Source organism: Mesoplodon densirostris, chromosome X (genome assembly GCF_025265405.1).
Source record: "Mesoplodon densirostris isolate mMesDen1 chromosome X, mMesDen1 primary haplotype, whole genome shotgun sequence".
Classification (NCBI taxonomy): domain Eukaryota; kingdom Metazoa; phylum Chordata; class Mammalia; order Artiodactyla; family Ziphiidae; genus Mesoplodon; species Mesoplodon densirostris.
This window is the reverse complement of record NC_082681.1, coordinates 80,568,824-80,640,609: the sequence shown is the minus strand read 5'-3', so window position 1 is coordinate 80,640,609 and position 71,786 is coordinate 80,568,824.

Sequence of the window (71,786 nt, the reverse complement as noted above, 5' to 3'; positions counted from 1 at the left end):
CACCTGCACCCCAACAGGTCCCATTGTAGTGCAAGCTTTACCAATAGGCGGAATGCCTTAGAGGAAATGTCACATCTCGCTTCCTCCACCTCCCAGCTATGTGACCCTGGGCAGGTCCCTCTGTCTCTCTGAGCCTCAGCTGTCTCATCTATTTCACACAGGGCTCTTATGAGAATTAAGAGAGGAAGGAAATTAGCATGTATTGATTGTCTCTGTGTGTATTTAAATTTTCATTAAATTACCTCTTCTGGTTCTAGAGAGAAATTATTTTTCCCATTTTACTTAGTGAAAACATCCTCAGAATGGGTAATAATTTCCTCTAGGCCATGCAGTTAGGTGGGGCAGAAACAGGATTAAAACCCAAGACTTCAATTTTTTGGGGTTTGAATAAGCTTTTTATTTTAGAACAGTTTAAGATTTACAGAAAAAATTGAGAAGACTGTACTGAGTTCCGTGTACCCAATTTCCCCATTCTCAACATCTTACATTAGTGTAGTACATTTGTTACAATTAATGAACCGATATTGATACATTAGTATTAAAGTCAGATTTCCTTAATTTTAACTGAATGTCCTTTATTCGTTCCAGAATCCCATCCAGGACACCACACTACATCTAGTCACCTTGTCTCCTTAACTCCTCTGGGCTATGGCTGTTTCTTAGGCTTTTCCTCGTTATTGATGACCTTCACAGTTTTGAGGAGTGTAAGGTATTTGTAAGGTAAGGTAAGGTATTTGGTAGTCTGCCCCTCAATTAGGATTTGTCTGATGTTTTTCTCACGGTGAGACTGGAGTTAGAGGTTTGGGGGAGGAAGCCCACAGAGGTAAAGTGCTCTTCTTATCACATCGTATCAAGGGTACATGCTCTCAGCATGACTTATCACTGTTGATGTTGACGGTGATCACCTGGCTGAGGTGTGTTTATCAGGTCTCTCCACTGGAAAGTTACTCTGTGTTTTTGCCCTTTTCCATACGATACTCTTTGGAAGGAAGTTGCTATGCACAGCCCACACTTAAGGACTGCGGAATGGGGAGATATGCGTCGCCTCCTTGTGGGAACAGGATCAACATAAATTACTTGCAATTCTTCTACACGGGAGATTTGTCTCTTCTTCCCTAATTATTTATTTATTTATTTATTTATTTATTACGTAGGTTTTCATCCATTCATTCAATCACATATTTATATCACTGTAGACTCATGGATATTAGTTTTATACTACATTATTAATTCTGTTGCTCTAATTGTTCCAGCTTTGGCCTTTGGGAGCTCTTTCGGTTGGCTCCTGTGTCCCTTTGACCCATCATTGTGGGTTTTATCTCTTTGGCACTTCCTTCCTTTCTGGCACTACAAGATGCTCCAGGCTCATCTTTATTTCCAGCTGCAGCCCTGAAATCAACCACTTCTGTGTGGAACTCTGGTTCCTTTATTGGAAAATGGTCTTAGAAACCAAGATCCAGGCACTGGGTGTGTTCACTGCTACTGGGCCCTCTCAACTAACAGAGTAAGAAGATGTATGTGTGCATGCTAACTAGTGTATATACACATATCAGTAAGTGCTTCTCCATGTAACTATTCGTACCCATATTAAGCTAAACATGAGTTTACGCTGATATCTCCCATTCTAATCCATTACTGCTTGGATCACTCCAGCCTTCCCCTTGCTTATTTGTGTACGCCCACTCCAACAGTGAGCAACCTGGCTCCTGTCATCCACCATCCGACTTCATGCTCTTTTATAGCCCTCCCCCCTTACTCCTTCCAGGTTCCCAAGGCCTACCTGCCAGCTGCCATGGGGAGTAGCTGTGTTCATCTCTCCTGGGCTGTGGGTGGCCCTAGGTGGTGGCGGTGATTTTACAGCCTGGGAAACTCTTGCCGTCAGGCCCTCCCTGGCGTGGTTTCCACAGGCAGCCCTCAGGGTAGCCTCCCCCAGTCCTTCCGAGGGTGCAGGGGGGTTTGCCCCAGCACCTGTCTGTGGGCAACTGAGCCTTTAGACCTGCAGGGACTCACTGCTGGTGTGACAAGCAGCCCCTCCTCCATTGGCTGGTGTGCTAGTCTCACTGCCTCCTCCCCCACCATCCTTCACCTTAGCCAGCCACGGCATTTTCTTGCTCAGCCCTGGTCAGCCCCACAGTTCCTAGCCAATGGGCTGGCATGAGATGTGGTGGAGGATGCAGAGAAACTTGGAATTCCAGGCATGGGCAATACACAGCATGGAGGGGCTAAGGTACCTTTGGCCAAAGTTCAAATGAGTTCAGCTCAGCGGCTGCCACCTTGGAGCAGTATGCTCTATGACCCCACGCAAGCAGGGCCCCTGGCCCAGCCCCACACCTCAGGGGGCCCTGTGGTTTGGAGGGCATTCCTCCAAATGTGCGAATGTCCCCTCTGGTGCTGAATTCCAGCCACGGCCAGCACCGCCTCACCAGTAGAGTGCTCTGAGCCCAAACATGGACCCAGGTAGGCCCCAATCCCTATTACTCCTCTTTGGGTCACTCACTGGCTACTCCATGCATGGGGTCAACCAGATGCCCTGAGGAGCTCCTGGACTCACATCTATGGTGTCTTTTGGGGCCCTGGGGCTAAGCTGGCACAGTATTTTTTTCACAGGATCACGGAAGAGAATAGGTTGCCAGAATTGTGTTAACATGCTGATTTGGGGTAACTTGAATTGTTTATATCACAGGGGCCTTACACTCACAAACACACACACACACACACACACACACAAATATATGTCTGTTTATTATATAAACATATATATATATTTTTCCCCAAGGCTTATATACTCTAGGGCAGCCATTCCTTAGACCTTATGGAGTTAAAAGCACAGAATGTCCAAGCCAGGAGAGAGTTTTGAAGCCATTTAGCCCAAGGCATTCCTGGTATATATGTGCCATCCCCCTCCCCCCCCACCCCACCTGCCCCAGAATCTGCTCTGGGCCTGTCCAGCCTGGAGTTGCTGGGGGTGGAGAGAGGAATAAGTCCCTGTTGTTGCCTCCCAGAGTCTCCCAGTCTAATGGGAGATACAGGTACAGAAACTGTCACTTTGAATACAATTAAAAGAATAGCCATAGTAATAATAAGAGTTGCCACTTACTGAGCCCTTACGGTGCGCCAGGCACTGTGCTCTATGCTTTGCACATATCATCTTATTACTTGCTCTCAATGAGCTCATGAATCAGGTGCTTCCCTATTAGAGAGGAGGTGACTGAGTCTCAGAGATGTAAAATGGCATACGTGTGAGAGCCCAGAGTGCCCTTCAGCTCCGTCTGGCTTCCCAGCCTGAGTCTTTTCACACTCTCAGGCCTCAAGCCTGAAGAAATGGAGGCCAAGTGGGCCAAGGCGACTTGCCCAGAAAGAAAGGACTTGAATCCAGTGCCCTCTGCCCTTGGCCCTGCAGGGAAACCGCTGTGCTTTGCCAGAAAGACAGTGGCATGTGTCCATTGTCCTGGCTCTCCTCTCCTATCATGGTCTCATCCCCCTGGCACGGCCCCAGCCCCGGCTTGAGCCGGGCCAGCCATGTGGCTAGCACATCTCCCTTTCAGCTCTGCCAGGCCTGCAGCTGGCCCACCCCTCACGTGCCCCCTCCAGTGCCCAGCCCCCTCTCCTCGGCCAATGACTCGGCCCTCCTTCCGTTCAGCATTCCTGCCAGCTGGTGTGTGAGCCCTGTGCAAGGAGGCTGGGTTGCCATGGCAGCCGGGGAGGGCTGGTGTGGAGGGCGGGTCGCTGTGGCACAGAGCTCCTGACCTTCCTAGGAAGAGAGGCTGTGGCCCCTGGGCCTGGTAAGTGCTTCGGCAGGTCACCTCAGAAGGCCAGGCCCCACCCTGCCCTGGCCCTCTGCCCGCACGGGGTGTGCTTTAAGAGCTTTCACCACACAGAGAAAGGGATGAGCTAGGGAGGAAAAATGCCCAGGCCCTTCAGAGCTCAAGCCCAATATAGCAGAACTAATTTGAAATGTCACTTAGGGCAGTCTCGCTCCAAGCCAGTGAAAAGCTGGTTTATTTACATAGTCCGCCGTGGCAGGAGGCCAAGAACCCTGCCATGCCAGGGTGTAGGGGGTGGGCGGCTGGGAGCCCTGGCTGCGGCCCCTTGGCCTGGACCTTGCTCAGAACCACCACCTGGAAACCCCTGTGGGCAGAAGGGGTCTAATAGACCCCATGCATGCCTCCCCCCTCCAGCCAGTGCCCTCCCTCCTCAGGGTCCCAGGTCAGGGCAGGAACTAGTGATTGCCTTGGCACCAATTCTGTGCCAGGCACTCTGCTGCACGCTTGACACGATTTTCTCCTTTTCCAAGCTCTGAGAGGAGGAGTGATTATCCCCACGTCACAAGTGAGGAAGCTGAGGCTGGAAAGGATGTATGACTTTCTGGGGGTTAGACAGCCAGGAAGGGTCAGCTAGGATTCAAATCCAGGTCAGTCTGATTCCTGAGCCCATGCATCCCTTCCCTCACCCCCGCACTCCCCATAGCAATACCCTGTATCTTAATTCCTTGGCTTCCAGCAGCCCAGCCACTGCCCAGGACATGGCCTTTTTAAGCACAACCCCTATGGGCCCTACTGGATCGCCCAGTGAGCCACTGGTCTGGGGAATGACAGGCCTGGGGCAAGTCGGGGTGGATTCGGGCCCCCAGCAAGAGAATGGAGGCTGTTCCTGGTGCCCACTTGTGTGCTTCAGTCAGGAGGACACTGAGGTTCGTGGCTGAGAGGGGACACAGAGATCTGACCGTCTTGCCTGTACTTCATTCTGTTAGGTACCAGACATGTACTGAGCATCAAGTATGTGCCTGGAACTGTGCTGGGGGCAGGGGTACAAGGACGAGAAAGACATAGCCTCTGTCCTCACAAAACATCTAGTCACCATCCACAATAATAATACAACAAGGGCTAACGTCAAGTGGTCTATGCTGGGCACTGTTTTAAGCAGTGGCTTAATCTATATCATCCCTTTAGTGATGCCATGAGATAGGTACTATTATTATTCCCCATCCCCCAGATGAGGAAACAGAGCCATTGTGAGAGAAAATGTCTCGTCCAAGGTCACACAACTAGCAAGTGACAAAGGTGGGGTTTGAAACCAGGCAGACTGCCTTCAGAACCCACACCCCCCATCCAGCATTATCTAGAATAAGAGGAAGAGGGCTGAACACTGCAGCAAGAAGAGTCAGGATTAGATAGAGAACAGGTCTGCCAAGGGCATTTCGGTGGGCAAGCATGGGAGGATTTTGCCAGCTGGAGACCCTTCCTAGGCATTTCTCCAGAGGGAAGGAGCTCAAGGGTGGCCCAAGCTACCCTCAGAGAAGTCTGCCTACTCTATCAGATTTTGTCTCTATTTTTCTTAGGTTTCCTCTTCTGGCTGATTGTTGGAGCCCAGAGGCTCAGCCAGCCAGGGGTTAACACTCTGAGGGGCCCATTGGAGAAGGGCCTGCTCTTTGTGCCAGGACCCTGGGGAGAGGATGTGGCTGGGATCAGCTGGGAATCATTAAGGCCGCTGGCGGGGCAGACAGAGGTGGGGAGGGGCGTGGAATAGGCCCGGAACCCAAGGCTAGGACGTGGTAGGCAGACAGCAAGCACGCTCTGAGCTGAGGGGGCAAACACAGGGTCAGACGAGTAGTGGGAGCTGCTTAGCCCAAAGTCGAGACCCTGCTCTCTAAGTGGTCCTCCCTGAGGCTCAAGACGAAGGGAGCAAGCATCTGGAGAGAAACGGAGACTTGAGCTGGTGGGTGGAGGAGGCGGCTGGAAGTCTTTTAAGACCCAGGCCCCTTGGAGGGTTGGGAGACCCTCATCCACACTCCACTTTGCTGTGTGCCCTTCTGGGATTTTCCAAAGCAGCCCAGGGAGGACGAGAGACCTCAGTGGCACTAAGGGCTAAGCCGTTCCCTCCCCCCGGCCCCAGCCCTACGCCAGCACCCACCAGCTGTACATTACCCTCAGCAGAAAGGAGCACATAGGACCTGCCTTTGCAAGTGCCATGAGCTCTGGAGAGTTTTATCCAGTAAGTGCTTCTTGACCTAGAAACCTAGGGAGGAGTGGGAAGGGGAGCGGCTGCTGTGTGGGTAGGAGGCCCAGCCAAGCTCCCCAGGCAGTCGGCTCAGAGCTGGCACTGAGGCTGCCTTGAGGAAAGGGGGCAGCACAAGCTGGCATGCTGGCGGCAAAGCTGCTGACTTTGGGGGCCCGATTTGAGGAGGAGGGGAAAACTCAGATCCTGCTTGAGCCCAACCAGAGCTGCAGTGAGTTCCACAGAGCAGGGGGACTGTGGGACGCATCACCAGAGGCCGATGAGGACCGGGAGAGGCTCCGTGGAAGATCGAGTCTGATCCTAGGGTTCCTCTAACCTCCTTGGCTGACTCGGGGCCCCAAGGACCTGTGAGCACCTGTGGGACAAGCACTCTTCAGTCCATGCTGCAGGCCCTCACGACATCTCAGCTGGCCTTAAACAAACAGGTGGTCAGCAGAAGGAACAAGACACTTTGGAGGTCCAGAGCCCTAGTGAGCCAGGCGTGAGCTGGGAAAATGTGGCTGGAGCGACTTGAAGGTTCTCAGAAATGTCATCTAGTTGCCTCCAAGCCTGTGGGAGGAATTCTCCAGGTCCCTGTCTCCTTTGACTCCACTCCCCTACCCCAGCTCTCTCCTTATAGCCCTCCAGTGCCTCTCCATTCTCCCCAGGGCTCCCCACCTGCCCATTCTCTCCTGCTACCTCCTTGCACATGAAGTCTTCCAACCCCACGTTCAGACACTACATCGAAGTGTGAAGTGCGTGTTCCCATCCCTTGCCTGTCATCCTTAGAATAGGCGGCCAGGAGCCAGCAGGGTCCCCGTGAGCCCTGTGTGGGCAGGGCAGATACGTTCCCACGGGGCTTCTCTGCCTCAGCAGAGGGATGCCAACCTGGGTTACTGCGGGGGAGGCCAAGTGCAGGGAAGGAGGGGGGCAAGTGGGACGGGATAGAGCTGCTCAGTTGTACCCCAGGTCCCAGCAGCCTCAGCAGCAAAGGCTGTCAGGCCCACTTGCAGAAAAGCACATGGGCACAGAGCAGGGTGCCACCAAGCACAGGCAGGCAGCAGCAAGCAGATGGGCTGAGGTTCCTATTCCTATACGTTCTTCTCCTTCAGCTTCTCACAGAAGAACTCTCACTGGCCCAGGTCCTAAGTTCCAGGTAAGCACTGGGCACTGCGGGTAATTGCCAGAACCCTCCGGGTCTTCTCCATCTCTGTGTCTGTCGCTCAGAATCTCCGCCGGCTGCCTATCTGGGAGTCATGATGGGCTCCACCTTCTCCCTTCCTTACGCCCACATCAATCAATCACTAAATCATCAAACCCTGCCCGTTTCAACTCCCAAACCTCTCTCCTATTTTTCCTGTTTTGTGCCTTTCACTAACACTTCCCTAGTCATCAAAACGCCAACAACACTACCTACCCTTTACCAAAGCTTTAGATATGCCAGGTTCTGGGCTACATATTTACATACATTTGCCTCCCTTATCCCCCCCCCACCACCACCAACCCTCTGGGAGCCGTACTCTTATTGGCTCCATTTTACAGATGAGAGAAACTGAATCCCAGAGCCGTGAAGTCCCTTGTCCAACAGCATACACTTAGTAAAGGGCAGAGCTGGGATTCCAACTTGGGTAGTCTGCTTCCAGAGCACATGCACACCCGGCCTCACTGTGCTTCACTGCCCTCCTGCCTTCCCTCCTGGCAGCCCCACCTCTCTCACATTGGCTGCCAGGGTGGTTTCTCCAAAGCCCGGCGCCAACCGTGTCTGTTTGACTCCTGGTGCAGTGCCCTATCCTGGCTTTCATTAAAGCATCCACCTATCCCTCTTCATTGCCATTGCACTACCTCAGGCTGCTGGCATCTCTGGCCTTCCAACTTCTCCATTAAGGCATCAGCTGCTTGAGAGCAGGGGCCGGTCTGTCTTGTTCACCAGCAAAGTGTCCAGAACACAGATGCACCAGGTAAAGATTCACTGAATCAACGGATGGAAGAATGGCCTCCCCGCCTCCCGTCTGACCCCTGCCAGTTCATTCTCCATGCTACTGCCAGAGTAATCTTTCCCAACACAGACCCGAGCATGTCATGCCTCTGCTCTGAACCCACCCCTGACAAAATTGACCCCCAGATTCTACTTCTAAGAATTTATCCTATCGCTATACATGCACACACGAGGAATGACATATGCACAGATTATTCATTGCAGCCTTGTTTCTAATTGCAAATGATTGGAAATAACCTAGATGTCCATCAGTTGGAGCCTCCATAATTCTTGTGTGCCACGAGAAAGAATGAGGAAGCACTTTAGGGGCTGACGTGGAACAGCCTCCAAGGTATAACTGGTGAAAACAGGGAAGTACAGAATGGTGGCTATGATACCATTTATATAAAACAAAAGAGGGAAAATATATAAATGTATTTGCTGTATATGTTAAACTATTTGCCTTTAACTTTTTGGACTGCATAAATATATTATGTACCAAAAACTGGAAACCTTAGTATTTAAAATATAATCATGTAAACCATAATTAATAAAAATTATGAGCAAACAAACAAGAGTCTCCCATCAATTATACATCCAACTTTCCCCATGCTGTTTCCTCAACCTAAACTGTGCCTCCCCTACCTTCTAGCATCCAAATGTCTGCATCTGCGCTGTCCATTACGGTGACCGTAAGCTGCATGTGGGTTTTGAGCACTTGCAATGTGACTAGTCCAAATTGAGATGTGCTGCAAGTATTAAAATGCACACCAGAACTGGAAGATTCAATATGAAAAAAGTGTTAAATGTCTCCATAATTTTTCTCTATTGATTACATGTTGATATGATATTTTATTTTTTATTTTTTATTGAAGTATAGTTGATTTACAGTGTTTCAGATGTATAGCAAAGTGATTCAGTTATACATACATACATATATATATTCTTTTTCAGATTCTTTTCCATTATAGGTTATTATAAGATATTGAATATAGTTCCCTGTGCTATATGTCCTTGTTGTTTACCTATTTTATACATAGTAGTATGTATCTTTTAATCCCCAGTTCCCAATTTATCCCCTCCCCCCTTTCCCCTTTGGTAACCATAAGTTGTTTTATAAGTCTGTGAGTCTGTTTCTGTTATGTAAGTAAGATCATTTGTATCATTTTTTGTATCATTATACGTATCATTATATTTTGTATCATTATATGATATCATTTGTATCATATAAGTGATATCATATGATATTTGTCCTTCTCTGCCTGACTTATTTTACTTAGTATGATAATCTCTAGATCCATCCATGTTGCTGCAAATGGCATTATTTCATTCTTTCTCCTGCCTGAGTAGTATTCATATATATATATGTATATATATATTTCACATCTTCTTTATCCATTCATCTGTCAGTGGACATTTAGGTTGCTTCCATGTCTTGGCTATTGGAAATTGTGCTGCTGTGAACATTGGAGTACATGTATCTTTTTGAATTAGAGAGTTCATCTTTTCCTGATATATGCTCAGGAGTGGGATTACTGGGTTATATGGTAGCTCTATTTTGAGTTTCTTAAGGAACCTCCATACTATTCTCCATAGTGGTTGTACCAGTTTACATTCCCACCAACAGCGTAGCAGGGATATGGTGATATTTTAGATATATTTTTTAGAGAAAATATATTATTAAAATGAACCTCACCAGCTTCTTTTTCCTTATTTAATGCGGCTACCAGACAATTCAAAAGCACATATGTGGCTTGCATTTGCAGCTTGCATGATATTTCTATTGAACAGCGTTAGTCTAAATTCTATCAGCTCTTCCAGGGTACTTTGAAGGCCGCCTTTTCTGTGAAGCTCTCCTTGAATCCCTTCTTGAAGCCCCCTTTGCTGCCACTTGCCTCACAGCATCACTGAGCAGGGGTGAGCAGGCAACTGTGAGTGCCTCACCCATTCAACGGCGTGTAAGCCCCTGGAGGGAAAGGCCCAGTTGCCTTCCTCTTCGCATCCTTCAGAGTCTTTGCCGGCCAAGCCCAGAGCTGGGCACAAGCAACAGCCAGTTCGTTCAACTTAGATGAACTGAAGTGCAACCAGGTTGGACACTGAGGAGCTGGCAGGACAGCCCCAGAGGTCCACCCAGGACCAAAAGCCCTGCAAGCAGCAGAGGTCACTTCCTAAGGTCATCCCTTCCATTCCACTGCCTCAGGGCCCAACTGTTCAGCCCCCAGCTCCTGGAGAGTCAGGAAGAGCAGGGACTATTGCAGAGGAAGCCTGGGTTTTCAGTTGCAGGTGCAGAGGTGAGTAAAGGCCCAGGGAAAGCGTGCTCATTTACACAGATTATGAGCAGTAGCCTGTATAGTGAGGAGGTTACACAAGCAGGATCTGGAATCAGAAAGTTGAGTTCAAAACCTAGCTCTGTCCTGTGAAAACACTAAAACCACTGACTCGTACACTTTAAGCAGGTGAATCGTGCAATATGTGAATTATACCTGTATGAAGCAGTTATATCCACTTGTAAGCTGTAGAGCCAGGAGCAAATAGCTTCACCTCTCTGTGCCTTAAGTTTCACATTGATAAGGGGAGGTGATAATAATAGTACCTATCTCACAGAGTTGCTGTTAGAGTTACATGAGCAAATGCGTGTGAAGTATTTCATGTTATGCGCGCAGTAAGTGCTTATTAAATGCTAGCTGCTTTTATTCCTGTGTGCCAAGCCCTGTGCTAGTCACGTCACGTATAGTATTTCATTCAGTTCTCACAACGACCTCGAATGGGCATGCATGTATTACCATGCATGTGTACACATATACATGCATGTATATGAGGGATGCAGACATTTAGTCCAGAGGGGTCCCACATTGAGTAGGTGTCTATTGGCAGAGCGAGAATTGGACCCCTGAGTTCCTGCCCCTTCCCCCTTTGACATCCCTCTCTGCTCACAGGAATTTGGCCACCTGTGGGCAGAGGTCTCAAGCAGGCCTCCCCTGAATACCAGTGAGGTCTGAGGAGGTGTGACAGGACTTCCTCTAGGAGATGTGTCTTTGCACCTGTGACCAACCTGGCAGGGGACCTCCAGACAACCCTTCGGAATGGAGTCTGGATCCAGGTCTGAGGCAACCCCATGGCAAGGACCATAGAGGCTGTGGCCATTGGGCCATACTGCCTAAAAGTACTCATGTCTTGAAGCCAGTGCTTACTTTGGACAGGTGAGGATTCATTCACCTGGGATTTCTTGGGTATCTATGGGATCCCAGGAGCTGCTCTAGGTGAGTTTCTATGCCTTGTCTCTGTGAATCCTCACAATAAGGTAGGCAGTACTGCCCCAATTTACAGATAAGGAGCCTGAGGCTCAGAGAGGTGATTCACCCATATCAGAGCCAGGAATCAAACCCAGGCCCCATTCATTCACCAACTCATTCATTCATATTTCTTCATTCATTCATTCATCATCTATTAAGGTGCTGGGGATAAAAATGTGCATTAATTTCTGTTATGGGAAAAATGTTGAGGAAGAAATGAGGAGGGAGGAACGCAGTGACAGCTGGGAGGGTTGTGTGTGTGTGTGAAGTCTGTGGTGGAGGGACGCTGGCAGGAAGTGAATATCTCCCAGACAAAGTGTTTCATGAAGAATAGATATAGTTTCACTGGGGTGGGGAAGTGAAAAAGGGAAGACATTTTAGGGGAGGAATGGCTCATGAAGATTGGGAAGGCCCTGAAGAATGTAGGTGTTTGTGGGCAATGAGATGGCACACGGTGGGGCTCATGGAGCACACGGGGGACAGTGTGGGAGGTGAACCTGCAGCCTGTGCCTTAAAAGTCTCGTGTGCCAGCCCAAGAGGTCTAGACTGGATTTGCTGAGCCTGGGTAACGGCTGAGGGTTTGCAGCGAGCACAGTCAGTTGGTTTTGTAGGAAGCCCACTGTGAAAGCAGGGTAGAGGGCAGATCTGAGAGACTGCCCTGGAGACTGGCACCCACACAGAAGGCCTCTGGAATAAGTCAGGGAAGAGATGGCAGATAAACTCCAGCCATGGCCCTGGGGAACAAAAAAGAGGGGACAAATCTCCCAAGACTTCTAGGTGGTAGATTAGACTGGAAGGAGTCAATGCAGGGGATGGGTGGGGTTGAGGATGATTCCCAGGCTCTGTCTTGGGCAAGTGGGTAGATGAGGTTGCCAGGCCCTGAGGCAGGAACAGAGGGAACAAACGTGGGGCAGGTTGAGTTGCAGGTCACCTAGTTCTAGAAAGGCTGCATTTGGAGTCCAGCAGTGAGGTCTAGGCTGGAGAGATTTGAGGGTCGTCAGCTGATTTCTAGATTCTTGGTCTAGTACTCCTCTTTCTAGTCCACCCAACCTACCTCAAATATCTTCTGCAAATGGAAGTTTCCCATGAAGCAGGCCATCCTGAGCAGCAGATAAGCCCCCGTTGGATTTGGGGTCTAAGTGCAGTCTGGCCAGGAGGCAGGGAGGTTTCTGTAGGGTTCATACAAATGCAGCAAGACTCAGAGTGGACAGACAGTGGGCTGGACAGAAAGCTAAGAGATCACCTTACGCAGTCTAGTTCCAGGCAGGATTCCCCCTAATCCCAGATTTCCCCAAGGGCCCTCCCCCTCCCCCATCTTACTCAGTCAGGGAAAGAGCTGGAAGAACTCTGGGTAGGGCTCTGCAAGGACCAACCGGAGTGTGATTTGCATAAAACAATCAGTTCTCTGGTAATTTTCAAGTGAAAATGTTATCATCGTTCCCTGGAGGGTCATTGAGTGATTCTTCTTTCCTTTGTTCTTCCATACACACAGGCTGCCCCAGGTCTGCCCTCTAGGAAGGCCTTTTGGAAAGGAGGGGCCAGAGGGGGCTGGGAGAGGAGGACCACGCCCCCCTCAGTGTCCTCTGGCCTGCGCTTAGGCCTGGGGCTTCCTCCTCAGGGAACCATGCAGACCCCAGCTTCTACTGACCCCCACTTTGGCCCCTTCAGAGGCCTTCCCCCAAGGCCTAGGCTGCTGCCTGCTTCCCCCTAATCCCTGGCTGCTGCCTTGCTCCAGGGCCTCCCTTGGGGCCCACGCAGCTCACAGCACAGGCCTGGCTCAGGGGACATTTTCTAATAGGCGGATAATTGCCTCTGTTAATTGCAATTTGATTTTAGCAATCTTTCTCTAAGAGCCTGGAGGCCTCAGCCCCAGATATGTGAAGAGGGTGCAGGGGCGGAGCCTGCAAGCTAGGGTCTCACCTTGAAACTTACCACCCGCTGGGAGTCCCCTAGGCTCTGTCCCTACCAGGTAGGGGACTGTAGCCTGAGCTGCATCTTACCCCCACGGCCTCAGCTCCTCGAGAAGGACACACTGCAGATGGCTACAAACACCACTATCCCACAAGGAGTGGTTCAGCAGCTCTTCCAGAAGGGGTGAGCTGGCAGGCCGCCCAGGGTCAGAGCAGGGACCCTATTGCAGAGCCTGGAGGGTTTCCTGCTGGAGCCAAGAGGCTGCTGGAGTTCTGCTCTATGACCATCCCCATCCCTCAAACTTGTTCCTGGGCCTGCCACCATCTCTTCCTCCTCATCAGCTGGCCCTGTCCTCCAGGGAACCTCAGAACGTGGCTCTTGGAGCCCAGCTGCCTGATGCTCCTAAAACAAGTTCCTTTATTTCTCTATGCTTCAGTTCCCTGCTTTTAAAGTGGGGAAATATTAGTGTGTCCACGGTGTTGTCATGAGGATCAAACAGTTGATGTATCCCAAGTTCTTCACCTGGTGCCTGGAACATATAAACTTCTCTATAAATATAGCTGGATTCTGGCTTTTACTATTATCCACACCTTCAGGCACCATGTGCTGGTCCTGAGGCCTGCAGCTTAACGCCAGAGAATCCCTGGGGGCCAAGGTGGAATCAGGTGGGAGGAAGCACCCTAAGGTGAGAGTCCCTGGATGGAGCAGTCCCTGAGGTAGGGTTGGGGCTGGGAGGGGGAGCCTTTCAGCCCAAAGCCTCCTGAGTGGGAGCTGGTCTTTTTAGACGCCGGGACTCTAGAGGAGAGACTAGATTATGCCTATTGCCACATCCACTCTCCTCCACCTTTGCCTACCCATCTGAACTGGCCGCTCCTCCACTAAAGAAGAGGACTTTTTGGAAGAAGAGGCCTATAGGGAAGGGGGAGGTTTGTGAAGTCAGGTTGAGCCCTTGGAAAGGTACCTAGAGACGGGGAGCCTGGGTTCAAGTTCCTTTTCCCACTTGCTTTGTGGGTCTGAGCCCCCTGACTGCACATCTCCTAGCCTCAGTTTGCTTCTCTGCACGGAGAGAGCTGTTTCATCTCCCACATGGGGACATGGGGTGGCCATGGGGATTAACTAGAATAACACATGGCAGCATATTAGGTAGGTGCCTAGTGAATAGCCGTTTCCTCCCTGCCCCCTCCCCTTCCTTCACATGTGAGGGGAGTAACTATCTCCCATGTTCATGCATGTGCTGCCTGCCTCTCCCCACCCAATTACTCAGCACAGAGGTGGAGGTGTCAGGGCCCTGCCTTCCTTCCCACCACACACAGGCCTCTTCTCTGTTGCTGGCGAAGAGACGGGAGGAGGAGGGGTAGGCAGGCAGTGGTTTGGGGCCCAGGGGGAGTGTCTCAGAGCCTGCCCACCACTTCTGGCCTGCTGTTCCAGGCAGCATGCTAATTAAGCCAGGAGAACCCACAGAATAGAACTGCGGGCCCCCTGCCTCAGTCCAGCCCCCAGTGGCCTGGTGTGGAAATGGGCTGCACAGACAGGCCCTTTGCTTGGGGGTTGGGGGTGGGGTACAGTTGGGCTGAGCAGCGGTCCAGAAAGGAAACAGAGGAGGGGTTGCCAAGGGTCTAGGGGAGCCTGGCCTGTGAACAGGGAAGGAACCGGGAGATGTGAGAAGAAGGCCACAGTCTCTACTTGATCCCGGCCTGGTCTGGTCTGGCCCTGCCTGTAAAGGAGGTGTTGACAGAATGATAGGGTGGGAGGTCCTGAGATGGGGGCACTGCAGGGCCAGCATGCTGGGAGGTGACTGCCTGGTACCTTGTCCTGGGGCTTCTGGTCTGTACCGCTTACTGTCGATTTGTGTGACCTGGGGTAAGTCCCTTCACTTCCCTGAACCTGTTTCTTCCTCTCTAAGATGGGGCTGATGACAAACACACAGTGAAAGCATGCATGGGAAGGAGGCACACTAGATTCAGGGAAGGGCAAGAGGAGGAGCCTGGGACAGGAGAGGAGTACTTAAGGGCCCTTATCTCTATCTGGGTTGTTTTATTCCTAAAACAAGATGTGGAATAATGTTAAGATTTGACAAAGCTGGGTGATGGGTACACAGGCGTTTGTCAACGTATTTTTTTCTTTGCGTCTTGCCTACATGTCTGAAATATTTCATAATAAAACAAATGTCCAGTGACAGCATTATACACAGGATTCAAAATGTGTTGAACCCCAGGTATCTCCCACAGGAATGGGACTGATGTTCTCTGGAAACCCCAGTGCTGATGGTGACCATGTGCCAGAGGTGTATGCAAATCCACGGGTTTTAGGTTGAGTAGCAAAAAACAGTCTTCAAATGTGCATGCATCTTCTGTGATGTGTGATTTCTAATAGGCATGTATAACCGAGGAATAAATTAAGTATGATAAGTAGAATCAGTGACTGGGGATGGAGATAGGATCCCCACCTGGATCAGTGCGTCTCAATTCTGGCTGCACCTTAGAGTCAACTGGAGAGCTCTTTCAAAATAAGAATGTCCAAGCCCCACCCCAGACCAATTAAGTCAGAACCCCTGTGGTGGGGGCTGGACCTTCCCAGTTTGGAAAAGCTCTCCAGGGGATTCCCATTTGTAACCAGAGCAGAGAACCAAGGGACTTGGCCCAGCAGAAGCCATTCCCAGTGCCCCTCAGCTCTCCCTCTCAACTGCTTTGAGAAAGGGCCCTGGATCCGGGCACAACCCTTTGGGGGACAAAGCTATGGAATCCTGGATGCAGCTCCCTTCTGCCATCCAAGCCTTCAGAGTACATCCCCCAGAAGTCCTGACCCTCCTCCCCGACCCCAGGGAGGACTGCTGGGTTTTTTTTTAATTGAAGTATAGTTGATTTACAATGTTGTGTTAGTTTCAGGTGTACAGCACAGCGATTCAGATGAATACATATACATATATATATATTCTTTTTCAGATTCTTTTCCCTTATAGATTATTACAAAATACTGAGTATAATTCAGCGTGTCATATAGTAGGTCCTTGTTGGTTATCTATTTTATATATAGTGGTGTATATCTGTTAATCCCAAACTCCTAATTTCTCTCTCCCCTGAGGAGTGTCTGTTTTAAGAGGGTTGAGATGGAAAGGGATCATCCCCCTACCATGAGGCTGGGTGAGGCTGTACTTAGAAATCCTCCGGTCCATTGGCCACTTCTCCATCTGTATCTTCTGTGCCCCTGGCCCTGGTGGCTGCAGCAAGCTCCTTCTCAAAACTCCTTCCTTGGCTTCCATGAAGCCTCATTGTCTTGATTCTCCCCTCACTGCTCTGTCTGTGCCTTACACACACACACACACACAGCCTTCTCTGCTTCCTCCTCTCTGCTCACCAGCTCATGACAGCCCCCCGCCCCCACTCTGCCAAGGTCCTGGCTTGGGCTCACTGTTCCTGTCTTATGACACTCTACTCCCTCGGCCCCATTCCTGCCTTCTTAACAGAGTCTTTTTCCAATTTTTCTCCAGCCCCACCCTCTTTGCCAAGCTCCACTCCCACACCCTCAACTGTGGTGGACATCTTCATCTGGAATTGTCTCTAGCGCCTCAAATTCAACATATCTAAACTAAATTCATCGAGTCTTCCATGTCCCCTCCATCAACCAATTTCTCTTCCAATTTCTGTTCATGGTACCCCTCTTCTCTTAGTCCAACAAGCCTGGTCATCCCAAACGCTTCCCATCCCTGCTTTCCCATCCCCCATCCTTCAGTCAATCAGTTGACGTCAGTCCACAGACTGGTGAGTCTTTGCTGGTAATGGCTCCTGCTCCCACAGCAACCACCTCCCCAAGTGACCCTTCTCCCTCTCGACATTGCTTCCTGACGCCCCAGTGCCTGTTGGCAAGTTTCAGTTCTTCAGCGTGGGAGGCACCAACATGCTCAATGGGCTCCAACGGCCCTTTCTAACCTTGAACCCATTGCTCCTGCAGGAAACCTTCCTCTCCAGGTAGACTGGTAGCATTTGACTTTTACTGAGCCCCCGGGGCTCCTCACTGTCCCCCAATCTTCTTGGTCTATATGGGGGACATAAACTCACTTGCTTGCAGGGGCCGGGTAGGGAAGGGAAGTGACTGAAGTGAGCTGAGTTGGGGACACAACCAGGAGTGGTGGGGAGTGCAGAGAACTGGAGAGTGCACGTCCCTCCCACCCTGTTTACAGGGGGCGCTACTCTTCAGTCCCCACCATTTGTGCCCATGCAGGAATGAGGGCCCAGTATTGCCCCATCCTCCAATTTACTGAGAGAAGCCAGAAACCCAACACTCGAACGTAAAATATCCAGTTTTCGCAATGCTGGCAAATGGTTCAGAGTTTGTTGTAAAACTTTGTACTGGGCCACACAAAACATATCTGCAGCTGGGTGCTGTTCATGGGCTCCAGACTTGCAATATCTGGTTTCTCCTCACACCCATCCCCTGCTTGAGGTGCCCTCCCTGTCCCTTGTGTCCCAGGCCTCCCCGGTTCTCAAGGCCCAGCTGAAGTCCCATCAAGCTGGCCAAGCCCTCCCTGGCCACCTCAGTACACCCCAACTTCCTGTGAGCTTTAACCTTCACCATTATGTCCCTCTGGCCAGCTAGGATGCTTAGGGGGGCAGCCAAGCATGGAGGTTAGAGATGTGGGGCTGTAATTAGGCTGCATGGATTTGAATACCACTTAGCAACTTATTAGCTGTGTGATCTTAGGCAAGTTTTCTGCCTTCTCTGTGACCCAGTTTCTCTCTCATGGGGTTGTTATAAGGATTAAATGGGATTAGCCATGAAAAGCACTTGGAATAGTACCCAGTTTATAATAAACACTCAATAAATGTTAGCTGTTCTTATCATGGTTGCTTGGGGTCATTCACTGGCCATTTATATGCTCAGATTTTGCCTGTTGAACGATAAGTTCAGAAAGGGCAGGAAACATGTCTTACAGCTTCTGTAGCCTCCCTCATCTGCATCCTCCACCCTCCACCCCGAACCCCTCAACACCTAGTCCACACACCCAGAAACACAATCAGCGCTTGGGAAAATATTGGTCGTAACAGACTGAATTCAATCAGCAAGCATATATTGCATATGGACCCTGTGCCAGGCACTGTGCTAGGCGCCAGCATCAAGACACAGAGGCACAAACACACACTGTGTGGTCAGGTGCCCCAGGCTACTGCTTCCTGCGTGAGCACTTGCCAACTACTTCATCTCCCTGACCTTTATTTCAGCATCTTTGATATTTAGAATACCCACTGCGTGGGGTTGTTGGGGGCAGTAGGGGTGAGGTATGAGTATCCAGGTCTCAACTTTGGTACTCGTTCTTCGAGATTCAAATGGAAGTATTCAAGTGTATGGGAACAGATGTATATGTATAACTGATTCACTTTGTTATAAAGCAGAAACTAATAAAAAAACAACAATAACAACAAAGTCTTGGAGAAGAAATAAAAGGGAATGGGAGAAAAAAATTAAAAAATAAAATTAAAAATCAAGTGTAGGTTCCTGGGAGAAGAGTGCGTCTTTCCCAGTGGGACTCTGGCAGATTGGCCTCCTCTCCCAGTGCCCTCCGGCTCTGATCCTGTTGCCCTGAAGACGTCCATCTACAGATTGTCTCCCTGCCCCCAGGTGCCGTCTCCAGCCCTCATTCTCAGAGAACATGCTCCTGCCAGGAGAGGGGGATGGAGGAGCAGACCGAATAAGATAGAGGGGCTTACCTCATAGAATCCCATGTCACTTTCAAGTAAGTTTTAGACACTGTCCTTTCAAAAGTTCTTGAATGACTTTTATCATCTAGGTAGGCACTCCTGCTAGGCTCACTCTCCACTCCTCACTCCTTTGCTACCCTCTAGCAATTCAAAAAATATATAAATATGTTTTTATTAAAAATATATATATTCTTTCCCTTTCCCTTCATTATGCTGAGTAATTTGACTTTCTCCAGCCCCTGCTCCAATACAGCCCCAAACTCAGCATGCTCTCCTCAACACTGGACCATCTCCTTTCTCTTTGCCCTAGAGAGGAAGGCAGCAATATAGAGATTTATCCCCCCCCACACCCCATGTGAATTTTACCTCACTCCCTCAGATGCCAGAAGTGACTATAGACACTTGTGTTAAAAGGGCTTGTTTTGGGACTTCCCTGGTGGTGCAGTGGATAAGACTCTGCGCTCCCAATGCAGGGGCCCGGGGTTCAATCCCTGCAGGGAACTAGATCCCACATGCATGCCGCAACTAAGAGTTCTCATGCCACAGCTAAGGAGACTGCAAGCCGCAACTAAGAAGCCCGCCTGCCACAACTAAAGAGTCCTGGAGACGCAACTAAGGAGCTCACCTGCCACAACTAAGACCCAGTGTAGCCAAATAAATAAATAATAAAAAAAAATTAATTAAAAAAATGCAAGGATTTGTTTCATCTGTTGCATGTTTACTTGTGCGTGTGTGTGTGTGTGTGAGAGAGAGAGAGAGAAAGAGAGAGAGAGAGAGAAAGAGAGAGACGCATCTAGCACAGTGCCTGGCCTGTGAGCGGTGTCAATATGTGGTGGCCACCCTTCCCCCCATCCCACCCTTCAGGTTCTGAGGCCCCAGAGAGGAGAGAGATGTGATCCCTGCCATCCACCCCACCCAAGAGCTCAGTCCAAAGAGGAAGAGGAAGAGCCAGACACCCACACCTATGCTTTGGTGGAGATCTTTACCGAGTGCCGCTACAGAAGCAGAGAGGAGGAGGAATGCTAACTGAGCTGGGGCTAGTACGAAACACTGGCGCAGAAAGTGCCATTTGAGCTGTGTGTCTGAGGGTGCCTGGGGGAAGGGCTGTAGGCATCAGGGAGCCCACAGTGGCTGGAGCAAGTGCATGGGTGTGAGGGCTGGGACTGGGAGGTGACAAGGTTGGGACCAGACTCTGACTGGCCTGGAAGACCGGGTGAAAGAATTTGGACTTCATCCTGTAGGCAGGAACGAACCATCAGAGGTTTTGTAAGCAGAGGAGTAACCTGATCAGAGCTGTGTTTAAGGAAGATTAATTAAAAATAATGTCTGGTGTGTTCAATTCCCAGCTAGCCCTGGGCTTTGGAAGAGACAGGAGAGGAGGACAACAAGGCCCCGATGAACAGTCACTTCACAAAATAATGGCCAATAAACATATGAAAAGATGTTCAATGCTACTAGAACCCAAGGAGATGCAAATTAAAGCAACAATGAGATACCATATTTGGCCTATCAAATTAGCAGGGATTAAAAATGATAACTCTCGATGCTATGCTGTGGAGGGTTTTCTTGAGACCGGCCTTAGCGCCCACTGTGGGGACAAGGGGGTTGAGAGCTGCAAATCACTCTGACCTTTCAGAAGGGCAGCTGGATAAGAGGTACAAGAAGCTTGCTAAAAGTGCACATTGTGTGACCCAGAAATCCCACTTCTAGGTACTTATCCTAAAGAAATCATTGTGGATGGGAGTAAAAATGTTTGCCCCCAATGTGCCCCACCCCAGGTGCTATTATAAAAGCAAATAACTGGATCAAATGAGGGAACTGTGAAAACTGTCTGACAGCAGCCTCTGAGGCTGGACCTTAACATTTCTAAATCCTCAAAGGCTGAAGGCGGGAGACAAAACCACAATTTCTTTTTTAAACTGCCTGTGGGGTGTTGCCCAAGTCTCTAAAGGGAGCCACTGAAATTTGTCCTAGGGACAGACGGTGCCTTTGTTCCGACCTGCAGGCAGGCCTCTTGGTCATGCAGATGTACCTCAAGTACCTATTTTTTGTCTTGGGAAGGCCCTGACTCCAAATGCAGATGCTCTAAGCAGCACTGGTAGGCATTCTGTTTTAGTAATGTAAAAGGCAGGCTTCATTGTGGGCTGGGCGGCATCTCTGCAGAATCTCTTGTGATGGTAAATGATTTTCAGGTTCCTTTGGCCCAGCTTCAAGACAGCAGGGGGGCAGGTGGGGTGGGGGGTGGTGACAGCCCAGGCATGGGAATAGAAAGGACTGAAGAAAAGAGTCTTGGGTTTGAGCAGGATAGGGTCCCAGCAAGGTGGTGGCAGTCTGGATTAAAGACCCCGGCCGCCAGCGGTGAGCCCTGGGACAGGGCAAAGACTCTCAGAGCCTTGAGGCTGCTATCAATTGGAATCCCCCGTGCCAGTGTGATCCCAAGAGAAGTTCTGTACAGGAGAGGATTTCAAGTGGTACATGGAGGAAAAAGAAGCTTGATACTTGCTTAGGGTGAAATTCAATTTTAAAAGGTGGTGGTGGGGTATTGATAGAAAGATCCATATTAGGGGAAATACTTGGATAGGTGCAATATGAATACAGCAACTCTTGAAGGTGGTTGCAGTTGGCTAAAGTTTGGGGAAAGTTACTCTGTGTTGTCTTGAAGTCACCGGTAAACTACAAGAGTGAAGGCAGCTCTTTTTCCCTTTTCCTGTTTACCCATTTCTGTCCCCCTCTCTAACCTTAAGAAGCTAATTATAAGAATGAGATCACTAGGCAATTTAACCTAACTCCTGACTTACACTCTCCTGAATGCACACTGTGCCTTGACTAACCTGTTGATTCTTTTCCTAGATCTACCCCCAACAGCCCCCTAAGGAATCCTGCAGGCAGATCACACGGGCAAGATAACATCTGTAGAGAGAGTCAGGCAGTCTGCACGCAATAGAGATCGATGCAGAACCCTACCTCCTGCCTCAATGATTCACTGAGACTCTTCCCCCCATTTTACCCTTTAAAAACTGTCATGGCTGAGAAGAATCTTTGGAGTTGGTCTCTGGACATGAGTCCACCTTCTCCCCAGCTTGCCAGATTTTCTGATTAAAGCACCTTTCCTTTCTACTGACACTTGCCTCTCGAATTATTGACTTTTGAGCAGTGAGTAGCCAAACCTGAGGTCAGTAACAACAGGCCAGGCTCAGCTGTATGTTGGGGAATGGAGACATAGGCTGTTGTCTACATGTGGACCCAGGAGCACAGAAATGACCAGATCAACATGGAGGGAGAAGTAGGGATGCGGGTCAGAGGGGACAGGGGCTGCATGTGACAAAGGACAAGCAGAAGGAAAGAATCCCTGGGGCAGGAGCATCGTGAACTCAGGGAGGGCTCTAGGCACCTTTGGACACCCAGGTGGGCTCTCAGATTAAGGCTGTTTAGCTGTTAAGAGTGACTGTGGAGGGGCTTCCCTGGTGACACAGTGGTTAAAAATCTGCCCGCCAATGCAGGGGACACGGGTTCAAGCCCTGTTCCGGGGAGAGCCCACATGCCATGGAACAACTAAGCCCTTGCACCACAGCTGCTGAGCCTGCTCTCTAGATCCTGCGAGCCATGGCTGCTGAGGCCATGAGCCACAACTACTGAAGCCCACGTGCCTAGAGCTCGTGCTCCACAACAAGAGAAGCCACTGCAATGAGAAGTCCGTGCACCGCAATGGAGAGTGGCTCCTGCTCGCTGCAACTAGAGGTAGCCTGTGCACAGCAACAAAGACCCAACACAGGGCTTCCCTGGTGGCGCAGTGGTTGAGAGTCCGCCTGCCGATGCAGGTGACACGGGTTCGTGCCCTGGTCCGGGAAGATCCCACATGCCACGGAGCGGCTAGTCCCGTGAGCCATGGCCGCTGAGCCTGCGCGTCCGGAGCCTGTGCTCCGCAACAGGAGAGGCCACAACAGTGAGAGGCCTGTGTACCGCAAAAAAAAAAAAAAAAAAAAAAAAAAAAGACCCAACACAGCCAAAAATAAATAAAATAAAATAAATAAATTTTAAAAAAGAGTGATCATGGAAAGCTGGAGAACATGGAGATGCTCAGGTCCTAAATGCATAGGATATCCAGGCAGATGGTCAGGCAACCACTCAACATTACAGTTTACAAAGTGTTTCTGATGATGTAGAGATATGCCAGTGAGAGATCGTGGAGTAAAAAGAGAAACACAAAACTGTAGTACAATATGGCCTCAATTAGCGTAAAAAAAAAAAAAGACTAGAAGGAAATACACCAAACATTATTATCAGTGAATATCACCTGGGTAGAAGCCTGGAAGAAGAGCCCTGGCCTGCCAGTCAGAGAAGTTCAAAGGATAGCCATGATTGAATCAGGGATGGAAGAAATAGAAGTTTACAGGCAATTTCATTGCCATTCCAGGAAGAAGAAGAATATGGCAAAGGTCAAGGATGTGATGCTGAGTCACAGATGCCGGTCACAGACATGACTTCTCAGAGACCTCCAGCCACTGAATGGAGGATATATTATAGAGAGCTAGAAAAGGGGGAAGAGAAGTTAGAAGTTGATGACAACCATTCAAGAGAGGTGACAAGGGTCTGCACTCCTGTGAGGCCGTGGAAAGAAAGAAGGAGCAGAGAACTCAGGAGATATCAAAGAGGTATGCGGACAAAAAAATGTTGCCTGCCATTCCAGTGAACAAGGAATGTTCTCACCATCAAGCCCTCAACCACTGCAGCATCCCCCTCCCGCCCGCCCCCACCCCCCCACCCCCACCCAACGGTATGCCTGAGGGAGGTATGCCTGAGGGGGATTCAGGATGGAGAAAAACAGGCTACTGGCCCTAGATAGTTAAGATTCATATCTAAGGAATAATTTCACTGACCCCAGAAGCTTGCATCTTCCCATACAAAGAAGAGCACTACAGTCATTAACTTCAAAAGATGTCTGTTTTTTTTTTTGTGATTAGCAGTCATCTTTATGTTTGACTACATGGTTTTTTTTTTGTTTCTTTTTTTCAACAAAAACTCCTGTATGTCCTGGCTCTTCCCTTACCTCTTCAGAGCAGTTCCTCAGAGAATCTGAGAAGACTGTCTCCCAGGCTATAGTCCTCAGTAAGTTCCCAAATAAGACATAACTCGCAACCTTTAGGCTTTAGGTTGTACATTTTTCTTCAGTTGACAGGTCTAAGAGACTTGGAGACAAATTGTATGTGGGTGAGGGAGAGGGTGGCCTGAAGGAGGACTCCCAGGTATCTACGAGGGTTCAGACCCCTGGGTGGAGCAGGAGGACTGGCTCCAGGCTCAGCTGACACAGGGCCACACCAAGAGAAGGCAGAAACAATGCTCACATTCTTACAGCTTCAGTAGCAATGAGGAAACAGAGTTCCTCCCAACAGCACTAATTAGGAGAGTCTCAGGGAAGGACTCTGATTGGCTGGCTTAGGTCACGTGCTTACCCCTGTGGCCAAGCAGTCTGGATCTATTACCCAAAGAAGGAGAAAAAGGAGTGCAGAAAGGATAAAAATGATAATTGCCATATATTTTCTGAACTCAGCAAGTAGAGCTAAGGTGAACTCTAAATGTGGATGTTGACCAACACAAGTTCATGAGTGTGTGTCCATAGAGAAATAAGGTCATCACATCAGAAGCTCAAGTTAAAATATCACCAAATCCACTCTCCTGCCTCCAAGCTGCCCATCTGTTACCTCTTCCTCAGCTTCACTGCCACTGCCCGTGGTCAGGCCCTCAATATCTCTCACCTGGCCTCTTGTCCCCAACCCCTCCTTGCTCTCCCTGCTTCCAGGTCTGCCCCCTTCAAACTACTATGCACACCACTGCTGCCACGGGGATCAGAGGCAGTGTAGCTTAGTGATTAAAAGTGTGAGCTTTCTCTGAGAGTGGATCCTAGTTCTCCCACTTAGTAGCTTTATGACCTGAGTGAGTCACTTCACCTCTCTGGGCTTCAGTTTCCCTAGGAAACTTCACAAACTTGGTGTAAGGATTAAATGAGTTAATATTTGTAAGGCGCTTAGAACAGGGTCTGACATGTAGTCACTGCTATGAAAGTGTTGTCAAAGATATGACTCTGTCATTCCTCCACTGAAAACCAATGTACATCCTCTACCTCCCATGAGCCCACCTCTTCCATGAAATCTTCCCTGGCTGCCCCTCCGTGGCCTGCAAAGAGGCTGTGCTGTACTGAAGCCCCTTTCCCTCTGAACATGTCTCCCTCGGGGAGTGGTGGCTGGGAGGATTGGGGCTGTCTGATTCATAGCTTGGCCCCCAGCATGGAGCGCAGCATCTGGCACATAAGCAGGGCCTTGGTAAATGCTGACTGCATGGATGGCTTACATTTGAAGAGCTCTTTGTGCTCTACAAAGTGCTCGTCACATCTGTTACTTCACTTAGGCCACACCACAGGCCTGTAGAATGGGTCTCATGGCCTCCATTGGATAGGTGGGGACGCTGAGATTCTAAGTAAAGGGGCATGGCCAGTATATATATATATGTATATATATATATATATATGACAGGGCTGGGGTGTGAGCTTGGACATTCTGCTGTCAAGACAGTGGGGAAAGAGCCCTGGGTTAAGGGTCAGTGGTGCCCAATTCCAATTCCATGTTTTGAGCCTGAACTCCTCTGGCTGCAGTTTCCTCAGCCGTATCACGTACGGGTTGCACTAGAAGGAACCTGATGGCCCTTGCAGCCGCAGCATTCTGTCAGTGGCTGTCTGGTGGTCCCTCGCCCTCCTCCCCCCAACTGCAGCAGCCGCCTCACACCTGGGATCAGCCCCTAGGAGGATAAATGACACTGAGGAGCAGGGGCAGGGAGTGGTGACGGTGCTGGCCAGGCCCCAGTGGAGACTGAGCAGTTCGAGGACTCATTAGATGTTAATGAACTGCAACTGAGCGTATTGATTACCTCTCAAATCATTTCCTCCTAATTCAGTCCTCCAGGGTCAGCAGGCCCTTGGCGTCCCTAGGCTTTCTGCCCACCCTCTTAGCTGAACAGTTAAGGGCTTCAGGTGGGGCTGCCAGGCTCAAGGGGTTGAAGAGAGCAGCAGGAGGGGAAACGCTAAGGTATGAGCCCCGCTTCTGCCTCGCTGCCCCTTCCGCCTGCATTTCCTATCTGGTCAGGGCCAGCTTCCTCCTAGCGGTGCAGTCCACGGGGCCCCGTACTTGGTGTCATGCTCTGCTGTCCCTGCTTCAAAATTCTTAATTTTTGATCAAGAGGTCCCGCATTTTTATTTTGCCCTGGAGCCTTGCAAATTATGTAGCATATATAGTCATAGGATAGAGTGTGGTCTAGGTCAAGAGCACCCACTAGAGCATGTAAAATGGCAGCCCTGGCTGTCAGGACCTCTCAAGCCCATGGAGTTTGGTCCCACGGATTGATGCCCAGAGACGGGAATACAGTTGCCCAAGGTCACACCGCCCAGCCAGTCAGTGGCAGTGTGAGGACTAGAACACAGACCGTCTTTCATTTTTCTCTTCCGTAGACTCGCTCCAGATCTTAAGATTCCCCCAAGCTTCCCTAGGACAAGCCTTTGGACTAGATCACTCCTGTCACCCTTATTTGACATATGATCTTGTAAGTGCTCAGGGCTGGACATCTTTGAGGAGCTTCAGCTCCTCCCACCACCACTCCCATTGGATGAGAAAGGCTCTCTAGTTTCCCTCCCAGGTACCCATGCTTGCTCACCTCCAGTGTCAGAGAGCTAATGAGCCCACGTGGCAGACCACTGTTAGACAGCTATAAGTTTTAGGAAAGCGCTTTAAGAAAAGCATATGACAGTTTACCTCCTTATAACATTTTCCCTTTGGTACTAGTTATTTTCTTGAGGAACACCTAGAATTAAGTTGGCACCATCTCCTCTCAACACCCCCAAGTTGTAAGCCAGCAGAGCAGCTTTTCTGGAGATGGGGAAATAGTGGAGGTGATCTGTCCATCTTGGGTCCCCTTAGCCCAAGGCATCAGAGTGTCCAGTAGGGAGACGTAGAAAGGGGCATAACAGTTGAGATCATTTGGTTTGTGGGAGAGCACCCAAGTGTGTGGACAGCCCCTGGACAGGAGCCAGTGCCCTTGGATATGAGGTGAGCTCTGGGTCTGTGAGACTTCACAGTTCCCCTACCTCCTGCAAAGTCTGCCTGGGCTTGTCACAGAAATGACACAGGAGGAATGGAGGCTGGGGCACCAGAGGGCCCTGGGGGCGTCAGAAATGTTCTTAGGGAGAAGGACACGCTGGTATTGCCTCTCTTTCCCGATGGATGGAGACCGTATGGGCTGCAGCCCCAACGGAGGAGGCCTGTGGTGGTTCCACCCCTGGAATGGCTGCCTGACTGTGAGGCTTGGGGTGCATCTGAATAGGTGCCCATAGATAGTTCTCTGGCCCTGGGTGCTCAATCTTAGCTGTACGTTAAAATCATCCGGGAGCTGTTTAGAAGTACCTGTGCTCGAGTTGCCTCCCCAGAGACTTAAATTTTATCAGTTTGGGATGTGGTCCAGGCATCAGCATTTTTAAACAGTTCCCCTGTTTGAGTCTCATGTGCAGCTGAGGCTGAGAACCATTCATCTGGAGCAGTTTCTCCAAGTTTATGTGAAGACAAATCACCCATGGATCTTGTTCAGTGAGGGTTCAGATTCAGTAGGTCTGGGGTGGGGCCTGAGAGTCTGCATTCCTAACAAGCCTCCAGGGAATGTCCCTGTTGCCCACTCCAGATAGCACTCTGAGTTGTGTCCAAGACAAGATTCCTCTTGTCTGAGTTGTGTGTCTAAGACAAGATTCCTGGCTTCCTCTGAAGTCTGGGGCTGAGTAGGAAGAGCGAGACCTGAAGCTCGGAGATGGACTTGACCTCTGAGGGCATTGCAAACCTTTGTGGTATGAGAAGCGAGGCCCAGCTGATCTAGGCAAGTCTTAGGTTTGGTCCCAAGGCAGCAGTACTGGCCAAGGAAGAGGATTCTTACTGCCAGTGCAGGAAGCTCTGCGAGACAGTCCTTTGGAGTTCGGAATTTGCATCTAGAAGCCAAAAACAGCTCCCAACCTCCTTATCCACTGATCTCAGGAGCCTCGGCATGCGCTGGTCCACCCTTCCTTCCAAGGGTCTGCAGCACTGTAACCCCAGATCCTCTGCCTCCCTCAGGAGTGAGGCGCCTTCGAGCCTTCCTCAAACCCCCAAGTCAGGCCTCCCGTGGTGATGGGTGGCGGAGGGCCCAGATATACCCCGCTTTGTTCTCTTGGGCTGTCACTCTTCCCAGGGGTCCAATTAAGCCATCGCTTTGTCCCTGGGCAGTGGAGGCAGGCGTCCCTGGCACTCTTCCGCTCCACACTCCATTTCTTCATCAGCTGTCGCCAGACAGCCCACATAATGTTGGCATTTCATGCTCAATATTCTTGATGAAAGTGGAACATCAAAACCTCAGCGGGGTGGACACATGGAGACTAAGTGAGGCTCTTGCCGAAGGAGCTATCTTCTCTGCGCAAGGAATCAACAAAGCTCCTTTTGCAAGGCTGTCTCGTATTATTATTGTCATTCTTCTTGTTGTTGTTGTTATTTTCTTCCCTTGCATCTAAGTAGAAATAATGTCGTGTCTTGCTTTCTTATATATATATATATATATATATATATATATATATATATATATATATATATATCCTCTCCCTCTTTGTGATAGCAATCTTTGCCTCTTGTTATAATAAATATTGATTGGCACTGTTAGGAAGCATCAGGGCTTTCATCTTCTGGCTGCCTGCTCCCTGGCTCACGACGTGGGTGTTAGGGAAGAAGATTGTATTATCTGCTCACACACCTGTTTTGCCACTCGCCTCACTCCTGCAGCAAAACTTGGGCTATTAATGCCATGGGGAATTGGCTTTCCTGTAATGTCGCTTTCTCTCTCCACTTTTCTTATGGCTCCAGGGAAAAACACTTTTCGGGTCTGCCAGCCCTGGGCTGTTACCACCCACACAATCCCCTAGGGCCCAGATGAAGAGAAGAGATGCGTGGTCCCTCACTCATGTATTATTCAGCCATTCATTCTCTCATCAAACATTTGTCAAGCACCTACTGTGGGACCAGCCCATGGTTGGGCCCATGAGTGCAGAACTCTGTGGGACACACTCCCTGGCCTCCCAGGGTTCCCGTTCTGGTGGGGGAATGATCCCGTTACAGTGCGATCAGCATGATAGCAGGAAGGCAGAGGCGCCATGTGAGGGGCGCAGCAGCAGTAAGGGAGATGTCAACTTCCTGGAGGAGGCGCTATTGAGCCTCGATCTTAAAGCTCACATAGGACTGAAGTGTTATCATGTCCCGGTTGAGGGTTCCTTCGACACCAATTTGAGGCTCTCAAGAAATGAACGGCCCTGAGAGGGGAGGACATGGGCCCAGAGCACTGTCCACTTCTGGTTTGAATCCTGGCCCTGCCACTGACCCACTGTGTGACCTGGGACAGGCCACAGTCCCTCTCTGGCCTCTATCTATCCTAAAATGACACATCAGCCCCACCACCTCTCAGAGCTGGGCATGTCCACATACCTCCACCAGGGGCAGCTCCTCTCGGAGATAGAAACCAGTGTGGCTTGTCTCCTGGGTGGAAGGTGTCTGTGACCATAGCTCTGTCTTGGTGCAGAGAGGGGCAGATCCTTGCACTCAGAGGACTTCAACACTGACAGGAAGAAAGGAGTGAGGAGAGAGCAACTCTGACCTCCAAAGGAAGTCCAGGCCTGCCAGCATTGGGCCCCTGTCAGAAGTAGGAGAAGAAAAGAGAGGGCATTCACAGTGCCAAGCAAAATGGAAGGCATGTTCACACGCGTGATGGCACTAAATCTCTGAGCCAACCCTGTGAAGCAGAGGGAAGTATACCCCCTTCGCCAGTGAGGAGCCTGCAGTGTGGCAAGGTTTGGATGACACAGCACCGTGCAGTGCAGTGGGGACAGGCTTGAGCTCTGGCTCAGACTGCCAGATGTGAAGCCTGGCTTCATGTCTTATTAGCTGGGAGACCCTAGACAAGTCGTTTAACCTCCAGTTTCCTCGATTCTAAAATGGAGGTAATAATAGTGCCAACCGTGCTGAGGATTAAATGAGGTAATATATGACTTGGCTGACACATAGAAAGCGTTCAGAGGTCATCGTTACTACTGGCTGAGGCCACAGAGTCACTGCATGGCAGGACTATGATTTGAACTTGAGGCTGACTCTAACGCCAGCACTCCGCGAGGCCCTGGGCCCCCATGTCCCTGCTTGCTCACTGAAATGGCCACTCAAGCTTTTCTTTTGAGCTGGGCTGAGTGAAGCAGCAGCTGGGGACTCCTTCCTGCCTGGTGGACCTACTGAAGCTGGATGCCGGACCTCAACACGGAGCCATAAATGCTGGAAGGAAAGAGGTAAAGCAGAGCTAGAAGTGATGGTCACTTCTGGGAGGAGAAGGGGAGCTGTTCCAGAGACTGCTCTCAGGGTCACCATCCAATATCCACTCTCCCCCCTCTCCTCTAGTGAGAAATGCCTTGCCAGAAGACTATATTTTCTAGCTTCTCGTATAACATGTGACTAAATTCTAACCAATGAAATATAAAACAAATGTGGGACTTCTGAAGAGGCTGCTTAAAAGGAAGCTAACTCAGCTAAGATGTGTGCCCTTGCCCCTTTCTGTAATCTAGAATGGTGATGTGATGACTGGAGCTCCAGCGGCCATTTTGAACACTAATGGGACCTCGAAAATGAAAGTGGTGGTAGGATGTTAGAGCAGAAAGCTGGAAGGAGTCAAGGCCCTTGATGACTTCATAGGGTCACTGTGCCATCCCTGAACTGCCTACCTCCAGGCTTCTTGCACGTGAGACTATAAACCCCCATGTGTTTAATACAATTTCTGATTCAGAAAGCTTCACGGGGAAAGAATAATTTTCATGGGCTCTTAGGATAAGTTATCCCAGGCAGGAGAAACAGCTGGTCCAAGCCTTGGGAGTCTGACGTGTGACAGTTGATAGAGTTGGCAGGAGTAACCAAGGAGGTGGGATATACGGTGGACACCCTGGGTTCCGGCCACACAAGCCTCCTGGCTAAACACACCATACACTCACTCCACAGTGTGGCCACCTGGCCCCCTCTTGAATAACTCTTGGGCAACTAGCTTCCATTCTAATTGTTCATGAACTCTTCTTTTCCTTTAGGGTGAATCAGAGTTAATGCTATTTTCAAATCGCCAGGTGCTATGATCTCCATTTCCCAGACGAGGAAACTGAGGATTAAGGAGGTGTACTGACCTGACCTAGGTTACACAGCTAGTGATGGCAGAGCTGGGATTTGAATCCAGGTGGGCCTGAGTCCATTGCCCGCTTTATACTACCTGCTCTCAGACTCTAGCATACAACAGAATTACCAGAAGGGCTTGTTAAAACACAGATTGCTGTGTCCTACCTACCCCAAAGTCTGATTCAGTAAGTCTGGGGCAGAGTCAACAGTCTGCATGCTAATAAGGCCCCAGGGGATACTGATGCTTCTTGTCTGCAGACCTACTTGGAAAATCACTGGGTTGAAGCATTGCTGGGGACAGGGGTCTCCTTGTGGCAGGTGTGGAGTGGGCACTCACAGGTTCAAGCTGAGAATAACAGGAAGTGGGCTGGCACGGGAAGGCAGTCAAGCAGGAGAGTCTGGGCAGACCTGGAGGCTTGAGAGAGTAAGGGCGGGGTGAGGAGTGCACCGAGTCCCCTGGACCTTGGGGGCCACCAGAGGCTCTTCGGCAGGCAGGGCGCTGGCCTGGGTGCGAGGGCAGCCTGGTGCCAGTGAGGGGAGGCTCCGCTTCGCTTAGCCACTCATTTAGTGGCCTCTCCTCATACCGCCTTCTCTGTAGCAAAAAATAAAATAAAATAAAATAAAATAAGAGCTTGGCTGAGTTCTGCAGACACTCTTCATAGGACACTGGGGAACTTGGGAGAGGCCAGCAAGGTCATACTGGCTTCCACCCTTCTGAGTGTCACGAGGAAGCACTGGACAGTGTCACAGTCAAGTCTCTCCTTACTTGTCTAGGAATTCCTCTAGCGCCAAGGAAGGCAGCCTCAGGCAGCCTGCAGGAAGGAGCCTGAAACTCACCACTATCGCTTGCTGGGGTCTTTCTGGGCTTCAGTTTGCTCATCTGGAAAGTGAAAACTAGGAGTCCTTGCCCATCCTTCCTACCTCTAACGGTGGTCAGTGAGGCTCCTAAGAGACCAGATGCATGGAATACTTCCTGAACCCTATACAGAAGTGGAGGTCACTGCATTTGTTCTTAAAATTCTCCACTCAGTTCTCTCCTGACAGCCCAGCCTGGGCTGGCCCAGCGGTCTCCTGTCCCTCTTGGTGTGGATAAGCTTCCCACCTTAACCCTGACTTCCCTGGACACCTGCCACTCTCCCGTGTAGCCCATCGAGGCACTGTGTTGTAGCAAAAGGGTGATTCATCTGGAGCCCTGGAACTCCTGAGCCCTCTTATCTACTGTCTGCCAGGCCAGGATGGGTGGGTGGCACCTGAGCCGAGCCCAGGCCCAGCAAGAATGCTGAGAATTCCAAACTGGCCAGCTGCCAGGCAGGTTCCAGCTGAAATGCAAACAGACACCACCCTTAGTCCCTGAGCTGGATTTCTTTGGCTCCTTGGCTCCCAGCCTCCAGAAGGGCTAACGCTGACCCACTGGGAAGAGAGACGGATGAAGAACATTTTTGTAGGCCAGGAACCGATCTGAATCTCATTGCAAAGCTCCAACCAGATGTGAGAGATTCCAGAAGCCCCCAAGAGGTTGCTCGAACTGAAGACTATGGTGTAAATACTTTCCTACACATGCATGCAAGCGGGTTTTATTTTTGTGTCTTAAGAGTTGTCCCCTGTTGGCTTGTCAGTATTCAGGCTCTAAATTCTTAGAGGGCAGGGAATAGATTTGCAGGAATGAGGAATTGAAAATAGTGATGATGGGGATGACAGTGATGGGGATTAGAGTTTTGGGGTTGATGCTGGTGGGCACAATCTAAGGAGATAGGAAGAGGCGGTGGGGGGAGAGGAGGAAGAAGTAGAGGGTAGGGGGAGGCGGGTGTGAGGCTGATGCAGACAGAAACAGTGAGTGAGAAAGTGATGGAGGTAATGATCTGAGCTGTCTGTATCCCTCTGAAGGCCCTTTTCCCTCTTCTCTCTGTATTTGTCTCTTTCCCCTTTTAGAACCTCCTTCAGGGCAGGGCCTGTGCCTCGCTCACCTTGGCGTCCTAGTCCCTAGCCCACTGCCCTGCACAGAGGGAGTGTCCACAGTGCCTGCTGATGAATGGAGGCGTGAGAGTGGCGTGGGCAGGAGGGATGGCAAGGCGGGCCATGGTGCCTAGGAAGAAGCAGCCACGTTGGAGCCTCCTGCACAGGGCAGAGGCTCGCGGCATAGACACTTGGGGTCCCGGAGATGAGATGTGGACCTGTCCCTGAGAGGAACGGCAGATGGTGCTCCATGCCAGTGGTGGGTGCCGAATGCGGACCGGGGTTCCGGGCCCAGTGGGGCCCCACCAGGCAGCAGCAGCAGCAGCAGCAGATTTGGGGATTTGTTGATTTGCTGAGCCTGCCTGCTGGGTGCAGGCTGTTTTTCCATAATCATCTTTTGTCTGACTGAACAATAGAGGTGAGAGGGGCAGCCAGGCAGGTGGGACAGAGCTTGACAGGAGCGAGGAAGAGGAGAGGAGCCTCCCACACTGCTTCCAGCCAGCCGCCCGCCCCACTCCAGGCCTCCCTTCCCAGCTCTGGCCCTTGGCTGCAGCCCGCACGGTGACCCCAAAGGCTGCGGAGAATCATCGAAGCCCCACCCCCACCCGGGCTGGCTCACATACCTCCCCACACACCTCTTTCCCTCAGAAGTTTCCAGGCTTTTGATAAATGCCGGCCGGTTCAGCCCCCGAGGAAGGCAGACCGCTTCTGGGAGGAGCCTGTCGACATTCGACACTCCGGGAGAATGATGTCCGGCAGGGGAGCAGGGTGGGGGGTGGAAGCGGCAGCCCAATTCCCTGCAGAACAAAAAGAGATTTCTCTCTCCCTTGCACCAGCTGCTGAGTCCCCAGCCCTGGCTCGATCATTTTTCAAATTGCAATAAATTAACGTTTTCTGGAGCAAGAAAACCACACAGAGAGTCCTAATTACCAAATTTGGGGATGGTCTCCAGCCCCTCTGGGCCTGCTTCCTCTCCCCCCTTCTAGCTGGGGACTGGGAAGGCAGAGCCCCAAAGAAACAGCTTCTTCCATTTCACTCACACCTTTCCCTGGGATGGCTGGCCCCCTACACCCGCTCCTTGTGCGCAGCCCTGCCTATCACCTCCTCTTTGCTGACATTCTCTCCCACCCCACAGAATGCAGTGCAGGCCTATTTCTTCCCATTTGGCGGAAGGAGAGCTGAAGGCCCTGGGGAAAGGGAGAGGAGGAGGGAGGGTAACATAGCTGAGCCTGGTGTCAGACCCTGAGGCAGAAGTTAGAAGTCCTGACACCCCAACTCCCCGAGCCTAAAGTGGATTTCTTTTCGCTGAGATATGAAACTTACAAGTAAACCCACAGACTCTCTGGATCACCCTCCTGTCTCAGCGGGATGGAGGCTCCCTATTCTAAGCCTCTCAGGAAAGAGTTATTCTAGGAAATAACTCTGCTCTCTGGAAGTTTTCCCTTATATACAAAATCCCTTCTTGTTGAGATACACAAGTGTTCACTTATTCACGATGATGTGGTTGACACTGGCTGGGTGCTTACTATGTGCCAAACAGCATGCTAAGTGCTTTCCATGCATTATCTCACTGAATTCTCACATCATGTCTCCGGGTAGGTGTGACCATCCCTGTGTGACAGATGCAGAAACTGACGCTCAGAAAAGTGAAGTGACTTTTCCAAGGTCACACATCAGAAGGAGGTTTCCTACCCAGGCCTATTTGGTGCCCAAGCAGGGCTTTCTTCTCCCTCAACTGCCCCTGTCACCTTTCTCTGCCCCTCTGTTCAGGGGGCCCAGCTGCCCATCATAGCCTTCCCCTGGAGCCCCTTTCTCCTCAGTCAGAAATGCCCACATGTCTGAACCAGCTTCACTGTGCTGTCCCCAACAGAGTTTGCAGCCCTGTCAGGGACACCTGGTCCCCAGCCCTAGTAGTGGGAAGTAGGGATTTTGTCCTCAGGATAGAATGGGGGGCTGGCTGGAGCTGGAAGCAGCCAGAGGGCAAGCTTGGTGGTAGGAAGTAGAACTACACACACACACACACACACACACACACACACACACACACACGCGTGTGCCCCGGGGTGGGTGGTGCTCAGGGCTTTGCCCCACGTGGGAATGAGTTGAGGTGGAGATTTCAGAGGGCAACTGTTCACTTGGCTTTTTCCTGAGGGCAGAAAGAAAAATGGAGAGTCCTGAGCCCTGGGACCCTGGACTTCCTCAGCTCTGAAGGGTTACAGTTTGGTGGCATGAAGGTCCCAACCATCTGGCTCCCATCTACCTTATGGAACTTATTTCCCATTCCTTGTCTTTACACACGCTAGGCTTCAACCAAACTCAGTATTCCTGATCCATAGCTTCACTCGTGCTATTCCTGCTGCCTGGACCACATGCCCTTCTTCCTTTCACCTCTGCAAATCCTACCCGTCAGTTCAGGAAGGCCCACCTCCACTGCCACTTCCTGCACGGAGCTGTCCTGGTCCTCCTCACTCTGACACCTGCCTCTTCTCTGCCCCCCAAGCTGAGAGAAACTCTGCCCTCCTCAGAAGCCCCACAGCGCTTCGTCTGATCCTCTCTTATGGCACTAGCCGCTTTCTCCCTGGAATTACAACCACCTGGTTACACAGCCCAGACCAGACCCCTTCTAGACCAGGAGCTCTCTGAGGGAGGAGCTGTATCAGATTCATTTTTGTGTTTCTGGGCCCCTTGGTTCAGATTTCTCAGAAATATATTGAATTTCTACTTCACACGCCACCTTGGAGCGTAGTGCAGGGCAGTGGGAAGAACATGGTTTTGGGTCACAGATACCCGGGCTTAAAACCTGTTCTGGTTCTTCCCAGCTGGTGCCCTTGAGCAAGTTACCTTCCCATTCTGAGACTTGATTTTCCTCAGCCTTTTGGGAGAGAGAATAGTACTTGCTACCATTGAGGGTTACAGTAAATGTTGAACTCGGGACTGAAAGGTAAAACCCCCCTTGTAATACGTAGCATGTGGTTGGGGTCCAATAAATATTTGCTTATCACGCCTCCTCTTGACCAGGGTCTGATGGATGAATGAAGGAATGAGGAGATGAATTAATGCAGCATCTTCTGGATGGCTGAAGCCTGAGGCACTGGGCCTTCTTGGGCCTGGCTCCTTGTCTTGAAGGCAGACCCACCCAGCAGCCCACACCCCTCTACTCTGTTCCCAGCCACCCCAGGCCCATAGTTTACACGCTGAAATTCCCAGAAGCTGAGACTTCCAAACAAACCCCCCCCCAAGTTTGGATTTATCAACCATGCTATTAAAACAGTAATTTTCAGCTGCCTAATGTTTCCAACTTCTGCTCTAATCCAGCGGGTAAATATTTACGGAGCCTGACACCACTCCTAGGCCACTTGCTCTGCTGCCAAACATTCATTTCCCTTGCAGCTCCACTGGTTTGATATTTTTAGGAGCAGGGCAGGATGGTGTGCGTGTGTGTGTGACGGGGTGGGAGAGAGGCTCAGCCTTCCTTATGGCGAGTTCCTGGGTAGGGAGAAACATAAGATAAATTAGGCCTTGCTACTTCCTGCTGTCCGCATGTCCCTACAATGGGGCAGAGAGGTGCAGGCTCATTGCAGTGTACCCAGGCCCTCAGGCATCCCTCTCCTCAGCCTCCCCGGCTTCCACACACAGCTACCTGGCGCAAAGCAGCACACAGGCCGATTTGCTGTATTAAGACAGCAGAAGAGTGTTGAGAAAAGCAGACAGACTTGGGTGCCTACCTCAGTTTTGCCATTTGCTAGGTGGGAGGCCCTGAGCATGTCCCTTCGCCATCCTGACTCCATTTCCTCCTGTGTGGGGTGCAGGCAAGCATCCCCGCCCCACGGTGAGAGAACTTTAGAGAACACCAAGCACAGGGCCTGGCTTGGTGTAAGGGCTCCGTAAAGAGCGCTCTAGAGAGAAGATCCAAAGCAGCCCTCCATACCCACCGATATCCCAGCCACACTGGAGTGGTGGTCATCTCTTAGCACCTCTGTGCCCTTGCTCCTGCTCTTCTTTATGTCTGGAATGTTCTTGGCATAACTCAGACCACAGGGCTACCTCCTATGAGACATCTTCCCCCATGGCCCTAAGAAAAACAGTAAGAAGAGTCAGTCTCTCTCTCTCTCTCTCTCTCTCTCTCTCTCATAGACTGAGCACTTGTAGTGAATGAAGGCTGAGTCATATTCATGTCTACAGCCTCAGCATCTAGCACAGAGCTAGACAAGGTACTCAATGAATCTTCACTGCATATGTGAATATTTGTTTAATATTTATGGATTAGTTGGAAGAGGGAAGGGAGCAAAGAATGATTTTGAGCTGGAGCGATCCAAGACACTTCTTTATTCCTCTCACAGGGGAAAACAATAGGAAGAGGGAAAGGATCCAACATTTACTGACCACTCCGTACAAGTGGGGACATCATCCATCTTGTTCCCACTACACCCCAGAATTTAGAACAGTGTCATGACATTTCACGAGCTCCTACTGTCTGCCGAGCTGTAGATGCTTTACATGGATTGACTCACTTAATCCTTACAACAGCCCTACAAGATAGGTGCCCCATTTTCGAGCTGGGGTAACTGAAGCACAGAGAGTTGAAGTCACTCAACCAGGGTCACAAAAGGCAGAACTGGGTTTTGAACCCAGGCAGTCTGACTTCAGAGCCTGCATTCTTACTAGACTCTTGCAACTCCCTTAGTTGGGAGTTGGGATAAACAGACTCAAGGAATGTTTGTTGAATGAATGAATGAGTGCCTACGGCATGAGGTGCTGTACAGGTCCCAGTTACAGACATTATTTTATTAACTCCTCACAGCACCCTTTCCTTGGAGGGGAGATGATACATTGTTCTTCATTGTTCAGTTGAAGACACCAAAGCTCAACGATGTGAAGTGACCTGCCCCAGGTCACACAGCTGAGAAGCAGCAAAGCTGGGATTTGCTTGTCATTCCCCCAGCTTGCCTTTGGTGTCTCGTCTGGCTGGAAGCCCCAGAAAGGGACCCAAGAGGTGCTTTAGCCTCACTGCTTGGTGCCTAGACAGGAGCAGGACTGATGGACTGAGAGAATCCAGTACCCTGATAGGTCACGCTGGAAATGACTGTGGATACCCTCCACCTACCTCCCCAGCTTGAGGATGGGGAGCTGGGCCCAGAGAGATGAGCAGTTTTCCCAAAGACACACAGCAGCGAAGCCAGCAAACCTGAGCCCATGCAGTGTCCCTGCTTCCCCTCCCTCCCTCAGGTCTCCCCAGGCCAGCCAGGACCATGATCCAGCTGGCCGGCCCCACAAACACGTTTTCCCAGGGGATGGGCTTCTGCAAGCTGGAAACTGAGAGGGGTGTAATGAGGAGGAAAGAGTCCAGCAGGGAGAAAATGGGTTGCTCCAGGGGAAGAATTCCAAACAGATTGAGCTGCAATGGAGCCCCTGTTATTAGTAATTGTAGTATCATGAGGATGCCTGGGAAGACAGTGGTGAGGATGGTGAGGATGAGAACATTCAAGAAGGGGGAGAAGGAGGAGGAGAATCAGGCATCGTGACGCACTGTTGCAAAGCCTATCAGGCCACTCACTTCTCTCAGACCAGGGTTTGTTCCGCCTGCTCTAAAGAAAGGACAGCCTGAGCAGGGCCACAGCAGATGGCTGTATAGGCTGAGCCCTGCTCAAGGGGGGCTGATGCAGGTGAACAGTGAGGCAGGGGGGCCTGAAATTCAGCCCTGCTCCTAGCAGCAGACCATGTGCCCTGCCCTGTGGCTGGGTCATTCCCAGAAGAAAGCGTGCCTTTTTCTAATCCCCCTGGACTCCATGTGGGTTAGCAGTGGCCTGGACCTGAAAGACACGGGATCAAATACTGGGGGTGGGATAGGGACTGGGTGCCACAGCCCATCTCTTTCCTGGTGGGGCCAGCACCCAGACACCTTACGTCCCTCCTCTGCCTTCTCTTTGGAACCAAACAGCTATGACCTTGAATCTAGTCCCCATTACTTACTTACTCCCTTGTGATTTGACCTTGGCTCAATCACTTTACCTCTCTGAGCCTCAGTTTCCTTATCTAGAGGACGCAGCAGTGTGGGGAGCGTTAAATGACATAGATAACATGTTGAACACTGTCTGGCACAGAGTAGGCGATAAAAACAAAATTAATTCCCTCTCCCCCTTTCTCTGGGTGCTAAATCTTTGTTCTGCTTTTGTTTGGGGCCCAAGCCCCTTCCAGACACCTCTCCTCATCCCCCAGGCAACAGAGATTGGAAAAGAAAAATTGGCTGCAGGACCTCCAGAGATCCAGAGCTCCAATGCAGGAACCACTAGGCGGTTTCTCCCGAGCATTTGTGGCCAAGATCTAAATGTCTGGGCCAGTAATTCCTGGCCTGGCTGTCTGGGAGCTTCCCTTTGGGAATTAAGGAGGATGCGAGATCCCTGGGCCTTTCCCTTCCCCCTCGGCTCCCCCTCCCCAAGGCTGCTGAGAGGCTGGGGTGATGGATGGGGCCCTGCCTTCCCCTCACCACTTCTTTGATGAGAAGAAAGAAACGTCCACCTGAGTCTCAAATCAAAAACAGGTGAATTGCCTTGAAGTCAAGCTGGGTCCTCTCTGGGGTCTGCAGGAAGGTTGGGGGCTGAGGGGAAAAAGGGAGAATATGATAAATCACACTGTCAGGTGGGGTGCTACCCTCCAGCTGTGGCAGGGACCGCTGGTGGCCCCAGGGCTGCCTGACTACTAGGATGGGCATATGCCCATCACAAGAGGCGAGAGCAGGCGAGTATCCCTAACCACTCCCACCTCAAACTCCAGCCTCAGCTCCCGCCACTTCAGCAGTGTCCCCCTGCCCATTGCATGTTTACGGGGGCAAAACCTCCACACCCACAGCCTCACAGCGCCAGAGCTCTCAAGGCTGGGAGGCGGGAGCCTTGGGGCCTAACCTCAGCTTGCTGCATGTACTTGGCTAAGTCTTGGCCCATCTTTGGACCTTGGCTTCCTTATTTGTACTGCAGGGGGTGTAGATCCTGGAAGGCACGTTGTGGGCCTTGGGTTTGTACCTCAAGGCTAGAGCTCAGGGTAGAGTAGGGACTACGCCAGGCCCATAACTGATGTTTGGCTTGCCCCTGCCCCAACCTCTTCCAGCACTGACTCTCTACAATTATTTGCCCCAAGACCTGCCCAGGCCCCCTGAAGTCAGTGAGACAGTGTGCCAGACGGACCCCAGCACACCGACGTTAGGGCCCACGTCCAACCCCAGCCCCTCTCCCTCGGTGCAACACACAGACACTGGCAGGGCCCTGTCTGCCACACCAAGGGTCCCTAGTGTTCTAAAGGGAGGTGGGGAGGACAGTGGGGAATCTGGGAGAAGCAGTGCTCAGGCCTCGGGGGATTGACAGTCACTGCTGACAAATGAAAAAGTAAAACACGAGCTGGGAGAGTCCTCCGAGAGCCAGCGCTCCATTTTGTTTAGAGGCCAACTGAAGCCAGGGAGCGGATGGGAAAGACTGCACAGCCGGCAGGGCCCGAGCAGAGAGCAGGCCCCAGTCTCTGAACCCCACCCCTATCCCCAGAGGCTGCATCTGCTAAGTGAACTGAAGAGTTTCTGACCCAGAGCCTCCTCCACTCCGGGATTCCAGCAGCCATCGCCCCCCACCCCCAATTCCCATCTCAGCCTGCAGAGGCCACGGAGGGACCGAGGCCCATGCCACAGGCAACTTGTCCACCCCGAGAGGCCACCTCGGAGCAAGGGCAGAGGGAGAGAAGGGAGGGAGCCGAGGATAAGGGAGAGGGGCGAGGGGGAGGCCAGGGGAGAAGGGAGGAGAGAGGAAGAGAGGTAGGGGAGAGAAAAAGGAGGGGGAAGACAGGAGGAAGGAGTGAAAGCTGAATGTTGATAAGGCAGAAAGGAGAGGGAAGACCTAAGAAGACGAGATTGGAACAATGGCTCCAAGGCAGAAGACAGGCCAGGAAGGGAATGGAGGGCAGGCAGGTTAAAGAGAGAGACACCCCACAAAGGGGCAAGCCGAAGCATCAAGGAGACTGAGTCCGCACAGGGGCACAGGAGAGGGGTGCGGGCCCAGAGGTCTCCCCTCCCCACGTTCATGGAGCTCCCCCAGGGACAGTGGGGGCGAATTGAAAATGAAACACCTCGTCCCTCGGCCCAGGGATGTGACCCTCGGCAGAAGAGGATTAAGGAGGCTTCCAAGAGGAAATGGGAGGGTGCCAGGAGGGGGGGAGCCCAACACGAACTCCTGCTGCCCCTCCCACCCCGAGCTGGGGAGAGCGCACGCCTCAGAGCCCAGTGGAGCTGTGGAGCGCCAGTGCCCCCTCGTGGCCACCGTGCCCGGCTCGCCAGGTGGAAGCAGCCGCCTGGAAAGCTGGGTGGGAGGGGGCACCAGTTGGGCTTTGGACACGTGCAGGAGACGGGTGCCGCTCAGAGCCCAGGGGGTGGGCCAGTGACTTTGCCAGAGACCTCCAAGAACTTCAAGCATCACTAGAAACGAAAACAGTTAAGCTTGGGGGTTTTCCATCAGCCTCTCCCATCCTTTTTAGCGGAGCACGCAAGGGGTAGGCATGAAGCTCTAAGGCAGGGAAAAACAGGGCACACTCATGCTTTGGAATGCCCTTCCCAAGCTAGTGGCCCAGTTTCAGTCCCACCGTCCCGGCTTCTGCCTTTCACCTGGGCCTCTTGGTGCCTCCCACTTCACTCCCCAGGGCCTGAATCTCCAGGGCAGTGTGTGGGGTGTGTGTGTGTGTGTGTGTGTGTGTGTGTGTGTGTGTGTGTCTAGGGAGTGATCTTGTGTATGGTGAGGGGTGAAGGCTCAAGCGGGGCCGCCCCAAAGAGGGTGGCACACAGCTGGCCCTGGAGGCCCAGCATGGAGCTGAGCTAAGCAGTCACCTGGAAGAATCAGGAACCCGGGGTTCCACCTTGCCTCCATGGCTGTCTTCTGTGCTATTCTGAGCACACCCTTGCCCTCTTTGGGCCTCAGGCTCCCCATCTGAAACCAAAAGGTCTTGGCCTCAATGATTTCTAAGAGCCTATCCAGCTGTAACACTTTGCGATGTTATGATTCCTAAAGACAGAACTTGAAGAAGAAACTAGTCCAGCGCGAGGCAGAATTAGTACCCCATGGTGATTTGGAGAGGCGGTTTGTACACACAACCCTGAGGACCTCGCCCTCAGCCCCGTTTCCTCCAGTGCCCTCAGCAATGCGCCTGCCCCCGATCTGCTCTGAGAAGGCTGTAGGGTCAACGTCAGGCCTGCTCAGTGGGACTGGGTTGCCTTCTCTCTCACAAGGGGTCAAGGGCAAGAGGCCAGCATTTCCTCAGTCCCCCACCAGGGCAGGGCATGCAAGACTTCTCACCCATCCACTCAGAGCCCAGGGCCTCAGGGTAGAAGGAAAGTGCAAGGTCAGCAAGATCTCACCAGTGAGCCCAGCCCAGAGCAGGAGCCTTAGCCTGGAAATGGAGAAACCTGAGCCTGGCTGGGCTTCCCTAGAGAGGAGGGGAGGGAGTGCAGGGAGGTGAAGGGCACTTCAAGGAGGCCGCCGGCTTGGGCAGGGCAGGGCGGCCCTTGCCCAGCATGAGAAAGCCATGAAGGTGAACACAGAGCCCAGGGAGGGTGTGGGGGAGGCAAGGTCACCCATTTAGACAAAAGAACCAGAAAGAAGGCCGACTGAGTCTCTTTGGTTTCAGAGTCAGTTTGGTGCTTGAGTCTGTCTGCTAACCTGTCCGTGCCTCAATTTCCTCATCTGTAAAATGGAGGCATTAGTACTCACCTTGCAGAGCTGTTGTGAGGATGAAATGAGCTCACCTTTGTAAAAAGCACTTCTAATATTCCCTGGCACCTAGTGAGGGTTTTCTTTCTTTCTTCCTATTTCTATTTTTAGCCCCTAGGAAATCATGTCCCAGAGCACACCAGACTGAGGAAGCCGGGAATGTTCTAGCGGGCAAGACCCTTATATTCTCAGGCTAAAAGGAATTGGTCGGGTTCAAATTCCACACCTCCCCCTACCCTGATACAAATGGGTGCATTTCAGCCCAGAGAGGAAAAATGACTTGCCCAAGGTCACACAGCAAATCGTAGCTCAGCTGAGGTTTCTTCAGTGCCAGACCGGGGTGTCGCTTTTTGTCTTGCCCCAGATGGGTACCCTCTGGTGCCCATGCTTGCCAGCCCTGGCCCTGAATCTTTCATCTCAGATGGGATCTTGACAGGTGTTTCAACGGGTAGACTATGGCCCTGAGACCAGAGGTGAGGAGGCTCACCTTCGTTTTATTGGAGTTCCTGTCTGGCAGTCAGTTTGCTTCCTCACTCCTGCACCCGTTGGAGCCAAAGAGTTTTCCCAGCTGGAAGGAACCCTGTAGATCACTTGGTTCCCCAGCCTCCCCTTCCATCTGCCATCACCAGCCTCCGTTTCTGGACCCCCTCTCCCAAACTCCTTGCCCCTGACTCTGTTCCCCCCAAGTATTTAACCCCAAATAACCTAGACCCTCCCTGGCCTCTTGTCCCCTTTCCCTGGGGGCTGGCCAAGCATGGCTTTTCAAAGCTTACTTAAGCTGGTTATTTGACACGGAATCAGCCGACCAGGGAAACAGGCCTCGTTCCCAGCACAGGGGCCAGCCGGCCCTCCCATCCTGCCATGCCTGCCAGGCCCTGTGCTGCACCAGGTGTTGCCTTTTCCGGGTCCCAGCTTGGGCAGCCAGCCCAGGAGAGGATAGGGTCCGGGACTCCAGGCCCCTGGGAAAAGAGACCCAGAGGCCGCCACCACCATCAGGGCCTGAGGAGCTGGAGGCGCCCTCTCGCCCTTCCAGCCCCACTCCCTCCCTCCCTGCAGCCCAGCTTGGGCTGGGTTATTCCCTAGCGCTGGGCTAGACCTGTTTCCAATGATTCACGTCTATGCATTCCCACCTTGCCCCTGGGAGCCAGCTCTGCACTCTTAATAGATCTTATGGTTAAGAAGTTTTTTCCTGCTACTCAGCGTTAGTGCTTAAAGTGCAGTTACACTCTGAAAATTGACCATAAAATGACACCATGGGGTCCACATTTATCCTCCAGCCACAATTCCAGACCAGCTTGGTTCAGTTTTCAGGTTGAAAAATGGCTTTGGGGGGCTTCAAACTCCACCCAAGTCCTAAATCTGCCTCGGTGCTTCCCCCTCGGTGGCGCCTCCCTCCCCCAGGCCCGGCTCAGCTCAGCCCACTTCCTGCCAGAGTGGGGAGGGGGCAACTGTAGGAGTTTGAGGGACCAGCCCTGACAGTAGGCAGTGATGGGCACAGCCTACCCAGGCTCAGAAGCCTCCAGTGGGCCCCCATGCTCTGATGGACGCTGAAATGAGTCCTCCCAACCTTGGGGCGGGACTGGGGACAAGGCTGAGAGACAGAGCTTCCTCGGTCCAGAATTCTCTGCAGGGCCTCTGGGAGACAGCGTAAGAAAGGGAGGAATACTGGAGGTCTCCAGATGCCCCTCCTGCCCATTCCTCTGCCTCTAGGCAAGGACGGCCCTCCATTACATCACTCTTGGCTGCTCAGCAAGGTTTGGCAGTCCTTCTGCCTGAGTGTGCCACTCCTCAATCGCGTGGCCACGGTCAGGGAGACCCGTCAGTTTAGGGCTAAGTAAGGGCTGGATGCAGACTCACCCCGGTCTGGAGGTCACCACTGGTATAAGTCAGGTTAAGGACTTGAAAGCTCAGGCCGGTTACCTGCAGGAGGACCCTCCGTAGTGTGTCTCCTCCTGTTTACTCTAACAAGCTTGGTTATCTGGTTCCCAAGCCCACAGCAAATTAGAAGCAGTAAATCAAAAGGAGGGCAGAGGGGCTGCTGGAAGCAGGCACACTAAAAGTGTCAAGAAGTGAGAGCTGAGAGCCTGACAGCAGGGGAGTAGGCAGCAAAACTAGTAAAATACAAAACAACCCCAACCAGGTACAAGAGCTCAAAGATGGCAAACAAGCCGGGGCCATTTTGTGTGGGGTCGGGGGGAACAGTACTAATAACGCTGGGAGGTTAATGACGAGGTGCCCAAAGTTGCAGAAAGAGCTCGATTATACTCTGTTGAAGGAGACAGGGAAGATGAGGAACACGTTTCCTAAACACTTCCATCGAAAATGAGTTATCTTTTTTTTTTTTTTTTTTTTTTTTTTTTGCGGTACGCGGGCCTCTCACTGCTGTGACCCCTCCCGTTGCGGAGCACAGGCTCCGGACGCGCAGGCTCAGCGGCCATGGCTCACGGGCCCAGCCGCTCCGCGGCATGTGGGATCTTCCCGGACCGGGGCACGAACCCGTGTCCCCTGCGTCGGCAGGCGGACTCTCAACCACTGCGCCACCAGGGAAGCCCATCTTTTTTTTTTTTTTTAAAGTGCACACTCACGAGGCTAAAACCTCGGCTCTCAGGCAAAGCCTGAAGTCCAGAGTGCCTCATTCCTGAAGCACTGCAGAGCTGAAGTTGGCCAAGTTCCCCATCCCACGAAGAACCAATGCACGGTGGGAGACCTCTCCTGGCTTGGGAGTCGGTCCTGAACCTAACACAGCTCTACCACTTACTGTCCGCGGGACCCTCGGCCAATCACTTGCTTTTCCAAACCTCAGCTGTTTCCTCTGTAAAATGTTGACAATGATACCTGCCTTGCATGGCTGTAAGGATGGCATCAGGGAAACCAAAGCCCCTGTGTCCGGTCCCCAGTACACAGTTGGGGTTAACTCAGTGTTCTTCCTTTCTTGAGAAGTTCTCCTTCCTAAAAATTATGGCCCAGCCTGTTTGTCCCAGCTTGTGGAAGGCCCTCAGGGAGCAGCGGCATGGGGACCTCTGCTCTCAGCCCTTGTGGTGGGGCCAGTGAGGCTCAGAGGTGATGGTGGCTCTGGGCAAGGCTGGGGTGTGCCCAGAGGTGGGGCAGGAGGAGGAGCTGAGGCCATGGGAGCTAGGGTGAGGGGCCAAGGCACCCCCCACCCCTTTGCTTCCTCCTCCTTCTCCTCTGGTTTCCACAGCCTTTGCCTTTAAGAGCAGTTCCCCCAGCCTTTGTGATCCCAGTCAAGGGCACGTGGTACTTAAGTCTGGAATGGTGAATAGAGGGCTACCTCCTGGGGGTCAGGTGCCAACACGTTGTCATGGGAAAAGTACCTGTGGTACAAACAAGGCAGGCCAGTGGCGGCACGGACCAGACATAACCAGTGTCTACAGGCAGGCAGGTATGCCTGGCACCTGCTGGCCTGGGCACGTGTATTCCAGAGACACGTGAGACAGGGTCCCTATGCTAAGAGCCCAGCTTCAAACTTGGCTCCACTGTCTTCCGTCTCTGCCATTTGGTTGCGACAGCAAAGGACAGAGAGGTTGAAGGGATGGAACACGCCTGGATCTGTCTCATCCAGGAGACAAAGGCAAGGTTGGAGGGGCTGTGAAACAGCTTGGAGTTGTGAACTAGCCTGGTTTCGAACCGAGACCGGGGCCATCTTCTGAGTTTCAGTTCCCCAAGTGCATGGGCTTTGGTGACAGAGACAAAGCTCTGGGTTCATACCTGGGTTCATATCCCAACTTTACCACTTCTATGACTCTGGGCAGGTTATTTCTCCTCCATAAGCCTCGGTTTCCTCTTCTACTTCACAGAATTGTTGACAAGACCATGCGAATTAAAGAACTTAGCATGATGTCTGGCATGTAGTACAAACTCGATAAATGGCATGTGTCTGCATAGCAACCATCACTGTGAGTACAATACACGGATTGACTCATTTCCTCCCTCAGCAGCTCTTCGAGCTAGCCATTGTTATTATTATCCTTGCTTTAAAGATGTGGACACTGGGGTTCTGGGGGTACAAGTGACTTTCCCTATGTGCCACAGCTAGGAAGAAGGATTCAAACCCAGGCATGAGGACTCCAAAGCTTTTACCAACTCTGCCATAATGCAGATTGATTAGGTGAATGGGTACAAATGGCTGTCACCTCTAAATTGCTATACCCATGTGAGGGGTGGGTGTTGTTATTGTTTGTGAATTATGTTAGCAGCTAGTCCCTGGAGACACCCGGGATGAGAGGCTGCTGAGTGAGAGACTCCTGAGTCCTGAGGATTCAGGGATGCCCTGGGTGCCATCCAGCAGGCTGACTGTCTCTCCCAGGCCTCCTACATGCCGGGTTTCCAATGACCCACGTTCCTCTTGGCCTGGGCCTTTGTGTGTGCAGCTTCTTGACCAGCACCTGGCCTCTGGAAGCCAAGCCTATGAAGGGTGGCTCAGTGCTGTGCAGCTGCCAGGAAGGAGACATCAAAGGCACAGCACGTGGGTGAAGCAGCTCCCTGCTTTGTTTTACAGCTTGTGGGTTTTTCAGTGCACAGGCAAGCAGGCCTGCATGCAAGGAAGAGGAAACAGGGACTTTGGTAAAAGCAGGCGGGCACAGGAGCAGGGGGGCTGGGGAGCGGCTGGGGAGGATCAGTGGGGAAGATGGAGGGTGACAGGAAAAGATGGCAAAGGCCTGGAGGGAAGGAGGGAGGGAGGAAAGAGGTGACGTTGGTGTGGGTGGCTGGCAGGGCTTGCTCCCTGTGTTACACTGCTTCTGGAGGGAGGCCCTGGCAGGGCTGGATGCTTAGCGTCAGGCTGCTGGAAGCTTGTGGGCCACCGTCATCGGGTGTTTCTTTTATTCATTCGTTCACACGTGCATGCATCCATACATTCTTCCACAACTATTCACTGAACCACCAAGTATGGAAGAGCACTTTAGAGTGTGAGCTCAGGAACCGGTCTGCCTCTGTCAAATCCTGCCTGTACTTCTTATTGGCTTTGTGACCTGGGGTGAATTACTCGCCCCCTGGTACCTCAGAGTCTGCATTTGTAAAATGGGTATAATAATAGCACTTACCTGCTATTGTGATTGAGAGAGTGATTGTGAGGATTCAATACGTTATTCCATGTGAAGTTCTTAGGACAATGCCTAGCATATACTAAATGCTCAATAAACATTTGTTACATGTATGCATGCACGTGTGTGTGTATAAACACACACACACACACACACACACACACACACAGATTATACACCAGGCCTTGTGTTAGGTACTAGGAACACAGGGATAATAAGACAGACACAGTCCCTGCCCTCGTGGAGCTGACATTCAGTTTTAAACTGAATGAAGGTAGAGAACTTGCTGCCATTTCTAGAATCTTCCCAAAGAGCCAGAAGTAGAATAAATGTTCAAACTGGCACTGTGGGGCCTGGAATGAAGCCTCTGCTTCTCTCTGCTATGTTTTCCTTAATGGGTGCAAGCCAGGCCCTTCAGATATGCATTCTGGGGACCTCACTCCACAATCCTAAAAGGAAACAGCCCATAAGCTCAAGCAGATGGTGTGACCAGTGTGGGCTTTGTCACTAGCTGACTTCTAGAATGTTTCTTTGCGGCTGGAATGGTGGAAGATGTTATCCAAGAAAATGGACCAGGAAAGAAAATCTATTAAAATTAATCTCTCTCTCTCTCTCTCTCTCTCTCTCTCTCTCTCTCCAACTTTGACATTCTTGGACTCTCTGGATTAGCCCACACTTGTAGGCATGCCACTGGTGTCCTTACTTGTACCCATGCATAGATATGTGTAGGAACATGCACACACAGAAATGCATTGTCATGGGCACAGATAGAGCCTGAGAAAAAAAGGTTCACGTGAAATGAAGGAAGGGAGGGAGCACAGGGCTGAGCTAAGGCCTGGATACCAGGCCAGGGTAATGGGATTCAGCAGTCATGGCCTCCAGGACCCAGAGAACCTGGCTACTCTGCAGTGGCCACTGCCCTAACAGAGGCACAGCCCACAGAACATCTTGTATCCGTGTTTCCCAGAGAGCATGAGTGCCTGGGAAGGTAAGCAGCGTTATGATCTTAAAAAGATTCAATGTCAATTAAATATGGGAAATGCCAAGTTAAACCAATATAAATAGTTTGTTGACTGCAGGACTTCTCAGAGCCTTCAGTAAGCTCACTACAAACAAATCACTGACAGTGTGTGTGTATGTGTGTCGATCTACTGTGTTTCCCAAATACATTTGAGCACAAAATCCTTTGACCACGGAATGTCTCCTAGTAGTGTTCCTTTTGGAGAATGTAACCTTGAGTTCCTCTTCAGGCCTGGGCTCAGCCTTCTTCTGTGGCCCTGGTATACTGGAGTCTTCTTGCCCAGTTTCTTAAGTCCCAGTGTAGAGGGTGGGGACTTTGCCACGCGGCCTCTCACCTGGGTCAGCAGCCTACTCTCTGTCCCCACAGCCTCCATATTCTCCCCAAACTTGCTAAATTCGTCAGTGAGGGGTTGGAAGGTGGCCACCCAGTCCCCCTTCAGACCTCTCCACTGAGGCCAACCTGAGAAGCAGGGCCTCCCTTCAGAAGCCCCCAATGCCACAGACCTGATCTTGAGGCAGGTCAGCTGAGGTGCCGGCGAAGGGCCCACCCAGTGCCCAGAGGCCTGGGCTGTTCCACATGAAGGGATTCCTGTTCATTACCAGCCTCAACTCATTAGAGCAGCACCAGGCCCAGGAGGATGAAGGTAGAGGGCTGTGCAAATTAATGAGCGACCAAATTAAACATGTTCTCTCAGCCAGCAAGCTGTTCCAGCTGATCGGCTGAGCCCTGGGGATTTGAAAGTGGGAAGTCCCCGCCCCATGGGCCAGAGACCTTAAGGCAGCCTGGCAGGAGTAGGGTTGCCAAAAGTAGCAAATAAAAATACAGGATACCCAATTAAATTTCAATTTCAGATAAACAACACCTTTTTTTTTAGTATAAGTATGTCCCATGCAATATTTGGGACATACTTACATTAAAAAATTATTCACCCTTTATCTCAAATTCTAATTTAACTGGATGTCTTGAATTTTATCTGGCAACCCTAGCCTGGAGAGGCCCGAGGCTGTAGGAGCTGGGGTGCTGTTCCAGACTGGGACAGGGGTAAGCACGCTAAGTTCAAGGACTGAGAACGACCTCTCCCCCTGCCATACAATGCAAAGGGCCAATTCTTCTTTACCTCTGAGGACCTGATTCCCTTGCCCCCTCCAGGAGGCAATGAGAGGGGCCCGTGAAAGGGCCCTGCCTGGACCGGGAGGCGGGAGACCCAAGGGAAAGTCTCGCCACTGCTTCTGTGTCACCCGGTGATCCTGGCCAGTCACTTCCCCTGTGGGGCAGGTTTAAGGGCTCCACCAGGGCCAAGTCTGCCTGTCTCTGTCAGAAATGCTTCTGAATGGCTGGAGGGAACATGGAGGGACTGTCCACCTCTGGCCCTCCCAGGGGCAGGCGCAGTGACGCTAATGCTGGGAACATCAAGGTGCATGGCATCTAGTCCAAGGGGTCACGTGTTTGTCTGCTGCTCACCTTTCCCCGCAGAGGAGGCTTGCTCACGATAGGGGAGAAGAGGTCCTGAGAGGTTCCCAGCTGAGTCAAAGCAGGACCCGCGGCTCCCTTCAGAAGCCCCACCCCTTCTCCTTCCTCGCTCTGGGTGGAGCCAGATGCGGTCAGCCCTGCCCCACGTGGGCGCCCAGAAAGGCAGCTCGGAGGGAGCAACCAGCTGCTCTCCCGCCCCTGGCGCACCCCCCCCCGCCCCGCCCTCCAACCCTGCACCTCGGTGGGCAGAGAGCTTAGGGTTAGACATATTGTCAGGCCAGATGTGGATTTGGGTTCTAATTCTCTTCTCTTTTTTCCCCTTGAGGTCTAAATCTTTTAAGTCTTTCGTTTTGCTTCCTCAGGAAGAGAAACACATGGGCTTGAGCGGGTGGGGCTTCTCCGCTCCCAGCTGCTGGAGCCAAGCTCCCGAGGCCCGGCCCCAGTCCCAGATCTGCCTCCAGCCTTGGCCAGCCAATGGGGTCTGCAGCAGTGGCGCCCAGGCTCAGTCAGGGGCTATCTCTGGGCTGTAACAAGGCCCTCCTGTGGGAGAAAGCAGATTGGCAGCCTTCTCTCTGAGGGTCAGGGCTTCTGTAACACCCTCCTTCCTCATCCTCCAGCACCTAAGAGAGCACCCACTCAGTCAAGTTGTTGTTGGGGACTGACTCACTGGACACGATTGGAAAACATAGATGATAATCATGGCTTGTTTCTGCACGTTAGGACTGAATCTGATAGATCATTTATTTAGTCTAACCCCCGTTCTGTGAAAATGGGGAAACTGAGGCTACTTAAAGAGAGAAGGGACTTGGAAACTCACGTGTTCAACACTCGCCAAGAGCCATGCAAACCTGACAAGCAAAGCCTGATGAGCCCATTTTACAGATGAAGAAACTGAGGGCTCTAAGGTAGCTGATGTGTCCAAGGCTACACAGCAGGGAAGAGACTGAACCAAGATTTGAGCCTTGGACCCTCTGACTCCAAAGCACATGCTCTTGCCTCTGCATCCAGTGAGGTGTGCCGGGCAAGACACCCCCAGTAAATGATGCTCTACTCTGGCCTGCAGAACCCGGGGCCCCCGACAGCCAGTTGGTGACTACAGCACAGGCTTTCCTCACTTCAGTGCCATGCTGACCGTCACCCCAAAAAAATTCTCCTCCCCAGCTCTACCTTCCCCAGGCCAGGAAGTCCCTCCTAAAGTCTGACCCCATTCCCTAGTCCTGTGGTCTGCTGTCCTTGCCCTCTGGAAGGGATCAGCCAATTCTTCTCATTTGTAAAGCACTATCACTTAGGTTGCTTCACTTAGGTCCCACTCTGGGTGGCTGGCATTATCTCTGTTTTACACTTGAAGAAACTGAGGCCCAGTGGGGTTACTCACACAGGGCCTTGAACCCAGGTCATCTGATTGATTCCACTCCCCGAGCTCTCTTTTCATCTCATTTCAGACACCTCAACTCCAGTCCCCATCAGAATTCCAGGCATGAAAATAACAGGTGGTGGGACTTCTCTGGTGGTACAGTGGCTAAGGCTCCATTCTCCCAATGCAGGGGGCCTGGGTTCGATCCCTGGTCAGAGAACTAGGTCCCACATGCCACAACTGAGAGTTCGCATGCCACAGCTAAAAATCCCACATGCGGGCTTCCCTGGTGGCACAGTGGTTGAGAATCTGCCTGCTAATGCAGCGGACATGGGTTCGAACCCTGGTCTGGGAGGATCCCACATGCCGCGGAGCAACTAGGCCCGTGAGCCACAACTACTGAGCTTGCGCGTCTGGAGCCTGTGCTCCACAACAAGAGAGGCCGCGATAGTGAGAGGCCTGCGCACCGTGATGAAGAGTGGCCCCCGCTTGCCACAACTAGAGAAAGCCCTCGCACAGAAACGAAGACCCAACACAGCAAAAATAAATTAATTAATTAATAAACTCCTACCCCCAATATCTTCTTTAAAATCCCACATGTGGCAACTGAAGATCCCAAGCGCCACAACTGAAGATCTCTCACGTGGCAACAAAGATTCCTCATGCTGCAACTAAGACCCGGTGCACCTAAATAAATAAATACATAAATATTAAAAAAGAAGAAGAAAAGAAAATAACAGGTGGCATCTGTCCAAAACCTATTCCCTGGTTCCAGTCCCCGACTCTGTGCTCCTCAGCCTTCCCTGGGGAGCCATCCTCCCTGTTGTAGCCCTGCCTTACTTTTCTATCTGGGAGGGGAAGTCAGTTCTAGCATCGGGTCAGTCTCCCATTCATTGAAGCCTGTGCCCATAGGTACCCCTGCCTGGCAACTGCCCCTCTCCATGACTCGGGGTCCATAGCTGCCAGGCCAGGGCTTGGCCAATCCTCTTATCTAATATACTCCCCTCTTTGTTTCCAGATGTCCTCATCCAGGCTGGCAGGGGAGCTCAAGTGGGAATTCCCACGCCTCAGGTCCCCACCCCCTACTCCCATCAACAGTGAGACTTGGGGAAGGGGAGGGTAGACAGAGATACGGAGAGGGAAGGGGAAAGGCAGAGAGAAAAGGGCAGAGACAAAGCCCAAGGTGGGGGAGGAGGAGGAGGAGAGAGACAGAGACAGAGACCCAACAATACAGCATGCTTAGCGTCCATTACTCCACTGCTTCCCCAGGCAGTGCAGCTGATCTTGTACGGAACCAAAGCTGATCTGGTGGTACAGTTCCTTGGGGAGAGGGACTGCCTATTACATCACCAGCACCCAGCAGAGTGCCTGGCATATAGTAGGTGCTCAGCACATGCTGGCTCATTTGAAGGAATGAATGAAAGCCCATCTGTCCTCATCGGCTACCCCACCCATCGTGACCTCATTTCCTCTGAGCTCCGACTCCACTTTGAGGAGCTGTAGCACTCTTCATCTGGTAATTGGCATAGTCTGCCTGAGACTGTGAGTTCTTTCTATGTGTTTATGTCATAGATTCCTAGACCATCAGAGCCAGCCGAGCCCTCAGACAACCTAGGCCCACCCCTCATGGTGCAGATGGGGGCACTGAGGCCCAGAGCAGGGAAGGGACTTGTACTGTGTCACTCAGCAGAGCTGGAAGTAGAAAGCTGGCCTCGGGCCCGCCCGGGGGGTTCAGCGCACGGCTAATCACGTCTTTGGACCTCCCCATGAGCTCAGATGCAGCTGTGCTGTGGCTGAGGTCAGAGATCTTTGTTCTGGAGGAGAAGGAATGACGGCTTCTTGTCCTCAGAGTCCGGTGGGCAGCCCTGGCCATCCAGGGGCCCTGCTTCCAGGAGAGGACTGCAGGAAAGGCGGTACCCAGGCTCTCCTCCCCCGTGGGCCAGGGGGTAGGGACCCTGAAATGAAGGCAGTGCTGATCAAGATGCGGTCCCAATGTCCCAGCCCATCCACCCTGCCCCCCTCTCCTGGCCACCATGGGGGGCCACTCCCCACTAGGGTTGAAGCCCTGAACTTGGGTTCTGACAAACCTGGATCTTCTACTTACTAGCTGTGTGTCCCTTCACCTCTCCAAACCTCAGTTGCCTTATCAATAAAAACGGGGCTAACTCCGATTCCTACTGCAAATAATTTATGTGGGACTTAAAGGGGACAATGAACACTCTGAGAATTGCATGGCACATGTCGGCATATAGTAAGTGCTCAATAAATGCGGTGATTCTAGTGCTCTCCTTTACCACCCTGCTGCCCCCACCTCCTCTCATCTTGGTGCCTTCTTGCTTGGTCCTAGTGCTCCCTGCTCCCTCTAGGCACAAGAGAGGCAGGTTCTGGCCCTGGGTCCTCCAGGTCCCCTTGGGCTCTTGCTGCAACCTTGGGCAGCCCCTTCTCCTCATTTCCTTCATCCAACAAAAGCCTTCATTGTGCCTCCTTATGTGTCAAGGGATCCCTGGCTCCTTTCAGGTTTAACACTGCATTTCTAGAAACCACCTTCCTGTGTTGAGCCAGGTTGGTCTAGAATCTAGCCTAGATTTTCATGTTTGGGAGAGATAGAGAGAGAATGTGTCTCTGTGTGTCTGTGCCTGTGTGTGTCTGCCTGTGTGTCTGTGTGTGTCTGTGTGTGTCTTTCTTTATGTGCACTCCTGAGGGGAAGGCTGTGTAGTCCCAAACCTCCCCCTTTTCTCAGGCCAGTTTCTCTCCCACAGGGCAAGGAGCCTGTGGCTAGCTGGGATTCAACCTCCTTGGTGCAGACTGGCTGCTGCCTGCTCCCACCAGGCTTACCTGTTGTCATCTGAGAACAGCACTGTCCCCTTGGTCCCCTTTTCCCAGCCTCAGGACCTGCCTCTTTCCATCAGCAGCAACTGTCCGAGTCTTCTCCCATCTCTTCTCCCTCTTTTCCCTCTGCTTTTGTTGGGGGGGCCCTCTCCGGTCTCCCACTGCCCCACACACACACCACACCACACACCACCACACACAAACACACACACACCACACACACACACACCACACACACACACCACACACCACACACACCACACACACCACACACACACACCACACACACACCACACACACACCACACACACATACCACACACACACCACATACACCACACACACACACCACATACACCACATACACCACACACACACCACACACACACCACACACACATACCACACACACACCACATACACCACACACACACACCACACACACACCACACACACCACACACACACACCACACACACACCACATACACCACACACACACACACACACCACACACACCACACACACACCACACACACACCACACACACCACACACACCACACACATACCACACACACACCACATACACCACACACACACACCACACACACCACACACACCACACACATACCACACACACCACACACATACCACACACACACCACACACACACCACACACACACCACACACACCACACACACACACCACACACACACCACACACACACCACATACACCACACACACACACCACACACACACCACACACACACACCACACACATATCACACACATCACACACACCACACACACACACCACACACACACCACATACACCACACACACACCACACACACACCACACACACCACACACACATATCACACACATCACACACACCACACACACACACCACACACACACCACACACACACCACACACACCACACACACACACCACACACACCACACACACACCACATACACCACACACACCACACACACACCACACACACATACCACACACACCACACACACCACACACACACCATACCACACACACACACCACACACACACCATACCACACACACACGCCACACACACACCATACCACACACACACACCACACACACACCATACCACACACACACACCACACACACACACCACACACACACACCACACACCACACACACCACACACACCACACACACACACCACACACACCACACACACACCACACACACATACCACACACACACCACATACACCACACACACACACCACATACACCACACACACACACCACACACACACACACACACCACAGCCAGCTCACCCTCTCCTTCTCTCCTGCTTTCACATATCCCTGATTACTCACTTCTCCTGCCAAATGTCTTGGTTCCTGCACCGAACAGCACACTTCCTCTCTGTCTCTGCCTCCCTGAAACCGTCTGTGAAATGACGATAATCACACCTCCTACCTGCCAGCCCTGCTGCAGCCTCTGCCCCCCGCCACAGTGAGAAGGACAAATGGGCTGGACTGGTTGTGGCTGGAGCGGGCCCTGCCGGCAGAGGATCATGGGATCACAGGGCCCTGGCAGGGACTTAGGGGCAAGAGAGGTGATGTACTCTTGAACCACAGACCCCTCCCCAGTATCCCCAGCAAGGGGCTCTCCAGGGCCACTGAGCTCCCTGTGCCCTTCTGGACTGTTCACACAGAGATAAAACGGGGACCTCCCGATATGGGTGCACTGCAGCGGGGGCTACGGGTATGACGCAAGGAAGGCTGGGCTGCAGGAGGTACTACTTAGTTTCATGGAGGACAAGGGTGCACTGTCCCGGTCCCTGGTCTCAGTGTTGCTCCCCAACTGTACACGTGCAAATAAAGTCGTTTCTGAGGGAACCCCTTGGGCCCAGAGCTGGGGCAGGGCCAGGGCCTGCGGCCAGCCAGGTGGCTTCCATTAGGTGCTAACTGGTCCAGGACAGCAGAGCCGCTAATCCCAGGTTTACGGGGTGGCCCCGCTCGCCAAGGCACCAGGGTGCACAAAGCAAACCTGGAGTTTGCCAACCCCGCGTGGTTTTTCCTCGCTTTTTGTACTGCTTCCCACACCCGAGCTTTCTCTTTCACTCCTGGTTTCTTCTGTTTCTCAACCTCTGAATCGCGCAGGGTCTCCCTTGGGCTCTGCCCGGCCTCTGGGCTCCCTAACGTCTCCCCGCTCCTCACTCCCCACCTTTCGCCTTGGCTCTTCTTTCCCCTCCCTCCACCTGTCTTCGCAGAGGTACCTTTTGGAGAGGGAGCTTTGCTTGCTGCCATGTCAAACCCCACCCTTCCTCTATGCTCTTGCTCTGGGCCATTTTTGCCCCCCTAGAGTCACTCATCCTCCTTCTCTCCTTTCTTGTCTCTCCTGGCTGAGCTGCCTTTTCCTCCTGGGCAGCAGCAGGGGCTGACATGGGCAATGTGGGGAGCAGATGTGGGACGCCTGGCCTCCGCCCCCGCCCCTGCCCAGCAGATGCGGCTCTTCGGGTGGATGAGCAGCCCCGTGAGCCCTCCTGGGCCAGGCCTGCCAAGCTCACGCACTTTCTTAGCCTGTCCAGCTATGCCGGCTTTGGCAGGGGTTTTGATTGACAACAGGAAAGAAAGTAAAACACATAAAAGAGAAAAAGCGCAGCCACCCAGCAACTGAATGGAAGCAGAGCAATGAGCGACGAGCTTCCTGCAGCTGCCTGGCTTGGAGGGGGCTGCGTGGAGCGGGGCAGGGGCTGGAAAGAGAAGACCCTAAGTGTCTAGGGTCTTAGACGCTAGGTACCAGCTTCATGCGCAGGCTCTGGGTCAGACAGTGCCGGGCCGGATCTTCACAGCAGCCTGGCACCCAGATGAGGAGACTGAGGCCCAGAGAGGCTGACTCCCCTAACCCTAACCCTAACCCTGAAACATCCATCACTCCTTACCCCGAAGAACTCTGCTGTCACTGCCCTGCCCCAGGGTTCCAGGCTCTTCTCTCTCCTTCCCTCTGTCCTCCGCATGGTGCCCGCTGGCAGAGCAAACAGCCCAGGTAAGGCCAGTACCGGGGTTACTGTACCTTGACAATTGCTGAAGTATTGCCTTCCTCCAGGCTTTCCCCTGTTGCACTCCTATCAGCTGCTTCCACTCTAGACTAGACATTTTGGAGTCACGGTGGCCCCTGCTCTAGTCCCAGGGCAGAGCTGTGTACCCTCTCGGCTCTGTTTGTTTCTGGATCCGTGAGCTCCCTAGGCTCTAGGCCCACAGCTCAGCATCTTCTCAATTATCTGAACCTACTTCAGAGGCCTCAGCGGCATTCCTGAGCTCCACCCAGTACACCTGCCCTGAATCAGCGTCCTCTCTTCCATTCTACCCCCAGCTCCTTCCCCAGCTCTAGGCCTGTATTCCACACCCTACTCTGGCCCAAGCCTGGCCTCTTCCCTTCTTCCCTTTGATCCATTTTTTCTGCTCAGGCATCTTCTCCCCAGTTTCCAGATGGAGAAACAGACCTGGAGAAGGAAAAAGGGAAGACATCGGTCGGCCCCAGTTCCAAGTCCTTCCAGAGCCAGGGAGCAGCCATCATAGAAGGTTGAAGCTACATTGCAAAGCTCCTAGGACCAAACTTCACCCCAGGACACATCCTAAGCCCACGTAGGGCCTACAGCAGCCAGTCCTGATATGCAGGTAACAGACTTTGATCCCCAAAGTGACTAGGACTTGATACTGAAACGAAGTCTCTTTCCCTATGTCAACACAGCAGGCATCTGGCAAGGGGCTCCCAGAACGACAGAACATAAATCCTTCCTCCTGCCTTACCAACCCCTTCCCCCGGCAAATAGTGCCATGTCCTTACACAGCATCTTTGCCCCAGAGGGGTTGCCATCTCCTTTTATCATTATGCCAACCTTATAGAAAAGGCAAAGCTGAAGACCACAATGGGACAGTGTGATTTGCTAAAGTCACACAGCTTTGCAGTGCCCCTTCCAACTCCCACACTGAGCTTCTTGCTTCACTGAGGAAGCTTCCTTGGAGGAGAGCCCTTCTCAGGGAGAGAGGGAAGAAAGGAGCAAAAGCTAGGAAACTGCTGGCGGGGTGGTGGGGGACAACAGAGGGAGCCTGGGGATAAACGCTTTCTCTGGAATCAGCCCAACATTACAAGGAAGGTAGAACTGGTCAAGGTGGAGGCTTCAGGCCTTGGTCACATGCTCTGAGAGAGAAGTCCTGCCTCCTCCTCCCAATGTCCCTGGGGAGTTTCTGTGACTGACATCTCTAGAGCCCAGAAAATATACTGGGAATGGCTTGCGCTGAATGCGGCACCCTTGCCCCCTCCTTCCCTCCTGCCCAGAACCTCTCATTGGGGTATTGCCAGGCAAGGCCTTCGCTCTCCCCTTCCACCCCTCCCACCCCATTCCACACTGCTGTTACTTCTCGCCTGCCAAGGGCAATAGCCTCCGCCCTGGTCTCCCTGCTTCCACTTCTGATCACTACAATTAATTATCCACCCAGCAGCCAGAGGGGTAGAACAAACATGTAAATCAGATCGTGGCACACTCCGGCTCAACACCCACCACCGGCTTCTCCTGCGCTTACAATAAAGCTAGCCTCCTTACACAGCCCTCGAGGTCCTCCAGCTCCCACCCACCCCAAGCATCTCCTGCTTCCTCCACACTACACTGATTCTGTCACCCTTCCCCCAAACACTTCCCAACACTCTGCTTTCACTGGGGCTCACCCCTCTTGCTAAACACCTTGCCTTCTGCCCACCCGCCTCCTCCCTGCCACCAGTCAATGAGGCCCAAAGCCCACCAATCAGTGATGTTTAGGAAAATGGGCAGTCTAGTTCTGGAAGGGAAGAGAGCACCAATGCCCTGCCCATCAGCTGACATTTCCCTCATATGAGGGTAGCTTATCTTTGGAGGCGTGTGATGGTAGGGAGTTTAGGGAGTAGGGAAGAACTGGATGAAGAAAAGTTAGAGGCGTTCATATGGAGCCTTGATCAAGCACGGATACAAGATGGGCATCTGCGGTGGGCAAGATGGACATCTGCGGTGGGCAAGAAGGCCACTAACTTGCCTCAGCACCCACTCCGTGCCAGGCAATTCAGACCCATTTTCTCCTTTCAGCCTCATGACCACAAAGCGTGTTCCACTAAAAGTCCATTTCACAGACGAAGAAACTGAGGCAATGAGAAAAATGGAGTGAACTGCCCCAGGTCACACGGCTGAGCCTAGCTGCCAGCACAGGTCTGTGGGACTCTTTTAAAGCCTGGGGCTCCAGGGCCCGAGGTGCTTTGGAACCATCAATTACTGAATTGGAGCAATTGAGGGAGCCGGCACGGCCAGGCCGCTGGGCTGGGTGGCTGTTCTCACCCCTCCTCTCCAGCCAGCTGAGGCGTTTAGTCATTTACACTTTGAAGGCAGCCTATTCTCACCAGCGGCTTCCCTGCCCGCACATTTGCATTTGCAGCCTTTCATCTGATCTCTCGGAATTAAAGGCTTTGTCTCCTATTAAAAGAATTCCAGGCCCTAGGAGCCCGGAGGGGGAGGGGAGGGGGCTACGGGCCCCTGAAAGCCTTCCTTCCCACCGTGCCGGGCCCGGAGCCCGCTCCACCGCCTTTAGCGGGTGGGGCAGGCCTGGCCAGGAAGGCCTGGGTTGGGGCGCAAAAAGCAAAGACCGCCTCGGGGCCCCTGCTTCATGCTTTAACCCAACAGCCTTCCCTGCCCATCCCGGCCTCCCCGACAGTGTAGGATGCAGTCGGGCCAGTGGCCTGAGCGCGGGATAAGGAGCCTGCCCAGACAGCCTTGGAATCCGGCTCTGAGGCTTATTAGCAGTGTGCTCTCGGGCAGCTTGGCCACACCTCTGAGTCTCAGTTTCCTCATCTACAAAATGGGAGCAGAGGGATCTGTAAAAGGTGGGTCCCACCAGCCCAGGGCAGTGAAAAGCGTGCTGTATTAAGAGTCAGGGAAAGAGAATGAAATTCCAGATGTGTCCCTCTGTCCCCTTGGGCAAGAGCTTTCTCCTCTGTGGGCCTCAGGCTCCCCCTTGTAAAAAGGGCTGTTTGGTTTCAAGGACTCTCCTCCAACTCTGGGATATTATGGGCTGCTGAGCCTCTGGAGCCCATTCAGCCTGCTCCTACCCCCTTGCCCTGACCCCAGCCTGGACTTGGTCCCCTGCCCCGTTATTATAATACTCCTGTCCTTGTTCCCTAGGCCACCCTGGTGGCACATTAGACGCACTTAGGTAGATTTACAAAAATATCACGAGCAATCTCCAGAGATGTTGATTTAATTGTTTTGGGGTGGGGCCAGGACCAAGTTTTTAAAAGCTCCCCAGGTGGTTCTAAAGTACAGACAGGGCTGAGAACCACCGCCCCAGGCCATCCAGTACCTCGGATGCAGGCCACTCAAAGGTAGAGATGGGGAACTTGGGCCCTGATTCTGGCCCTTCCCAGCAGTGACATGGGCAAGTTACTTACCTCATTTGTGCCTTAGTTATCTCAGGTTTAGAAGATGGGGGGGGGGATTAAATGAGGTAATGCATGCACAGCACTCAGGCCTTTAGAGCAGGGCCCCCAGAGGGGCAGTGCTCACCAAATCTGTGTCTCTAAGGTCTGATTTTGGCTTTGTGGTTGACAGTGTATCTTCTCTGACACTGGGCTTCTCACCACAACCCTGTGAGATAAGAGTAATGAAGCAGACATTACACACAGGTAGACTGAGGTCCAGAGCAGGAAAGTGACAGATCCAAGGTGGTGTAGATCCTAGAAGGATCCTTAAAGACCATTCTAGCAGAGTGGGAGGTGGTATAGTCCTTAAGTGTGCAGTCTCTGGAGCCAGACTGCCTCGGGTTCAAATCCTGACTCTATCTTTTCAGCTGCATGAAGCTGAGCATGCTATTTTTCTGTTCCTCACTTTCCTCAACCTTAAAATGGAGACCATAATAGAACTTGCCTCATGGGCACTCATTAAGCTAGTCTCCCCTTCCCCAGCCCTGCACTGTCGGGAAGCCCAACCCCAAAGTGGGGAAGAGACTCATCCAAAGTCACACAATGAGGCAGTTTGGCCAAAACCCAGGACTCCAGGCCAGCCTCCCCAAGGCCCCACACTACCGCTTGTTTCTGTAGCTCATTTAGTCCTCTCCACTCACGAAGAGCATTACAAGCTTGTATGGCCAGGTCATCGGCAATTTTCTGTCTCCCAGTGTTCATGGAGAAAAGCGGAAAAGGAATTTTCATTCTCTCTAAGGCGCTCTTATTTCCTTTTTTTTTTTTTTTTCTGTGCACTCTCTCAAGCTGGCTCTCACTTGCGCTGTCGCCTCTCACCCCTTCCATTTTCTCCCTCTTCAGTTCCCTCCGGTAACTCAAAACCATCTGAATGGATTTAAATAAACCTCTCTAATAGTCTCCTTCAAGGGGGAGAGGATGGAAAGTTCAGCCTGAAGGGAGAATTTCTCTGATGATTATAGTGGGGGCTGAATGGGGGGGTGGGACTTGTGATGGGGACGGGGGGTGCAGGGCTTGGTTACTGGGGCATGTGCTGAGGAGAGGGGATGCTGCTGGCCGGGGCTGAAGAGGGGGATCCATGAATGGGGACTCAGAGGAGCGGACACCTGGGGAGCCACAGACAGCCAAGTTTGAGAGGCCCAGAAGGACCATCAAACCCACTCCAACCCCTGTCCCTCCCCCAACCCCCCCCCCACAGAGACACCCCATATGGGGATGGACTTTCCAAGGGGTTCAGGAAACACTGAGCAGCGAAAGACCCTGTTAAATGGCTAAAGTGTCACTTGGTGAGGGAAGCCGTTGGCTGCAATCAGTAACATCACATATGTGAGTTTATCGTTTACCCCACAAGTTGTATATTACATACCTACAGTGCCCAAGCACTGTGATAGTCTGAATAAGGGAAAGTAAGAATAGCAGCCAAACACCTCTGACAGCTTACCAGGTGCTAGGTGCTGTTTTAGGTGTTTCACATGCATGAATTCATTAAGTCTCGCAACGACCCAATGAAGTTGGTCCAATTAAAACCCCCATTTTACAGATGAGAAAAATGAGGCCCAGAGAGGTTAAATAACTTGCCCAAGATTATACAGCAAGTAAGTCACAGAGATGGGTTTAAACTTGGCAGTTCAGCTTCAGAACTTAAACACTCCACTAGGCAGGGATGAACGAGATGGGCCCTTCCCTCAAAGAGCTGATGTTGGAGGAAGGGTCCTTCTGACAGCAAGAAACAACCTTTTAGGGGAGCAAATGATGTCAGGTAAACAACTCTGGGAGTCAGGAATCTGCATTCCAATTCTGAGCTGTGTGACTTGGGGCAGATAAGCTGGAACCCTTCCTCACAGGCTTGTTGGGAGGATCCATGGATGTGAAAGTGCCTAGTAACCCATACAGAGCTGGGGGAGGGTATCTTAGGCCTAGGCTTTTATATTCACCAGCTCATGACCCCATGTTTTGTTCCCCGCCCTCCAGTATCGACACTGTGTGCTTTTGCCCCACTGTGAAGTTATGTCCCTCAAGCCAGCAGCACTCAGCCCCCAGGAACCCTGCCAAGCCCTGAGAAGCACCCCTGCTTGGAGACACACACACACCTCTCCCTGCACACACACACACTCCTTGTGCACACACACAGCCTTATGCTTACACACACGTGCCTATCTGTATGTACACACCCCCTCCCTTGAAACCCCGTCTGCAGGAGCCCTCCCCATCCATAGGGCTCAGAAATGTGACTCTTGTGCAACCCAGCTAATCATTCTGTCGCATGAGGGCCGCAGGCGGGTGGGCGTGGGGGGGCATGTGGGCCCAGAGCCGGGTGGTGTGCGGTGCACAGTATGGTGTGGAAGGGCCTGCTCAGGAAGGTAGCAGAGGCTGGTCAGGCCCAGCCTTTTAAGCAATCCGTTTAGCCCTGCAGCTAAGGAGCCCATTAGTGGTGGCTTCTCATTTCAGATTTCCCAGCATGCCACGGCCGGCAAACTGCTCACTGTTTATTTGGAGAAGCCGAGCAAAATTGTTTGTATAATTAGAGCAGGGACAAGGGCTGCCCTTGAAGGGGTTCTCCGCAGGAGACCTAGGTTTGCAGCAGACGCCAGCTCCGGGGCCCCACCACCCGCCCCAGGAGCACCCGGCTGGGGCCCAAGAACAACAGAGGCCAGTGGGCCAGCTGGGCTGCAGGGCCTCCGCGGCGGCTTCTCTGGCCCCCTCTCTTGGTAGCAACTGATTGGACAGACCGCCGTTGTTCCACCAGAGGCCCCCAGGACCAGGCAGAGAGGGCCAAGGAGCCATGAAGTCACGGTAAGGTGCAAAGAGCCCAGGCTTCGGATTTAGATCTTTGCTTCCCTGGGCCTCTCTGGGCCTCAGTTTCCTCATCTGGAAAGTGGAGATAGTAACATGCCTAGTAGAGCATGGTGGCTGGTAGGGGGAACTAACTGTGTCAGCATCTGGCAGGGTGCCACAGTGTCCCATAGATGCCTTCTTTCCCTCCTTGTTCTAGGGTGTACTTTGATTCCTTGTTGCATTTTTATCCAGATAATTGCCTTCTGAATTCTGCCCACTTTAAGCTTTCATTCTGCCCACTTTAGACATTTCAGCCAACTCCAGCAATCATAGTATCCCTGAATCCCAGGGTGGGAGGATCCAGGCAGTTTCCTCCCTTCTTTCTCAAGGCAGCCTGTCCTTTCTCCTATGGCTTCTGATTGTCAGGAATTCTGGTGGGATCTAAATTTGTCCTCATGAAACAAATCCCCACCTCTACCCTTTCTCGTCCCCATACACAGATCTGAGTTCTACGCCTTATCTCTGGGCAGGCCACTCTTGGCGTAAGTCCTAGAGCTCTGAGCCAGGGGCCCCTGATAGGGGCAGATCCCCACCTAACAGAGGGCCTGATCCTCCAGGTGAGGCTGAACCCCCATTCCTTGGACCAACCTCAGCACTGCACTGCCTCTCCCTCCCTCACCAGAGCTGCAGTCTTGAAGTCCTGATCACCATCTGAGCCGCTTCCTTTCCTGGCCCTGTCTGGTCATTGGCAGGATAAGGAACAATTATCTTCTTAGCTCCCATGGTAGGGGCTGAGGTTCCCATTTGGGCCTCCCTTTTGCCACCTGTGAAATGGGGGGATTGGACTAGATAAGTTCCAAGACATCCTATCATCTTAGTGAACGCTCACAAATAGCTTCTCGAGGAGGGTAAGCCAGGAAAATAATCGGATCCCCAGGTTACAAGGCAGCGAGGGGCAGAGCCAGGATTCCAGCCCAGGTTAGCTGGATTCCAAAGCTCACAGAGAGGGAGGCACACAAAAAACAAAGTCAGAAGAATCAGACCTCTGGCTGAGGGGAAGCAGCATTCATTCATTCTCTCTTTCTTTCATTTATCCATCTATTTCTTCTGCCATTTGTTTGTTTTTATAATGAACTATTTCAGATATACAAAAAGGTCTCAAGAGTAACACAACAACCCCCATGACCCATCATTCAGCTTCAGAAATAAAACAGCACAGATATAATTGGAGCTCTCTGTGTACCCTCTCAGATCCTACTCTCCTTCTTAACCCTCCCCAAGGTAGTCACTCTTCTGATCTCGATGTGTTGAAAGCTTTGCACTAATGGTATTCTGTGTAAACTTAGCCAGGTGCTTTGTCACTCCATGTGTCTGTGTTAACAATGTTGCCGAAGTTCATTCATTTTCACTGCTGTATGGTATTCCATTGTACAAATACACCACAACTTAACTTATCTGTATTCCTGATGATGAACACTTAGATAGTTTTGCACGTTTAATTCAAATGAAGGGTGCTGCTACGAACATCCTCGTGTGCGTCACCTGGTGGACACGTGTGTGAGCATGTCACCGGGGTCTTGCTGGGTCTGAGGGTGTGTGCTCAACTTCACCCTTACAGGATGTTGCCAAGTTGCCCTATTCATTTATATCTTCATGGGACACATGTTTACTGAGCACTTACTATGTGTCAAGCCTTGGTGTGACAACAGAGCTGGAGGGGCCATCTCCTTTAAAGTGAGAAGCGGAGGGAAAGGGGTAAGTTCAGCTAGAAAAAACTCGGGGAAATGTAAGTAGTCAATTGCCAAGAATTGTGGAGAACTCTATGGGAAGAGCTTTCAGGAGGCTGGTGGCATCTTCCTTTGGTAGATGTGGCGGATGAGGAGAAAGCTTCTCCTTCCTAGCCAGCTTCCTACGGGATGTAATCAGGAGAGGTCAGGACTGGCAGGCAGCAAGCAGGCTCACATGGTGGTCCTGGTTCCACTTCAAATTCATTGTGTGGCCTTGGCTAGGTTCCTTCCCCTCTCTGGGCCCAAGTTTCTCCTCAATACATGAGGTGGGGAGACAAAATGAAGCCTCTTTATTCATTTAATCTTTATTTATTTAATCTTTATTGTCTATAGGCAAAAGATCTGGGTTGGAAGAATCAATGTATCACATTACCCCCAGAGCCTTGATTTTCTCCTCTTTAACATGGGCTTGCTAATCCTTGCTGGGCCCACCTCCCAGGCCTACCAGGAATACTCTAGAAGGGTTCCATGTTATCCTTTTAAGTTCTGTTCTCCTTTAGGTGCAGTACGGTCAGGAGGCAGAGGGATGGCAAAGATGACCCCTGAATTCCCTCCTGGCTTCTAGCTTTTGGCTTCTTTACTTCTCTCATTTCTGCTGGGCCTTTTCCCCAGACCCTGCTCCCACTCCAAGTCAGCCATCTCTGCACACAAGGTATAAGTATAAAAAATAAATAAACGCAGAATGAGCCCCAGAACTGAAGCAAATTGCTAGCAAGCACTGGACGCTGATTAGCATGCATAGTGGACGTGCAGCTGGGCATATCGGAGAGAAGTGCATTTTGCTGCAGCCTAGAGCCATTGGCGTGGTCCTGGCTGGGGAGGGATGCAGGGGGAGGGAGACCCAGAGATGGGTTGTGCTCCAGCTGCACCCAGGGAGCCCGTCAGCCTGGAGGGCCCCAGGTCTCCTCTCTCAAGCTGCTGTTTCCTACATATGCTCCCAAACCTGAGCAGGGTTTTCCCCTCAGTAAGCTAGAACGTGGGCCCAAGGGCGGGGGGATGCAGAAGGTGAGGAATGCAGAGTAGAGGGTGGTAAGGGTCAGATAGGCCCAGAGTCCAGGGTTGGCTGGGTGACCCTAGGCAAGTGTATTCACCATCCTAAACCTCCACTTTCCCATCTGTGAAAGGAGACAAAAAGAATAGTGAGGATCTTGTAGGGCTGTGATGGCCCAATGAATTAAAGAGAATGCCGAGCAGTGATAAGCACATTGCAGGGGCATAAAAGATGTGAGCTCTCTTCCTCCTCCTCTGAGCTATGGAGCAGGCTACCCCCACCCAGTGTATGGCCTGGGGGCCACACTCCAGGAAGAATAAGGAGCCAAAGGAGCATCTGGGGACGGGGGGAATCCATGGAGGGAATCCACAGAGAAAGAAGGAAAAAATAAATAAAAACAGCTGTGAAATGCTTTTCATCTCATCACTTCATTTAAGCTTCTCAGCCATCCTTTCCAGGTGAGGAAATTGAGGCACAGAGAGGTTACTAACTTGCCCAAGGGCCACACAGCTAGGTAGTAGCCTGCCTGGTATTGAAGCCCAGGCGGTTTGGCTCCAGATAGGTTTGCCTGAGAAAATACAGAACGCTTGAGTTTAATTTGAATTTCAGATAAACAAGGAATACTTTTTTAGTGCATACTGATACTAAAAATGACACACTTCTGCTAAAAAGTGTTTGTTGTTTGTCTGAAACTCAAACTTAACTGGGCATCCTGTTTTTTTAGTTGCTAGATCCGACGACCCTAACTCCAGCAGCTGCATTTTTAACAGTACCTTAAAAAACCTCTCCACACTCGAAGGCCTCTGCGAAAGAGGTTGACGAGCTCCCCATGCCTGGGACCCCAGACTCTCTTTCCCACTCACCTGTAATTCCACACCTGGTAACTGTGCTTCTGGAAGCCCATAACCAGGCCCCCAGGAGTTATTTTAATGAAGGGAGGGTTGGATCTTAGACTTTGGTGGGGCCCTGAGCGGCCAGGGGGTCACTGAGAAGGGAGTGCCCGAGGAGCAGGTTGTCCTCCTGGGGGCCCAAGTCCCAGACACCCGAGTCCCAAGTCAAGGGGTAGAACAGTGGAAATGGTGTTTGTGGTCTGGAGTGCGCAAACCTGAGCTTGGATTCTGGCATTGCCATTTATTTGCCATGTGGCCTGTCTTAGTTCGGGCTGCTGTAAAAAAAAAAAAAAAAAAAATACCATAAACCTGATGGCTTAAACAACAAACACTTATTTTTCCCAGTTATGGAGGCTGGGAAATCGAAGATCAAAGCACCAGCAGATTTGGTGTCTGGTGAGAGCTCGCTTCCTGGCTTATAAATGGCCATCTTCTTGCTGTGTCCTCACATGGTGGGGGGGGCAGGTGTTGAGTGAGCAAGAGTGAGGAGAGAACAAGGTCTCAGGTCTCCTTTTATAAGGGCACTGATGCCATCATGAAGACCCCACCCTCATGACCTCATCTAAACCTAATTAGCCTCCAAAGGCCACTCCTCCTAATACCATCACGTTAGGGGTTAGGGCTGTGAATTCTGGGGGGACACAAACATTCAGCCCCTTACAGACTCTAGGCAAGCTACTTCCCCACTCTCTTTCCTCATCTATAACAACAATAGCACAGAGTTTGGTGAGGAGTAAAGGAGCTAAGGTGTAGCACACTAGAAGCCCTCGGGATCTGGGACCTATGTTACGCATCACCCTCAGGCTGTTCCCTCCTTCTACCTACCCCTACCCAGCATCCTCTCCCCACTGCACCACAGGCTTGTTAATTCTCTCAGAGCGGAGAGAGAGCGAGGCCAAGCAGCTGATGAGGGTCCAGCCTTCGGGGTCACTTCCTGTGCAGCTGCCATGCTTGGCATATGGGAGCACCTGCTCCCACCCTCCTCCCAGCCCCCATCCTGCCAGCCACAGCTCCTGAATAATTCACGAAAATACCAATACTCCAGCCGTCCTCTTTGAATGGGGGGGTGGGGTGTGGACAAGTGGTTTCTTACCTCAACTCTGCTCCAGCCACGGGGAAGATCAGCCTCGGGAGGAGAGGCTGGTACGGGGTAGAGAATAGGATAGGGTAGAAGAAAGGATCAAGGCGTATGGCTTTGTGTTACCACCTCCCTTAGATCCCCCTGCCTCTCCAAATGCTGTTTCTCCAACTAGGGAAACTCAGGCAAACTTGGGAAAAGCTGAGAGCTTGTGTCTCCAGCCACTTTCTTTCTCTGAGCCTGTTTCGCCATCTATGAGGTGCAGATAAAGTCTCTACACCATAGCGTTAGTGTGAGCAGAAAAGTGAGAGGATGGATGAGAAACAGTTTTTCCAAACTAACACTGCCCTAGAGGCAAAGCGTTATTATCGCTTCTGGGCCTTTGTTTCGCCATCTGTAAAATGGAAACTAGAATGCCTGCCTTCTGGGGTTGTTTTGAGGATTAAGCAAGATGTCCTCTGGGCTCCTCAGGCTGTTCCCTATGCACGGGACACCCCCTTCCCACCCTCATCCCCCCTTGCCTGCCTCAAGCCCGCTCTTTCTTCAGGATGACTCAAAGGTTCTCTCTTTGGTGAAACCTCCCCACCTACCCTGACCCTCACTGCCCTCCCAGACTGGCTTGGGCACCCCATCCCCTCATTTATTGCACCCCTCGTCCAAGTTCTGACTCCCACATACCCTCACGTCCCATTTCCGTGTCTGTCTCCCCACTAGACAGAGAGCTCCCCATCTTGTTCCTCGTCTCCCCCTGACCAGCATGGGGCCTGGCACTGAGTTTGCGCTCAGTAAACGTTTGCAGAATGAGTGAAAGTGCCTCGTAAACACCGACATGCTGTCCAGATATGAGGGGTTATGAGCGGGGCATCCCTTTGAAACTCAAGATTCCTCCTATCATCAACAGCAGCAGCATTGTGGAGCTGGATTTTTCACAACTGGGCCTCGCTTCATCTTGAGCCTTTGGCCCTGGTATCTGGGCAGTGGGGCCTAGGGTGACCCTGGGGCCGGCGTGCGGGGTGGGCGGCACCTGGTGGAGGCCAAGCCCAGCTGGGGCAGTCTCTACGCTTGCTGCAGCCTGTCTCCTGGGCCTCCTGTCCTGCCCCGCCGAGCCCACTGCATTCAGTCGCAGACACCTCATTATCGCAGGGATGCAGCCAAGCTGGAGGCAGTTCAGAGAAGAGCAGGGAGAGCGACGTGGGGGTGGAGGGGGGCTGGCGCTGGCGCTGGCGGCGGGAAAGGAGCAGTCCCGGCGAGGTTGAGGCATTTGGCTCAGTGGGACCCAGCAGGGAACCTGAGAAGCTCAGCATCTGTGCGCCAGCCTCTGGAGAAGGGCCTCCCCAGCAAGGGAAGAAATGAGCACTTGGAGGGAAGGGGTGGGGGACCCAGACACAAGCCAGCATAGGACCCAGCCATCATCTTTTCCAGCCATCAAATGCCACCCCACCTGTGGCCACCTCTGCCACTCTGGCTGTGACTGAGGAGATGCTACTTCCTCACAGTGGGAGGCAAAAGGAAGAGGTTGGCATACAGGAGGGGCCCACCCTACCCGCTCCCATCTTATTGATGGTGACACCTGCCTAGAGAGGCAAAGGGACTTGGCCAAAATTACATATGCAATTTGCATTAGATGTGGGCCTGCAGTGCAGCCTGCACAGGACTAGGAACCTGCAACCTGCAAGTTGTGTCCTCTTTCCACCATACTTTTCTCTCTCCAGGAGCTGCTGCCCATACTGAACCCTGCCATCTGTCCAGGAACACATGCCACCTCCCCAGATCCACAACCACACACCGCACATACATAAACACACTCGCACATGACTGTAGGTAACCGACACACACGTGTGTCTCCAGGCGGGGTGTTGCATTGGCTTTCCAAGACACCTTCCAAAAAGGTGACGCATGAGATGCAGATCAAGTCTAAGACACCTCGCTCATGCTTGGCACTCTGGCCCCTCACTCTTTGCCCCTGTGGCCCTTCCACCTGGAACGCTCTGTCCTTGGAATATGGCCTGGCTGGCTTCATCTCATCATGAGGGTATCAGCTCCAATGTCACTCTTCTCAGAAGCCTTCCCTGACTCCACGGTCACTCCAGTCTATCACACTGTTTTAGGTTCTTCAGTTTGTTGGTTGTCTTCCCCACACTCCCAAATCGAAGCTCGTTAAGGGCAGAGACCATGTCTGGCTGGTTTTCTGCTACAGCCCCAACACCTAGAACAGTGCCTGGCATGTGTGTTTATACAAACACACATACACACACACACACACATTAAATGAATGAATAAATGAACAACCAAACCCAGAGCAAGATTTTCCTTCCAGAAAAGAAAGATGTCCTTGGACAGAGAGAATACAAGTTCAGGCCTGATCTGGAAGAGTCTCCAGGGGCTCTTTCATTCATTTAATAAGTATTTATTTAGCATGAAGCACTGTTCCAGGCACTGGAGACACAGCAGGGAACAAATCAAAGATTGCTGCTTTCATGGAGCTCACATTCCAGGGAGAGCTGATAGACAATGAATAAGACAAATAAGTAAATTACAGAGCATATTATAAGGTGATAAGTGCACTGAAGAAAAAGTGGTAAGGGGGTCAGGAGTGCTGGGGGTGAGGTGGGATGGGTAGGAGAGCTCTGTGTGGAAATTTAAATAGGGTGACCATTTCAGCAGAAATCCAAAGGCACTGAGGGAGCCAGCCTGAGGAGACTGGGGCAAAGGGAAAAGCAAACACCAAACCCCGAGGTTGGAGCGTGCCTGGCATGACTGAGGGGTAGCAAGGAGGTCTGTCTGGCTGCAGCAGTGTCGCAAGGCAAGAGCAGTGGCGAGGGGGTATACTAGCACAAGGCAGGGGTCCCTCCTGTCACTTTCCCATGCTTGGGGAGCCAAGAACCAAGGAATTGGGGCATCGAGAGATGCCTTCTAAGGAAGGTCTCAAAACCCTACCTCTTCCTCCTTTCCTGAGTCTAGGGTCCTAGCCTGGGCCAGCTCCACCACGTATCTTGTTTGTCCGGCCTGTAGCACACAGGGCACTTTCACCAGCTTGGCTGAGGATCAAGAGGGCTGCTGGCAATAACCCTTATATATGGGTAGCAATCCGTGGCTTGCCTGCGTCCCTTAGTCCTGCCACGCCCCCCCTCAGCCCACAGAAGCAGTTAGGGTGGGCAACATTAGCCCCATTTGACACATGAAAAGAAATGAGGTATAAAGCGTAGGGCTAATGGTAAACGTTTCTCAAGTATGTA